Source organism: Corylus avellana, chromosome 7 (assembly GCF_965113065.1).
Source record: "Corylus avellana chromosome 7, dhCorAvel1.hap1.2, whole genome shotgun sequence".
Taxonomy (NCBI): Eukaryota; Viridiplantae; Streptophyta; class Magnoliopsida; order Fagales; family Betulaceae; genus Corylus; species Corylus avellana.
This window is the reverse complement of record NC_142496.1, coordinates 27,348,097-27,411,511: the sequence shown is the minus strand read 5'-3', so window position 1 is coordinate 27,411,511 and position 63,415 is coordinate 27,348,097. Positions and strand designations below refer to the sequence as shown.

General features: G+C 34.9%; 3 protein-coding genes across 8 annotated transcripts; 2 read left to right on the top strand and 1 right to left on the bottom strand.

Moving 5' to 3' along the window:
• Positions 1–26,688: 26,688 nt before the first annotated feature.
• On the top strand, positions 26,689–36,517 carry LOC132185946 (calmodulin-like protein 12). Its single transcript, XM_059599764.2, has 3 exons — positions 26,689–27,094; positions 31,942–32,259; positions 36,046–36,517. The coding sequence occupies exons 1-3, from the start codon at positions 26,696–26,698 to the stop codon at positions 36,340–36,342; spliced, it is 1,014 nt and encodes a 337-aa protein (XP_059455747.2). The 5' UTR covers positions 26,689–26,695; the 3' UTR covers positions 36,343–36,517.
• Positions 36,518–40,301: 3,784 nt separating this feature from the next.
• On the top strand, positions 40,302–48,440 carry LOC148584741 (calcium-binding allergen Ole e 8-like). Its single transcript, XM_088518607.1, has 3 exons — positions 40,302–40,607; positions 47,672–47,754; positions 47,954–48,440. Exons 1-3 carry the CDS (start codon positions 40,351–40,353, stop codon positions 48,238–48,240), a joined length of 627 nt encoding a protein of 208 aa, XP_088374733.1. The 5' UTR covers positions 40,302–40,350; the 3' UTR covers positions 48,241–48,440.
• A 4,695-nt stretch (positions 48,441–53,135) lies between these two features.
• Positions 53,136–62,202, bottom strand: PAH2 (phosphatidic acid phosphohydrolase 2). Of its 6 annotated transcripts, none has more exons than XM_059597217.2 (12): positions 60,719–62,202; positions 59,588–60,497; positions 58,743–59,323; positions 58,555–58,628; positions 57,413–57,497; positions 56,594–56,680; positions 56,418–56,490; positions 55,968–56,011; positions 54,799–54,927; positions 54,613–54,711; positions 54,032–54,169; positions 53,136–53,620 (listed from the first exon to the last, which is right to left on the bottom strand). In XM_059597217.2, the coding sequence occupies exons 1-11, from the start codon at positions 61,937–61,939 to the stop codon at positions 54,113–54,115; spliced, it is 3,360 nt and encodes a 1,119-aa protein (XP_059453200.2). In that variant the 5' UTR covers positions 61,940–62,202; the 3' UTR covers positions 53,136–53,620; positions 54,032–54,112. The 6 variants fall into 6 exon arrangements, with proteins under 6 accessions (XP_059453200.2, XP_059453205.2, XP_059453204.2 ...); XM_059597222.2 differs by having other exon boundaries at positions 54,032–54,352; positions 54,613–54,718; positions 58,743–59,050; positions 60,719–62,033; XM_059597221.2 differs by having other exon boundaries at positions 54,613–54,718; positions 58,743–59,050; positions 60,719–62,033.
• Between the last annotated feature and the right edge of the window lie 1,213 nt (positions 62,203–63,415).

Genomic DNA, 63,415 nt, shown 5'->3' with positions numbered 1-63,415 from the left:
AAATATCCCATCATCCAAAGCCATAAGATAACACAGAATCCTTAACAGGAAATCCATCGAAAAATTAGAGTATGAAAAAGGGTTAATTAAAAAAAGAAAAGAAAAAGGAGATTCCTATTTATCAGTCTTCAACTTTTTGTTCCTTGTAAAACCAAAGGAAAAACTTTGGAAGGGAAGTTGTTACGGTCCTAAGTATTTTACATGATTTAAGTGACAATCTTAATATAATTCTCTTTTTAAGCCAATTTTTAAATTTGAGTTCTACTTGAAGCTTCATCATTTGGTATTATAACCAACTACTATGTTGAGTATGAGATCAAACACAGTTCATCACGTATGAGATCAAGTGCAGTTCGTCGAGTATGTGATTGAATGAGTTGCGGCTTTATGGCTGAGTAGTCATGAAGGGAACGACCTAGCTATAGGCTCGATTATGTATGAGCAAATACAGAATCAAGTCATTGAATATTGAGAGATGAGTGGGGTTGACAAAAAAGAAATGACTATTATCAAGTCAGTATTAATAGACTGAGCCGCTGTGGATGTCGTCGGTGACGAAGCTTTCTGATATTTTACAATCTTAAACGTTTCATGTAACTTCTTTTTTTTTAATTTTTTTTTATAAATAAATAAAAAATTGTAGGTCGAAGAGACTAATTGTAGCTATCCTACCTGGGTATGACCATATATAGTAGCGTCTAGCTGCCTACTTGCTGGAAACCGCATAGGAGAAGCCTAGATAGTGGGAACCGCTTGCGCTCCCTCAAATTCGACTGAGCCATAACCTAACGACCCAGCCCCACCAGAGTATCAATAAAAATTATAGCTTAAGTACAATTTTAAGCCAATTTTCAATAGTTAATATTCCCCGTAGGCCCATGTTTTCTTTTTTGGGTCCTTTGCAAGATAAAGTTTAACCATTTTCAAGCACCACGGTACACGAATAATGCTACTAGCAGTCTGGCAGATATAATAGGTAATTGCTTTTGGGCCAATTAAGCTACCGACTTTCTAGAAGCTTAATTTCTCCCGCGATTCGATCTAGGATTGGATCATCCATCATTTTCCAAGGTGTTTTATTAATGCTATAGCCGCCCATGTAATAAATACTTCATCTTTTATACGTTCAACTAAGGGAGAAAGAGGGAGATGGAGAAAGAAATGGAAAGAGGATTCAAACCGGCATGTGATAAATAATTATAATATATGTATTGTTATATCAATTTATAAAGAATTTATAGTACAACTTTGCAACTCTAGAGAATGATGATACATAATATTATAAAAGGTTAATTAGAAATTGATGTGATTATATATGATGACATGCTATATACCAAATGCATTCAGTTACACGTGTATTTCATGCATCAAATTCGCAGAAAATGGAATCATATGATTCATGCATATTTTAACTCAACACAATAGTATGGAAAAATGTATATTTATAATTGGAGAATAAAGGTTAAAACATATGAGAGCTAGCCGCATCAATATATATATATATATCATTGCCATGCACTGATCCCTAATTAATTAATTAAGTTGCCCCAGAAGCTAAAACCCATTAAAATAACCTGAGAAAATGCGTGAGAAAGTTACCATGTTTAAACCTGTCCGTGTTTCCTTCACAAGAGATCAGCTAATGAATATTTTCAGGAGCCATGACTTGGATGGAGACGGAAAACTTTCATGGAAGGAGGTGAAGGCAGCATTCGGATATCTTGGATCACGTTGGGATTCTTATAGGGCTATGCTGGCACTTCTTCATGCTGATTCCGACCACGATGGCTACATTGGAGAGGAGGAGTTGAAAAAGCTTGTTGACTACGCCCTACAATGCAAGTACACCATTGCCTAGACTGACGTAAATCTTGGTGTTATTGTGAGTGATTAATGTTGCCCTTGCTTGTAGTACTTATGTAACTTGTGAGTGCATGTGTCTGTTTGTAATAAGTCACAACTTACTTTTGATCATGTAATCGAAAGAGGTGACTCCCTCAACCCGTCTTTCTTTTTCTTTTTTTTTTTTTTCTTTTTGGCTCACATATCAAGGGATAGGGGTGGGCAAAAACCCGCACCAACCTGCCCCGATCCTCTCGGATTTGGTTTTTTTTTTTTTTTTTTACGGAAACTGTTAGAAATGGGTCTTGGGCCTACTCAACCCAAAAGCTAGCTCAAGAGTTGAGGTTTTCCCTCACCTTATTAATGGACAATCTCCTTAATACCCAGGCAATGTGGGACTTCCAACACGCCCCCTCACGTGTGGCGGGAGGACATCCAAGCCAACACGTGCGACAATGGGTGACGGTGGGCCACAGCCAATTAATTGGGTTAGGCTTTGATACCATGTTAGAAATGGGTCTTGGGCCTACTCAACCCAAAAGCTAGCTCAAGAGTTGAGGTTTTCCCTCACCTTATTAATGGACAATCTCCTTAATACCCAGGCAATGTGGGACTTCCAACACGCCCCCTCACGTGTGGCGGGAGGACATCCAAGCCAACACGTGCGACAATGGGTGACGGTGGGCCACAGCCAATTAATTGGGTTAGGCTTTGATACCATGTTAGAAATGGGTCTTGGGCCTACTCAACCCAAAAGCTAGCTCTGGAGTTGAGGTTTTCCCTCACCTTATTAATGGACAATCTCCTTAATACCCAGACAATGTGGGACTTCCAACAGAAACGGATTGGATTTCTTCCAACAGAGACGGGGTGGAGAGGGTTTTGGGTTGGAAAATTTTTGGACGGTACCTGCAGTCCGCCCGCTAAGAGCCAAATAAATACGAAAAACCCTACTTCTTTTGCTTTCAGACGTCTTCTCCTCAAGACCTAGCCGCCTTCAAACGTCTTCTCCTCAAGAAACAAGGTAATAAATGATAAGATTTTTTCCTGCGAATTTTTTTCGCTTCTCTAGGGAGCTTGTCTCTCTTACTTGACTCCTTGTGAGTTTTTTCCCTTGTTCCCCTTCTGTTATTGATTCCAAGTGAGGTATTTTTGCTCTTTTTTTTTTCCTCTTCTTCCTTGGCTGGTTTGTTTTTTTTTTTTTTTTTTGCTTCTTGATGACACAGATCTACAGATTATAAGACCGGATCTAGCTTAGGTGTTGTAGTGCAAAACTACCACACCATGCAGTAGCTAGCCCAAAACGACCCAGTTTGGGGTCATTTTGGGCAATAAAAGACTATTTTTTTCAAAGAAAAATAAAAATATTAAAAAAAAAAAAATAGAAGAGAGAAAAAAAAAATTGAAAAGAGTGGCTGGGGGCCAAAATGGAGTGGCTAGAGCCAGCCCCATGGCCGGTTTGGGGGTGGACGAACCACCCCCGGCCCATGGCCAAGGGGGTGGTCCAGCCACCCGACCACCCCCAAATTAAGGGCCAAAACCCAAACTTTTTTTTTTTTTTTTTTAGCCTTTTGGGGTTGGCCGAACTACCCCCTTAGCCATGGGGGTGGTTCGTCCACCCCCAAAAGGCCAAGGGAGTGGCTAGAGCCACCCTTTTCATTTTTTCTTTTTCTTTTTCTTTTACTTTTTTTTAATATTTTTAGTTTTTTAACATTTTTATTTTTTAATTATTGATTTTTTTTAATATTTAATAAATATTATATTATTACTTAAAAAAAAATAGTTTTTTATTGCCCAAAACGACCCCAAACTAGGTCGTTTTGGGCTATTGCATGGTGCGGTAGTTTTGCACTACTGCACCTAAGCCAGATCCGATAAGACCAATGAAAAATTACAAAATGTCATTAACATAATACCCGAACCCGCCCCACAAAACCCGCAAAACCCACCTCGTTCTCACCCGCTCTATATACCCAATACCCAATGGATAAAATCAAATGTACCCGGGTGACGGGTTACAATTTTCAAACCCGCATGTTGCGGGGCAGGTTCCAGATATGGGCAATACCCGGCCCGCCCTGATCCGCGCCCAGCCCTATCGAGGGACATTGTAAAATTTAAAATAATTAGTTTACTCGGAGTTCTTATTTAACTAGAGATAATAGTTAATTAATTACGTTTGGAGTACTTTTGACGGTCTAACCAGTCTAGAGAATTTTCAATGATCTATTCTATTCTATGTGAGAAAAATAATAAATAAATCGTGTTGTTTTGTAATGTAGAATATATGATTTTTTTTAATTTTTTAATTTTTTTTTTTTTTTATATTGTGTTGATGTCTTATTTATTTTTTATTTTTTCTGTGATCAAATCTCTACTTTTCTTAGCTTCCCCATCGCCTACTTACTTTCTATATAAAAAGGGTTATTTATAACACAAATATAATGGATTGAATAAGATTAAGATGTAGGCTTGTAGCCGTGCGCTTAATTTCCAAAGTTAAAAGCATCCACTTGAGTCTAGAGTCAAAGTTACAGAACATGTAGAAGTAGTAGTATTTATTTCTCACGTGATGGAAAATGTCCCATCATCCAAAGCCATACGATAACAGAGAATCCATAACATGGAAATCCATCGAAAAATTAGAATAAGGAGAAAGCTAGCCTAGCTAGGTTAAGGAAAAAAGAAAAGAAAAGGTTATTCCTATATATATATCAGTCTTCAACTTTTTGTTCCCTTTTTTTTTTGGTGAGCAGCTCTTTCTTCCTCCTTATCTAGCTAGTACGTTCCTCCTTATGTATTCACATTAAATTGCAAATTTTAATAATTCTAATTGTGAAAAACATCACATCATATAAATATTGTAGAATCTGCAAAGTGGTCGAAAAAAGAAGTAATAAGAATTCGAAACTGCCTATAATATTCTATTCGAACAGCTAACATTGCTAATTTGCTAGCTAGCACGTCATTTAGTTTATATTCATCTCGACGAAAGCAAATAAAATAAATACTATAATTTTTATTTATTTTTATATAGATTGATGTTCGAGTTTATTATAATTGATAAAATGATTAAGAAGATATATTCGACAAATAAATCATTAACTAATTAAATGATCATTTAATATGTTAAGGATTTCTAGTCAAAGATGTAGGTAGTAAATAAAAGCACTCGATCAATAAATAAATGAATAAAATGCACCGATACCAAATGGAGCCGCCTGATATTTCTATATAAACCTATGTGCATGAATGCATTAGAGAGGAAAAGCAAAGTGTTATAGCAGCCAAATTCCAGCCCGAAAATGAGTCGCACTAGGTCCAAGAGACAGATGAGGGGCGCTGCAAATAGTGAAGAGCAGATGAAATTAATCTTTGAGCGCTGTGACACCGACAAAGACGGCTACCTTAACAAACAAGAGCTTAAAAAGGCTTTGGGCGATCTGGGTGTCGAGTTCCCCAACTTGCGAGCCATATCAGCTCTTTGGCATGCGGATGCCAACGAAGATGGATACATCAGCAAGAAGGAGATGGCTGAGCTTGTCAAATACACTTCAACTCTCAGCACCGTTAGATACTCTCACCGCCATTAGATATTCATATATATATATATATATATATATATATATATATATATATACCCATTACTGGAAGATGGGAAGATATATAATAAATGAACAAGTTTGTGTAACTTTTTTTTTTCTTCTTCTTCTTCTTCTTTCTCTCCCCCTGCCCGGTTTCTTTCTTCTGTCTTGTGCGGTGTTTAATTCCGACGTGTGAGTCCGTGGATCCCTGGATTTGTAATACAAGCTTTTATATAATAATAAATTCTCTCTTCCTGGTGTAATAATTCCCTGAATATTTCTCGGACTAGTCGATCTCTGCCACCTCCACCTCCAAAGAACCAACCTTGTTCAACTTGTGTTCTTTCAGCCATGCATGCATATATTGAAGCTATTCTAGATCTCTTGAAACTTATTAAATACTCTGTGACATAATTAAAGATTCTCTCTTCTCGGGTACGATTGTTAATTTGAGGGTCTTATTTTTGTTTTCGTTTGAAAAAGTGAAGTGACGTGATATAAATGTGAAAATTATTTTTGTATTTTTAATTATATGTTAATGTTTTTGTTCTGAAATCAATTTTTTATTTTTATTTTTTTTTTTAAAAAAGAGAACAAAAATCTTATTGAACATATACAAGTCTATTAATTGCTAGCTGGGGTGAAATCGAGACAAAATTAAACAGGTTGAAACAAACCAATATTCCAATATGGTCTATATATAACAAATTCAATGATATATAGGTTTCAATATTATGTATCAAGTAATAGGGGGCGTTTCAATGCATGACATAAACAGTTTCTTAAAAATATCTTAGATTCTGATAAGTTTATAGAGCTAGGTGAAGCCTATGAGTTTCTCTTTTGCCACATGCAGGCTTTCATAATCACCAAAATATATTCCTTTCAAGTCTCGATCGATCTTTTTCGGTGGCGGGTGAGGGGGAGGAGTTGTTCCTGCTTTGTGAAGAATAATACACGTGCGTGGGAGATATATTCCTTCTCATCTTTTGGCCAAATCAACAATATGGAAAAAAGGAGGTATATGATACCATTGGTCCATTGGAGATAGCTAGGTGGAAAATTTCAGATAATAAAGTATATATATATGGAGGCTAAGGTTCTACGCTAATTTTTGTTTTATTCACAAAAGTCGATAGGTTTGGCTCGAGTCTACTTTCCGTTAGAGCATTTACATATATTTTACTGAGCAGTAAATTTGTCCCATATATTTAAGTAAAAAATTCGCATTTAAAAAAAAAAAAAAAAAAAATTACCATCCATTTTTTCAAAGTGCCATAATCCCGTTCTCTATTTTAGCTATGTACATATTTTTACTATTTTATTTAAATATTATTAAGTGACTTTTAAAATTACTATTATATTTTAAAAAAATATAAAATTTAATTCAATAATAATTTTAAAAACTACTTAAGGGAGTTTAAAAATAGGTATGAAAAAGTGGGAGTGCGTGTAACAATATTATTACTCAATATATAATGATCCTTCAGTTGATCACTAGTTAGGGTTTGTTTTCTTATTTCTTCTTTGGTTCCTTAATTTCTAGTGTTTTGTTGTATTTGCTTCGAAAATAAAAAAGTGGGTTAGGTAATAATACTACGATATATATATATATATATATATATATATATATATATATAAAAGAATTAATACTTCGATGGATATTAATTATTTGATTAATTACTAGATATTATGCTTAGATATTTCCTTGGTAAATGGTCTAAAGTGGTGCACGGGCAGACCGGCCACTATCTAGATACTCATCTCTGCTTACATTATCCGAGTGACGACGAGCCTCTCGCGTCATCCCAATTAAATTCCACCGCATCAACCTAATTGCGTCAAATTGACCAAGTCTTGAGCTATCGTCTCCGGTAAATATATAATTCTCATTAATTATAATTATATAAGCGCACAAAACCATGTGGCTCAAGGGATCGATCCAACTCTCATTATTAAGTGAATTGAAGAAGTTGGCTCACACTTTTACAAAGTATCTTCCTTTTCTTTTCTTTTTCTGTGATTCTGATCAATCAGCTTGGGGAATAGTTCCCATGCATCTAAAAGTGCCACGTCCACCTAAATGCATGTTTTTCTTCTCTTTCTTCCCATATATACTCGATAACATGCCTTAGATTATTCCTTCTTTTCTTTCCTTTTGCTCAACTTTGGGTTTGAATAATTGAAGATATATGAACAGGAAAAAGATTTGGTGATTAGGCTAGCTCTATATATATAAACACCCACTAATTTATGTTTCCTCATACAGAACAAAGCCAAGTAGCTAGCTAGAAGAGTACGTACCCTTATTATTATAGCTCTTCCTCCTTTCAAACACCAAATTAATATGTGGCATCTTCCAACAATTTGCCAAAAAAATGTGGCAAACGGTTGCCCTAAGACAGTGGCCAAGACCAAGACCGTACCCGTGCCATACACAGAAGCGCAGTTGATGGGTATGTTTAGGCGCTTTGACGCAAACGGAGACGGGCAACTAAGCCGGCAAGAGCTTAGAAATGCCTTCTGCAGCCTTGGTTCGTCGGCCCCTGGCTGGCGAGCTTTTCGAGCACTTTGCCATGCTGACAGAAATGGAGATGGATACATCAGCGAGCCCGAGCTGGAAAACCTTGTAAGATATGCTTTGAAACATGGTTATACGGTTAACTAAAACCTTTAAATATTATATATATATACCACAGACTCGCTTTTGTACCGTTAAGTTTGTAGTATGATGGTATTGTACTTCTAGATGCAGAACACAAATGTAAACCTGCTTGTAGCATGTAATTCCAAGCTTAGAACTTGGCTGTGAATTAAGTTGAATCTCATGCATGTTCTCATGTACACAATTTGCATTTTCTTTTTTTGGGGAAAAAGATTGGATATTTCTTAATCTCTCTAATAGTTGAGTATACTAATATCTGTGAGTCAAATCATTGGCCTGAACTCCTTTTTAGTAAAGAAGGTTTCGTGAGATATTTAATTAAAATGTAAGGTAAATGACACAGACAAAATTTGGACTCGGTGTTTATAATATATGATAAGGATAAAAATCTTTTGACATTTTCAATTATTCAAATAATTTGTAAGCTCAATAAATAAAGCCTCATACACAGTCAAATTAATTATTAATAAGAGCACAATGTAGTCATATCTGACTCACATATTAGGCTAGCTCAATCTAATGCTTATACCCTAAATTAGGGCCCACTGAGATCATTTTCACTTTTATGGCTGCTTCACTTAGGCATCAAGTAGCGGTTTTATAAGCCACGCCCTCCGTAATTCAAACACATGAAGTGGTGTTTGCTTTAATACCATTATTAATTAAATACCTAACCAACACGTCAAAAACTATAGAGCTTATCAAACGCAGAAAGTTAAGCCCTAAAACATTTAAGACAGTTTAAAAGAAGAACATGCATAACAGTACCAATTATATACTTGGGCGTGAAAAATTACTCAGTGTTGTATTTTTTACAAATTTTACAATATAATAAATGAAAGGAAAGTGGTCACTTGATCTCCAACATGTTCAGCCGACCCTAAACCAGCAGAGAAAGGTTGACACCTTTGCTTGGGTCCCCGAGATCAAACAGTTGGTACCACTACCGGGGCTTATCCAAAAGGACAGAAATTTTCTCTCCTATTTTAATAAGTGACAAGTGTCATTTTTCACATTTTTTTTAATATTTTAATAATTATTTATTGTCATTTCACTAATTTAAGAATCTATACATTAATTTTTTAGAAACAAAAAAATGTTGAATGATATTTGTTACTTATCGGAGGAAATCTTTTCCTAACCAATTTGGAGAAAATTTGTGTCCAGGATATTAACACACCCCCACACATTTAAGGAAAAAGAAAAAGTAGCCGTGGATTCTGATTCGCGTCAATCCAATTTAATACCCTCAAGCTCGATCGTAGGCTCGTATGTAGCTTTTACCCCCGACCAACATACCCATTTATATATTGATCATATTCCCCGTCCCCGCGCGCGCGCTGTCCCATGCATGTTCTCGATCTTTTTCAGATGCTTTGGATCGAAGACCCAAACTTTAATCCTTTGAAGCACCACGATCCACGAATAATATCGTTAATGGCCTATATATATATCAGGGAATATATTGCTTTTGGGTCAAGCAATTTTCGATCGTGGGGTTCACTACTAGAACCTTTCTCCGGAGATTCCATCCAGGAATGCATATTAGATCATCGATCATTTTCCATGGCCTAGAAACCCTTGAAAACTTTTTGACCGATTAAAACAAGCATCAACTCATATTTGGGGGGGGGGGGGGAGGTGATAATTAAGCCTTTTCGCAACATGCAACTAAAATAAAATATTAGCTATAAAATTATTCATCTCTATTTCAAGTTAAATGGAGAAAATCCTTGTCCGCTTCTCTAGCTTGGGGCCTTTATCAAGTCCTGATTTACACAATTGATGGGAGAGTAATGATACATAATATTATAGACAGCACAAATTGATGTGATTATATATGATGTGTTGGGGTCTTTGGGGAGATTATTTTTTTAAGGAGCTCTTTCAATGAGATGATAATATATATAATATATTAAGACACATCACTAATTTCAAAACCTTAAGTTAATAGATTTGGCTCCAATTGTGTTATAGTAATGTTGTTTAGTAGATTTAAATACAACTGTCATATAACTGAATGTCGTGACAATAAAAATCAAATTATATTGGTTTCTAATTAGTTTTCTAATAAAATTTGTAGTGCCTAATTAATACTTCTCTCTTGTATCATGAAAACATATATTTATAATTTGAGAATAATTAAAGATTAAATAGGTAGAACTAAAAATCAGAATAAAGGTTAAAAGACATGTGGGAGCCACATATATATATATATATATCTCTCTCTCTCTCTCTATATATATCATTGGTTGCAGCTCTGTAACCTCATTGCAGTGCAAGTGACATAAGTTGCCCCAGAAGCTAAGCCATTCAAATTCGCTGAGAAAATGCGTAGTGAAGTTAGGGTATTTAAACCTGCCCGTGTTCCCTTCACTGAGGAGCAGATAATGAATATTTTCAAGAAACAAGACTTGAATGGAGACGGAAAACTTTCGTGGAAGGAGCTCAAGGCAGCATTCGGGTATCTTGGATCGCGTTGGGATTCTTATAGGGCTGTGCTGGCACTTCTTCATGCAGACTCCAACCACGATGGCTACGTTGAGAAGGAGGAGTTGAAAAAGCTTGTTGACTACGCCCTACAACGCGGGTACACCATTGGCTAGCTAGATCTTCGATCTTCTTGCTATGATCTAGCGAGTACTATACATGGGTCTAGTGTTTGTCCTTTTCTTTTTCTTCTTCTTGTAATTAAGTCGCAGCTTTTCTTGTGATCGAGAAACGAAAGGGCCTACTTTTTTAGTGGGACGTTTGCACAGTAAAAAAATGGGCATTTTATTGTACAAGCATAATTGTTTGCACAGTAAAACGTCCCCATATGAATACGTTTTATTAAAATGCCTCTATTTCAAGCGTTGTTAGACTTTTTTTTATTTTTTTTTATTATTATTTTTTTTTTATAGTGTCTATCGCAGTATTTATGAACTATCACCAACTAGAATATAACAGCTTTTTTAGCTGAATCACCTCTCTCTCTCTCTCTCTCTCTCATACATACAAAACTCACAATGTTTCCTAAAACCAAGACACAAACAAGGAATTGAGGCAAGAGATAAAAAATAATAATAATAATAAAAAACCTCTTTTTTATTTATTTATTGAAAGCTAAAGAACATATTACATAAGCGGCAACCTAAGCCGTCTTAAGTGAGACTATAAAGAAAAACAAGTCCAAGCCGTACTTGAAAAGCAAAATAAAATGAAACTGTTGAGTTGCGTTCGAATGGAACCTTGCAATAAAAGCCCGGCCATGTTCAACCAAGCTTCAACAGGCTAGCAAATGAATGTTAGTGGTTGTTGTTAGATATTTCGATCTTTTGGATGTCCAATTAATTAACCTTGTCCTGTCCTCCTTAATATATAGCAACACAACTTGATACATAAAAAGCAATTCCACACAGCTAATCACAACATGACTCTGGATAGTTCTGACATTCTTCACACCAACTTGAGATAACTGAAGTTTCATACTTCATTTATTTATCTTCTCAAACTCTATCTCCATAAAAATCTTGCAAAAAAGAATTAATTATTTCTTCCTCTCTAAAAATAAAATTTCCTCCATCATGTACAAACTAACATTAAAATTACTATTAGGAGAACTCAAACCAAAATTTTCAATCCCAATAAAATCAACAAAACTAATTTCCTCAAGACCTAACTCAAATACTTCACTCTTTAGGCTTTCGTCAAACACATAATAAACATCATTCTCCTCGACAAATTTTACGGTCAACCGAAAGATTACTACTTCTAATAGATCCTCTTTATCTAGATAGATGTCGTATATCGGTGGAAAGGCTTGATCATTTGAAAATTATTCCTCAACAATTTCATCATCCTCCTCCGTATGTGGCGGAGCCACGTACATCTTTGGGGGTGCCGTGATTTTTAATTTTAATTTTTTCACCCTCAAAATTTTATATATATATTTCTTTTTACCTACCAAAGACACGGCACCCCTAATTAAAGTCAAGGACTCACTCTCTTTCGTTCTTTCTATCTCAAACATTCGATACTTGATAATTTTGTATTTTTAATAGACCATAAAGTGTAGTTTTAGACACTTTTTTTTTTAAAAAAAAAAAAAAAAAATTAATTTCTGTTTTTTTGATATAGTGCCGATATATTATATTTATAATAAATCAATTTGAGCACATATTTATGAACTTTTATAGATATTTTTTTGTGATGTATGTATTGTGAGAATTACCAAATTTTTAGGGTGGAGAAAATTTTTAGTACGCCAAAAAAATTTTTTTAGGAGCACTCCCAATATAAATTGTCTGGCTCCGCCACTGTCCGTATGAGATGAATTTTAATTTGGTAGATAAATTTGATGCTTGCTAACAACATTCAAGGAAGCGTGCAACTGATGACCTGGCGCATCAAGCTACCTTAATTACTTCCAATTGAAATCGTGCCTCTTCAACAATACACTTGTCACCCTCCTCTGCAAAATGTGAATTTGGTTTATGGCTTAGCACCGCCCATGGCAGGAAATTGTTCGGTAAGCACCTCAAGTTGTGCACCAATTTGATCTTCACACTGCTTCAACTAATCATCAAACCAATCAACTCGCTCCTCCAATAGTTGAAAACATGCCGTCAATTAATCATCATGTGTTGCCTCTCTGCGCGGATACACATCACCAATATATAGTTGCATGTATGTTTCCTCCTTCACGTACTCCTCTTCGCACCATGATAGTTAGGAAATAAACATTGGACTCTAATACCAACTTATGCATTCAGCACGATGTGTAGTGGGTCACATAATTAGCACGCACAAAACTTATACTTTTCCCAAAATCAATGGCACAATTAAGGAATTAAGGCAAGATAATTTGAGTGTTTCTTATTGAAGATTGAAGAATTGAATATAACATAAGGTTGTGGCCTAACCCGTCCTAATTAAGCAAGTTTTATATAGAAAAATAAGACTAAACCCTACTTGAAAATTAAGCAAAATAAAACGAAACTGCTTAATTAGTCCCGTTGGGACGAATAATGATTCCACTCAAATTGAGCCTTGCATGGATATTATTTGTTTAATTACTAGATATTATGCTTAGATATTTTCTTGGTCATGAATGGTCGATCTATAGTGCATGGGTGGCAGACCACTTTCTTGATACTCATTCTGCTTACATTATCCCAATCTTGAGAAGTGACGACGAACATCTTCCGTCAACCCAAATTCCACTGCATCAACCTAATTACGTCTCCTGCGAATATAATCTTTTTTTATATATATTTAACCTTAAAAGTTGTCTTACATTTTTTTAGAGATTTTTACGGAGGAATGACTTTATATATATGTAGTACATAAAAACATAGATATATGCATACAGTCGATCTCTCTTTGTATGTGGGTGCGTGTGTTTATATAAAATAAAATAACAAAAGTTATATGTCTACAAAATTTTCTTAAAAGAATAATATTTTTGTTAAAATTTCAATATAGCTATTATATTACGACTAATAATTGAAAAAAAAAAATGCCATATAAATTAATGAACTCAAACCCATCAAATTAACAAAAAAAAAAAAAAAACCCAACAATAAAAGCTAAAAGCATACACATGGGGCCGGGGTACACTCATTATATATATATACTCTAGAAGATGTTTTAAAATTCACTGCCTGTGTGAATAGCAATATTAAATATTATTTTGGGAGCTAGCTAGGTGTAGTTAATATTCCCCATATATTCACTGTCCCGGCATGTTCTTTTTTTCAATCCAAGATTGGATCATCGATCATTTTCCGTGCATATATATGGTCTTTAATTAATTTACCCGTCAGTCGTGTTAATGACTCTTAACATTATATGATTCTAGAAAACCATTAAGAACTTTTTGATGGAGTAAAACAAGCATCAAATGCTCTCTCGGGGCCCATGAATCATTATCAAGTCCAAGTAATGATAATTTACGCACTTATTGACGGGAGAGTGAGGAAACGTCATCTAGGACGATATTTATTTATATTTTTGGTAAAAATATATATATATATCAAAAATATCAAAAATAATATTAGAGTAGCGCTTGATATATACCTGTTCTCAGATAATGGAAGTACAAAATGAAATATTGTCATAATTCTCACTGATTGCGAATTTTATATGATGATTTTATTTTATTTTATTAGGACTTTATTTCTTTTCCTTAATATGGTTAGATTTGCTTTAATTATTTTTCTTAATTTTCTTATTAGGATTAGGTTTACTATTGCTACTAGGATTATGTTTGCTTTCTCTACAAGTATTTCTCTTCTATAAATAGGTTAGCTTATTATATACAATTGATCATCAATTGAATTATTATCAAATCAGGAAATTTTCTCTCAAATACTCAGAGTTTTATCTTTCTTTTAGCATGTAAGCTTATTTTATCTTCTGGGTAGAAGACGAAGACGAAGACACTTCTTTTTGCAGAATAAAAAACTTTGCTCTTTGATTAGTTACCTTAGTCTTCTACTACGTTTTACATAACTTATTTTAAGTGACTTTTCATATTAGTCATTTAAAAAAACAAAAGTGCGAGTTACTTAAAATACATTATATATGTCCGCCGGCATAACATGAGTGTGATAAACATGTGTGAAGAATAATGTTACTCGAATGATTACTACTATTTTACTATAAAGACGTGGCAGACTAAATTTCTAAGAATTTTTTTAGTGGAAGTTATAGAAATGTTATCAAATGCATTCAGTTACACGTGTATTTCATGGATCAAATTCACAGAAAATGGAATCATATATATGATTCATGCATAGAACTCAACAATAAACGAAAGTATATATATATATATATATATATATATATATATATATATATATATATATATATATATATATATAATTATAATTGGAGAATAAAGGTTAAAAGATATGGGAGCTAGACGCATCTCTATCTATATATAATTGCTACTCTCTAACGTGCAATATTGTGGAACGCAAGGGTACTTAAGTTGCCCTAGCTATCTAGCACTCAAATTTCCCGACAAAATGCATAAGGAAGTTATGATGTTTAAACCTGTAGTCCGTATTCCCTTCACTGAGGAGCAGCTAATGAATATTTTCAGGAGTCATGACTCGAATGGGGACGGAAAACTTTCATGGAAGGAGCTCAAGGCAGCTTTCAGATATCTTGGATCGCGTTGGGATTCTTGTAGGGCTGTGCAGGCACTTCTTCATGCTGATTCCGACCACCACGGCTACATTGAAAAGGAGGAGTTGAAAAAGCTTGCTGACTACGCCCTAAAATGCAGGTACACCATTGCCTAGCTAGAGAGTAATGCTAAATGTTATTTTGATGTCTCTTTTATATCTTTTTAAAACTGATATGACTTTTAAATTATCATTAGATTAAAATTTAAAATTTACTTGTTACAAATCTAATTATAATTTTAAGAGCTACATCAATTTTAAATAGATAAAAAAACCGAATATAAATCTTGTCTAGTACATATGGTGTGCTAGTGTTGTCTTTATATGTATGTGAGTGCATGTGTCAGTTTGTAATAAGTTGCAGCTTTTCATGTGATCAAGAAATGAAAGAGGCGACTTTCTCGTCTTTTTAGGCTTAATTAAGTCGATAATGTGTAATTAATGCACCTCTTGATAATGTGAAAATGGATTATTATTATTTATATAAATTATGATTTTGTTGTATTTATAATAAGGGTAATTTAATTACCCCTGAAATGTCCCGTACGCATCTTTTGTAAATACCTGTTCAAAGTTTAAAAACTTTCACTTTTGTGTATCAATTTTTTGATTTTTTTCAATTGCTTTATTTCATTAGAGATTGGGGTTAATCAAACGATAGAATGGGTAAAAAAACCTTTATACGCCTAAAATTTTTTAAAATTTCAAATAAAAAATTATTATTATCATTATTATATTAAAAAAAAGTGGTCCTCGTTACCCACAATGGGTCCCTTTTTAATAATAATAATAATAATATGACCCATGGGTCACAAGGGGTGGGTTAGATTCACGTGAACCCACGGGTCAAGAGAGTTGTTTTTTTTTTTTTTTTTTTTTTTTTTTAAAAGTATTTTTAATAGAAAATGAGGGTATTTTAAGAATTTCATACTCCTTTGTTAGGATTTAACAGAAAATCTTAACGGATGCGGGTAATTGGAGAAAATCAAAAGATTGATACAATAAAGTGATCGAGAGTTTTTAAACTTTGTGGGGTGTTTGCAAAATGCGTGACATTTCAGGGGTAAGTGAAGTTAGTCCTTATAATAATTATAAATCACGGATATTTTAATTTAAAATAAAAATACAATTAGTCCTTTAATTTTATGTTAGCCACATCAGGTCTTATTTTCATGTATTTGATGCGTAGAGTGTTGCTGCTAGTGAAATTCACTACATTTATTTGCTAATTAATAATAATAAAAAATAATAATAATAATAATAATAAAATATTGATTAAGAAAGCATCATTGAAAATTATGTTCATGCATGGATGGAGAATGATCACCATTAAAAAATTACAACCATGCCACTCTGATTCAAGCCAATTGCCAAGCCAATTAGGGTAATATATCTTAATTGCCTTTTATTCCCTTCTTTCTAAGATGCATGGCCTGGTAATTAAAAGAAGAGAGTCTTGAGAATGATGAAGAGAAGGCACTACAAAGAAGTAGAATTTAACTTGTTTTAATTTTATCCGAAATATTTGACGGGAATCTGCATACAACTATAAAAACTTCCACTACCATGACCGACCAAAAAGTTGAAACAAAAGAATTTTAAAATGCTACCCCACCCATCCAACAATTTGCATATATTATCTCTAAATTATTAGATGCCGATTGCGGAATCTTCCTTTATTTTCAATTGGAGACTTAGATAACGAGAGAGAGAGAGAGAGAGAGAGAGGTGTATATATATGGTCAATGGTTGCCTTATAAACCTCACCACCGATCGAGCAAGCGAGAACTTAAGCTTTACTTGTTGCAAAACCCTAATTCACTCAGAAAATGGTTCGTGTGGGAGTGACGAATATCGGAAAGGGTGTTGAGGTTCCCTTCAACAAAGATCAGATAACGAAGATGTTCAAGAAGCACGACAAAGACAACAATGGCAAACTTTCGTGGGATGAGGTGAAGGCGGCCTTCGTCGAACTTGAATCATCTTGGCCTCGGTTTAGAACTGAGCAAGGCTTCCGTTATGGTGATAATAACGATGATGGGTACATCAATATGCAAGATCAAGAGTTGGAACACCTCGTTGACTACGCCCTAAAATGCGGCATTACTACTAAATAGATATTGTAACTCATGTAATTGCAAAAGGTGTGCTGTTATATATGTGTGACAACGTTAGCCGCTGTTTTTTGTGTGATGAATAAGGAATTAAGCAGGTGCCCGATGCATGCAGCCCCTTTTGTAAGAGTTGAACAATCTGAATCTATATATATTTCTCTTTAATTTCTTTCTCTGACTGTTTTTGAATCTTGTACTTAATTTACTAGCTAGGCCTATATATATATATAATAATCTCACGGATGGTTGTAGGTCTTGGTTAATTTCCATTATTACCACATACCTACTCCAATTCACCAAGGCAAACTATAATTTGGATTTCGGAAAAGAGAGTTAATTAATGACATCCAATCTCAAAATATAATGGGAAAAAATTATATATTGTAGAGATTAATTATGGGGTTTAGATTATTTTCAAATCATTCCTTAGGGTTCATCAAATTATTCTTCGAGATAATTAATCCCCATTATTAAATCACTCCCTCGCCCGGGGCAACAAGATCAAGTTGGTATGTATTACACAAATCACTCCCTTCTGTAAGATAAAGAATACATTACCAAAAAAAAAAAAAAAAAACAGAAATACAAGGTGAACAAGAGAAAATACACAAAAAGACAAAGGTAAAGTACCTCAATAGCACAAACAAGGGCCTTTTTTTTTTTTTTTTTCTTCATTCCAATAGATTATGGTGTCGTCGTATTGTAATGCCCGCAGAGAGTTGAGAGTTGAGAGATTGAGGAACGGATGAACATTGCAAAAAAAAGGGGAGGAAGTGATTTAGGGTTTGTAGAGGGAAAGCAATAAATTTTCAGGGTTCAAAATGACACCGTTTTTTCTATTTAGCTTTTAAAATTACTATTTGATACAAATTTAATAATAGTTTATCTCAAATTTAATGGTGATTCTTAAAAATAAGTCTAAAAATATGAGAGTGAAAGTGTAAGAGTATGAGTAGGAGTTTGTATAGGCTGTGTAGCATATATTACTCATAAAATTAATTAGGGTCTACTTTGGCACATTTGACTCAGATTCCAAACCCCATATATCGCTTTAAAATTACACAGTAGTTTATTCATGTATGTAGCATATGCAAATTTGTAATAATGGTACGCATTTATCCATTCACTCTGGTATCGTATAAAGATTTCAAGATATCCATCGATCACAATATATATATATTGCTGTGATCATTAATTAATTAAAAGATTCCAGTTCATCTTCCTGGAAAAGAAAAGGATATATCCTGATTTATTGGTGGATTTTGATTCAGACCAATCTTCTCTTGGAGTCACTCCCTCTTAATGCGAACCTCAGATTGTTAAAGAGGATCGGATCGGAGAATCATAACGGGAGGAGTACTACGTACTACCAATTGCTTTCATTTCCACTTGCTGATATGGGCCCTGGAAGAAAGAATATAACCACATGCATGCATGCATGCATATATACCTTTTCAGTACTCCCACTAAGAATTTGAATCATGGGAAAGTACTGTTCCTTTTCAGGAAATTGAAGGGGATTGCTTTTCAAGGCAAGAGTAAAATCGTAGATTTTTTTTTTTTTAAAAAAAAATTTTTACTATCTTGCCTATTGTCAGAAACATGGATATTCCGTTTAATTATAATAGTATGTAGTGTGAGATCATGTTACTACAAGTTAACTTCAGCTTCTTCTATATATGATGTAGAACCAAAAAGCGGTTAGCTAGTTTTGTTATATATAAAAGATCTAGGATGTTGTATTTACATGAAATAGAGCGAATGTTAAAATATATATTGAATGAAAATACCTTTTACTTCCTCAAAATTGGACCCCTTCTTTTAATCTTGCCTAAAATGTTTAAAAAGTGGCAATCAACCTCCCGATATTTTTGACGTTGACAATTTTACCCACCTGTTAGCCAGTCTTTTCTGACGGAAAAATTAAAAAGCAAAATGTCTCCAAAACACTCCCAATTTGAGGCGTACGTGCTCGATTCTAATGCTATGTTGTTGAAAGACCAAGAAAGCATCATGCAAACTTCCACTACCATGACCGACCAAAAAGTTGAAACAAAAGAATCTTAAAATACTACCCCACCCATCCAACAATTTGCATATATTATCTCTAAATTATTAGATGCTTATTGCGGAATGTGAGAGAGAGAGAGAGAGGGAGGGAGGGGTCTATAATCTATATATATGGTTTAGAACTTAAAGGTTTACGTCCACGTTACTGCTAAAAGATTGAGAATGTTTTAGAACTTAAATATATATGGTTTAGAACATATATATTTAAGTTTTAGAACTTTCGTGGGATGAGGTGAAGGCAGCCTTCGTAGAACTTAAATCATCTTGGCCTAATTGGTTTAGAACTAAGCGTGGCTTCCGTCATGGTGATAACGACGGGGATGGGTTCATCAATATGCAAGATCAGGAATTGGAACACCTCATTGACTACGCCCTAAAATCCGGGTTTACTATGTAATAGATGTACGTTCATCTTAGGCGCTGCTTTTTATGTGAGGAATAAGGAAGCAGTTGCCTGATTGATATGTAGCCCCTTTATGGCTTTATCACAGTAGTAGAACAATCACAATATATATATATATATATATATGTAGACACACACTTGTGAGCAATGTTCTATCTCTCTCTAACACCGACAACCATTAAAGCAGAAAAAAGGTTACAGGACACCAAGCTAAAAGCTTAGACATAAAGCTAAAATCAAACTTTAACAAATTAACTCAATCCAGACAGACGACAAGCACTCTAAACAGGTGAAAGTGGAAGTCATCTGCAAATGCAGCCAATAAAAGCTGCAGTGCAATATGATAGATACTACCATCAGGAGTACGAATACATTTATCAAACATCTAAACAGGCTTTCTAATTAAGAAGCAATGGAGATTTAGATGAAATGTAACAATGAAAAAAATGTCTCCAAAAAGAAACTAAAAAGAAAAAAAGATCCACTTCACAAACAAAGAGTCTGAAGCCCAACTGGATCGGGTTAAATACTAAGCAAACAGAAAATTATAGAAAGCTACACAAAATAATAGGAAAAAACTCAACATAGCAGCTGCAACAGAGGAAGCTTTGGCAGAAGCTGCTCGGCGCGTGGGACCCATGCGCCGGCGCGTTAGATCCACCCCCCGGAGCGTGGCGGTCGGATGGGGCCACAGAGAGCTTTGCTAGAAAACTGGAACACTGGTGATGGTGGAGGAGAGGTGCGTTTCTGGCTGGAGATGATGGAGAGAAGGAGATCGGACTTTGAAAAAGCCAATCTTCAAGCCTACACAGATTCAGCCAGTGAAGCAATGGAGGAGACGATCCATGGCAGGGGTGGAGCGGGAGGAGATGATCCATTGTGACTAGTGTTTCGTGAGGGTTAGAAATAAATCGTCATAGACGATAGATAGATCTAGAGAAATCTCTAGAGAAAATGAGTTCTCTCATGAAGAGAGAAGCTCATAAGGATAATGGGCAAAAAACATGAAAAAATGATTGGAGGAGGAAAACCAAAAGGTTTGCCCTCCTTAAGCTGTTGCAGCTGAGCTTGAGACAAGAGAAAAAAAGAAGCTTTTTGTGGCTAGGTTAAAAGCGGTCTCTCTAACAATATTGTTAATGCCCATATTTTCTTGACACATAGGCCCTTTAAGAGTATGTTTGGAACTATATTAAAAAATATGGCTTTTGTCTACAGAAAAAACATTATTTTGCAAGCTTTCTCCAAAATACGGTTTTGGGCATTTTTATAACAAAAGGTTAAAAAAGTGTTTCTCAATTTTTTTTTTTTTTTTTAACCAAACATACTTATTTTAACTTGGAATTGCTTTTTAATTACTAAAAGCACCTTTAAGTTTATTAACACAATCTTAAACAGGCTTAATTTAAGTGAGACTTTATTCTCCTGTCACCTTTCCTCCTAGCTGAGGTGAGGATTCAACCCCAAGTACCATTTTTTTCGTTTCTTTTTTTTTGTTTTTAAGGCTTTGTTCTTTCTTTCGCTTTTTTTTTTTTTTTAATGGTTTTTTTTTAAGCGACGTAATATAAAGAGAAAATGTGGTCTTTGACGTGGTCTCAGTTAGTCTGTGTGATATATTTCTCCAATAAAAACCCTAACGAAATGGTACGGAGGAATTGATTAATAATATAGCTAGAGATTTTCTCAAAAGAGCAATTTAATAATTTGTAAACTCTATCCATGAAGCGATTTGAAAAAAAAAAAAAAAAAAAATCACTAAGTTCGAGGACCTGTACACTAATTTAATTCCTAATTAAATGCATCACAACCACTTTTTTTTTTTTTATATATAAGATAAAGACTACATTACCAAAAAAACAGAAATGCAAGATGAACAAGAGAAAATACACAAAAAGACAACAAAGGTAAACCCCCAACAGCACAAACAAGGATTTTATTTATTTATTTATTTTCATTCCAATAGATTAAGGTGTCGTATTTTTTAATGCCAGCGGAGATCGAGTTGAGAGTTGAGAGAAGAATAGACAAACTTTTTTTGGGTTTGCAAAGGGAAAGTAATAAATTTATAGGGTTCAAAATGAAACTGTTTTTCCTATTAGGCTTTTAAAAGTACAATTTGATTAAAATTTAATAATAATTTATCTCAAATTTAATAATGACTTTTAAAAGAACAAGTCACAAAATATGAAAGTAGAACTGTGGGAGTGGGAGGTTTGTATAAGCTGTGTAGCCTTACTCATAAAGTTAGTATATACTTAGGCACATTTGAGTCACAGATTCCAAACCCCATAGCTTTAAAATTACACATTTATTCATGTAATAAATTAAGGGACGCATTTATCCACTATTCCCTGTGGTATCATATAAATATTGTTAGATATAATGATATCACAATAGAAATGTACAGTTGAAACAATTGGAATTGGCCTGACAGAGACAGTGATAATTAAAAGATTCTAGTTCATCTTCCTGGAAAAGAAAAGGATATATATATCCTCATTCAATGGTGGATTTTGAGCTGAGTCACTCGATCCCTCTTAATTAATACGAACCTCAGATGTTAAAGAGATCGAGAATCGGAGAATCAATAACGGGAGGAGTACATTAATTCTACCAAATGCTTTCATTTCCACTTGCTGATATGGGCCCTGGAAGAAAGAATATAATCACATGCAAATATGCATGTCTTCTCAGTACTGCTACTAAGAATTTGACTCATGACCGAAAGTACTGCTCCTTTTCAGGAAATTGAAGGAGAATAGTTTTCGAGGCAAGAGTAAAAAATTAAGGTTTGATATTTAAAATCATATGATTTTTCAAAATGCATTCTCTTGCCTATGGTGTGAATACGTGCAATAAAATATGAATTAAATTATTAAATTTATCTCTTTCTATAAATTAATTAATTAAGCTTTTGGTAGCAGAGGTCTTGAATTCGAATAACCATGTCTCCTTCGATCAATTCACTCTCAATTTCAAATAAGTATTTCTAGCTAGTATGTGTTGGCTTCACTTATTAGGATGAAGCTTCAGCTCACACATAATGAGAAATGATAGAATATAAATTAAATGATTAAATTCATCTCATTCTACAGGTTTAAGCTTTTGAAACAAGTAAAAATTTAACAAGCTGAATTTTTTCTTTTTAATATTTTAAACTTTTATTTTTTTTCAAACCCACCCCAAACACAATAATTTCTGCTATTTTGTTTAAAATGCGTGCTTAGCATGTGAAATCACATGGCTGAACAAACTCAAAGTCTTAGACAAATATTTAACTCTATGAATCACAAATAATATAAATGCCCACTTCAAAAAAATCAATACCACAAATGAAACCTATATATATATATATATAGTATCATAAAGCACATACAGTAGCATGCTTAAGACACAGTACTATCCGGTCAAGATAAGTTGGAATAATCTGATCCCCATAATAAAAAATGGTCTTTAACCAAAGACGAAGCATCTATATAATCCCCATGCTTGAACACTCTCAAAATCATACCAGTAAAAGTCTCTGAAACTGTTTAAGGTCATTGTGAGTTCCCATATACCCAGCTACCTTTTTGATAACATGGTTCGTACTTCTATGGTTAAGAAAATACCCCCCACTGAAGAGGTGTTACGGGATATCTTCAAAAAATACGACGCTAATGGTGACGGCAGTCTCAGCAAGGCAGAGCTAAAGGACGCCTTCCGACACCTTGGCTCTCGTATGCCCGGCTGGAGAGCCGGCCGTGTCCTCCACCATGCTGATGGCAACGGAGATGGATTTGTCAGCGAGGAGGAGCTGAGCGAGCTCGTGAAATACGCTAAGAAACATGGATATTCCGTTTAGTAAACAATAATCTATATATATGTACGTAGACTTAATTATATAATAGTATATAGTGTCAGCTGATCATATATCATGTTGATTACTCCATATATGTTTCAGCTTCTTCTATGATGTAGAACCGAAAAGATGGCCTGCTCCTTTTGTACAAGATCGAGGATGCAGTGCTTGTATGTGTGCGTTAGTTTTGTTATATATATATATATAAAAGAGTATGTTGTATTTACATGTTTTTCTTTGATCACTTGTTTTCAGCCGTACGTTATATTCTTCTTCTTGGTTGGTCCACTCGTGCTCGATCTATAATAATGCTTTTGATGGATGCAACACAAAAAGGTTGCTATAATTAGATCGCTGTGGATATATCATATATGCTATATATAATTAGACGGATGCTTAATTACCCTTTTGATTAAGGCAGACTACTTCTTTAATTACATTAAGGTTAAGGTGATTAGTTAAACATGTTTTTAATATAATGGAGAAGCCTAATCACTTAGCCGTGAACATGAAAATTATCTTCCAATTGTAGGGGTCACATAAGAGATTAATGGCTGAAATCACTTGCGCGCGTATATTTTCAAAAACCATAATTAGATGGACTAGAATCCCCTGGAATTAGAGGGAATCTCAAATTTTTTCCAATTGGAGATTCCGACTATTCATTTTCATCCAACGGTCCAAATTTGTTAACTAAAATAAATTATTAAAATATTATTTATATTTTAAAAATAAATCAAAATGAAAAAAATAAAAAATAAATAAAAAATTTAAAAACATATGGGTGGCCGGCCACCTCTGTCAACAGCCCAAGGGTGGCTTCGGCTACCCCTTAATCCTTGGGGGTTGTCCGGCCACCCCCAATGGCCAAAAAAAAATTATTTTTTTTAGATTTGGCCCTTGGGGGTGGATCAGCCACCCCCAAGGGCCAGTTGAGAGTGGCTTCCTAGAGCCACCCCTTGGCTGTCAACAAGGGTGGCCGGCCACCACCTGGTGTGGCTAACCACCCCATATGTTTTTAAATTTTTTTTATTATTTTCATTTTGATTTATTTTTTAAATATAAATTATATTTTAATAATTATTTTTAGTGGACAAATCTGGATCGTTAAATGAAAATGAACGGTCTAGATCTCCAATTTGAGAAAATTTGAGATCCCCTCTAATTTGAGGGGATCCTGGTCCTAATTAGATGCACCTCCACTGCCTCTCTCTCTCTCTCTCTCTCTCTCTCTATATATATATATATATATATATATATATGCATGGTGTATTTCGTAAATCTTACCTTTCTATTTTTAGCTTTAGATTAGGACTATAAAAAATTAGTCGATCTGCAGATGCAAGATTAGTTTTTGATGATGTAAAGTGAAGTCAACCGCATCCATGGTGAAAAATCATAATCAAAGAATTAGATCGATCGATGTGGCGTAATATATATTCAAGTCTTGATTGTCAAGTAAGATAAAAGGAAAACAAACAAACCACCACATTCAAAGCGAATCCCTTACAATGGCCACTACTTTGGAGTTGGGAATCAAAGCCATATATGATATGTTGGAGCATTTTCAAGTACAAGAATTTGCTATCCAGTAATTTTCTTGATAGCCAAGCTGTGGAGGATTTTTTGTACTGTAATGAAGTTCCTGTAAAACAAAAACAATGTCAGAGGGTCTTTGATTGAGGTCGAAGACTCTCTGATACTTAAATTACTAGTGTCTTTATTTTTGAGTAAGAAAATAATAAAAATTTGCCTCTAATTACCCATAAATCTGTGTGTAATTGAAAAAAATATGAGAGAGAGGCATGCGTGCGAGAGGAAGAGAGATCCTCCGAGAAGAGAGGAGGCGTGAGAGAGAGATCGACTATAGGGAGCAATAAAAAAAAATCCTATTCTCCTTATTTCTTTTATTTAAAAGTGATGTGTACATATGTCATTAGGTTAATGGGTAGGTGATGGCATATTTATAAATAAGTGTAAAATAAAATGAGCCCATTAGAAGATATTTTGTCTCCCAACATAATACATACGAGAAGCTAGACAGAATCCTTAACAGGAAATGCATCGAAAAATTAGAAAAAAAGTAGAAAGGACATTAATTAATTAATTATAAGGAAAAAGGTAATTCCTAATGATAAGTAAAAGTTCATCCTTATCTATTTGGTCAAGGGTCCTAAATGTTTGGTCCAGTTTGCAGATGCTACATTTATATGATGCGATATGTCTTTTAGCGATTAGATTATTATTATTATTTTTTAATTTTTTATCAACTTTGACAATAAGTAATGATGTAATATAATATTAAAAATATATATATTTTTTTTTTATTGTTTTAAGAAAAGCTAAAAATTTTGAGTATGAACTATGTACGTCTTTCTTATTCATTTTTCATTTTAATTAAAATATTCAACATAATGTGTGTAAAAGGATAGTTTAAGCTCACGCTTAAGAGAAAATATAATTAGAATATTAATTAAAGATTAAAGCAACATGTTTAAAATAATACATTTTTATTTATTTATTATTATTATTTTTTAAAAATGCATTCTCTTGCGTATTTGCATGTGTGAGAACAGTAAAAACTTTTTATGTTTTTTAATTGCACTCCAAATGAAACAATTTTTGCTATTTTGTTTAAGAATGCATGCTTAATTATTAGCATACAAAATACAAGTCGAACACACTCTAATTAAGTTTTAGACAAATTAGTTTTTAATGGGTAGTTCAATCAGTTGTGAACTACGCCTTATAAAGCGGATGTTACTAATTCGAATCTCTATTTTTTCTTCTCTTATATGAACATGTAAAAAAAAAAAAAGTTTTAGACCAATTAACTTCTATGAATAAAAAATAAAATAAACGCCCATTTCAAAAAAAATCAATGCCACAAATGAAACCTATATATATATATATATATATAAGAGAGAGAGTATCATAAAGCACATACAGACTATACAGTACATGTGCTTAACGTACAAGACATACTTGGAGGTCCCTCACAAAAATGGTTCGTCTACGTTTGTCGTCGCCGCCCCGGCACCCCGAATTGAAGCGTGCTGAGCTTCCCCCTCACAAAACGGTAATTGAAGAGTACACCGAATTGAAGCCTGCTGAGCTTCCCCCTCAAAAAACGGTAATTGAAACGTTCTCGTACACCACCGAATCTAAGAAAATACCCCCGACTGAAGAGGTGTTGCGGAATATCTTCAAAAAATTCGACGCTAATCGCGACGGCCGTCTCAGCAAGGAAGAGCTAACGGACGCTTTCCGATACCTCGGCTCTAGGACGCCCGGCTGGAGAGCCGGCCGTGCCCTCCGACATGTTGATGCCAACGGAGACGGATTCGTCAGCGAGGAGGAGCTGAGCGAGTTAGTGAAATACGCTAAGAAATATGGATATTCCGTTTAGCAAATAATACTTAATTATATAATAGTATATAGTGTCAGCTGATATATCATGCTAATTACTGCTCCTTTTGCGCAAGATCGAGGATGCAGTGCTTGTATGTGTGCGTTAGTTTTGTTACATATAAAAGAGGATGTTGTATTTACATGTTTTTGTTTGATCACTTGTTTTTGGCTGTATGTATTTGGTGGTTCATGCTCCGCAAATTTGGCCTTTTAGAGGTGGTCAAACCACTCCTACCTCGAGCCTTTGCGAGTAGCCAACCACCTCTCCCAGCCATTCATGTATGTAGGATGTAAGGAACGCATTTATATATTTATGCAGTGTGATTTAGTGGGTTGAAGCGAACGATATTAATAAGCAGCGGATAAATATTTTTAGATTTTAATTTTATTAATGATCTAAGAAATCTTTTTGACAAAACTAAATACTCTCTAGGCTTTGAAGGAAAATAAGAATAAACTCAACTTTAAGTATTCTCATTCAGAAACGGAGGGAAGGGGGGATCGGGGTAGGCCATGGTCCCCCCCAAAATAAGGAAAAAAAAAATTATAAGTTAAAAAAAAAAAAAAAAAAAAAAGTAAAGTAAAGTAAAGTTTTAAATTTAGTCATTTTGACCCTATTTTTAGATTTTTTGGCCATATCTAATAAAAACTTTTGGCACTATTCTTAATTTTTTTGGGTCATACACATTAAGTTTTTTTATTTGTTTTTATTTTTAGTTCTTACTTTCAAATGTCCATTTTTTTGGCCCTTACTTTCAAATGCTCACTTTTTTTTTTGGCCCAGTAGTCTTTATTTCATAAAAAACAATCAAATTAATTTTTTTTTTTTTAATAAAAGAAATTCTAAAGAACTGAAAAAAATAATAATAATAATAATAATAAATAAAAAAATTGGTTGGCCCCCTCCCATAAAATTTTCTGGCTCTGTCCCTGTTCTCTTTAATCAATATCAATAATAAACAACAACTGATTTTCTATGGAGGTTATAAGCATATATTTATAGTCTCAAACCCTAAACCTAATAAAATAACGAAATAAAGACTCCTAAAACTCTAACCCTAAGAAAATAACAACATATTGATTGTACAACCAGAGGCCTGGTGCGCATAAGTGTCTGAAAGTACCATCAATCACAGGCATGCGGGCACTCGATCACATTTCCAAGGGCTTTGCAATCTACATCATATATCCATTAATTTCCACTAGTATTATATATATATATATATATATATATATATATATATAAAGATTGTTAGATATAAGGATATCACAATAGAAAGATGGTACAGTTGAAACAATAATTGAAATTGGCCTGATAGAGACAGTGATCATTAAAAGATTCCAGTTCATCTTCCTGGAAAAGAAAAGGATATATCCTGATCATTTATTGGTGGATTTTGAGCAGAGTCACTCCCTCTTAGTACGAACCTCAGATGTTAAAGAGAGAGTCGGAGAATCCATAACGGGAGGAGTACAATATATTCTACCAAATGCTTTCATTTCCACTTGCTGATATGGGCCTGGAAGAAAGAATATAATCACATGCATATTGATAAAGTAGAAGAATTAAAACAATTCATTACAAATTGAGCTTCACCAAAATTTGTGGAGAAGAGATTGGTTTAGGAAGATATTCCACACATATCCATACGTGCTATGGAGGTCTTCAATGGTAACATTATTAATAAGAATATCTTCCTAAACCAATCTCTTCTATCTCCACAAATTTTGGTGAAGCTCAATTTGTAATGAATTGTTTTAATTCCTCTACTTTATCACATATATGCATGCCTCCTTAGTACTGCTACTAAGAATTTGAATCGTGGTCGAAAGTATTGTTCCTTTTCAGGAAATTGAAGGAGTCTTGTTTTCGAGTTAAGACTAAAATTACGGTTTGATATTTAAAGTCATAAGTTTTTTCAAAATGCATTCTCTTGCCTACGGTGCGAAAACGTGCGATAGAATATGAATTGAATAATTAAATTTATCTCTTTGTATAAGCTAATTAATCTTTTAGAAGCAAAGGTCTTAAATTCGAATAACCATGTCTTTATCAATTCACTCTCATTTTAATTAAATATTTCATATGTTGGCTTCACCTATTATGAATAAGTTTGAGTCTACAAGTGAATGAGAATGATAAACTATAAATTAAATGATTAAATTCATCTCTTCTTATAATTAACTTAAGCTTTTGAAATAAATAAGAATTTAATAGCGTGAATTTTCTTTTTATGATTTTAAACTGTTATTAAAAAAAAAAAAAAAAAATGTGCGCCCCAAACACAACAATTTCTGGTATTTTGTTTAAAATGCGCTTAGCATGTGAAATCACATGGCCGAACAAACTCAAAAGTCTTTTAGACCAATTAAGTTCTATGCATGAAGCACAAATAATATAAATGCCCACTTCAAAAAAATCAATGCCACAAATGAAACCTATATATATTCCTAGTATCATAAAGCACATACAGTAGCATGCATTACAAGAAATTACAAGAAATCTACTCATCAGGGACGACTGTGAAGTCGACGCTAATGCTTACCTATTAGCATCGACTTTTGAAAGTCGCCCTTAATAGGTGCGTATTAGCATCCACCTTGAAGTGGACGCTAATAGTCGACCCAAAAGATAAATATTAGCGTCCACTTTACAGTTGACACTAATAAGTCGACGCTAATATACTAGCGAGAATTATACTAGAGGCGGGAAAATTATTAGGGGCGACAAAAATAACTATTAGTGTCAACAGATGTCAACGCTGATAGTTTAGTATCAGCATCCACAAAATGTGGACGCTAATAGTCCTATATAACAATAAAAAATAAAAATTAACAGTCCACAATAGCGTTCACTTTGAAAGTAGACACTGATGTGGAGCATTAGCATCCACTCAAGTGGACGCTAAATCTCTTGTACAAAAATAAAAAAATAAAAAACAAATTAAAATAAAAGCTCAATAGCGTCCACTCAAAGTAGACGCTGATGATAGAGCATTAGTGGATGGTAAAATGCTTATACAAAAAAATAAATTAATTAAACTAAAAGCCCAATAGCGTCCACTTTGAGTGGACGTTGATGATATATTATTAGCGTCTACTTTGATAGTGGACGCTGATGATAGAGTATTAGCGTCCACTATAGTGGATGCTAAACCTCTTGCACAAAAATAAAAAAGTAAAAAACAGATTAAACTAAAAGCTCAATAGCGTCCACTTTGAGTGGACGCTGATAATATATCATTAGCGTCCACTTCGAAAGTGGACGCTGATAATTGAGCATTATTGTCTACTAGAGTGGACGCTAAAGTGCTTGTACAAAAATTAAAAAAAAAAAAAAAAAAAAACAAATTAAACTAAAAGCTCAAAGTGGACGCTGATAATATATTATTAGCGTTTACTCTAATAGTGGAGCATTAGCGTGCTTGTACAAAAATAAAAAAATAAAAAACAAATTAAATTAAAAGCTCAATAGCATCCACTCAAGAGTGGACATTGATGATATATCATAGCGTCTACTTTGATAGTGGACGCTGATGATAGAGCATTAGCTAGCGTCAAATTTAGTGGACGCTAATCCTCTTGTAAAAAATATAAAAAATAAAAAAATAAAAAAATAAAAAAATTAATACTCCTCCTTACCGTACACAAGAACATAAAAATCAGACAGTCTTAAAGTAACAAATAGATTGAAAGGAAAAATCATTGTGAGAGAACTTTTGCATAGAGGGTTTGTTTTTCCTCTCATCTCATACATATATAGGAGCTAGATTTCCTTCCATTATCACCCTATACAATGAAACCAATTCAATTTTATCAGAAAGAGTCGGAAAGGAAAATGGATAGTGATCATCATTTGATTTTCCAATGATAAAAGATCTTCCATGTTTCATTGAAGTTTATTACTCCATATCGTTATATATCATCACCTAATTCTCTATTGAGTTTTTTTTTTTTTTTCTCTTTTTTTTTTTTTTTTAATAGTTTTTAGGATTATAAAACATATCAAGCTGCTTGTAATAAACAACTTGCTTCCTAATACAGACGTGAGAAACCCACAAAGCATTGTCTTGGTGACGGCCGACAAAACACGAGTTAGAGCATGTTTGAGATTGCGTTTGAGAAATAGAGTTTTTAAGTCAAAAAGTGTTTTTGGGCAAAAATTTTATTTTTAAGCTTTTGGCAAAAATACGTTTTGACCATTTTTAGGCTTTTTGAACCCTTAAAAAAAATTTTAATTTTTTTACCAAACGAGTACTTTTTTCTTCAAACGGGCTTTTCTAGTGTTAAAAATATTTTTAGACCTCTCAAACGCAATCTCAAACAAGCCTTAGTGAGAGAAAATCTAAACATTGGCCACAACTTCCCTCCTCTCAAAAAAGCTTTTGCATCCACTTGAAAAAGACAAGACTGACGTTGCTGGCCTTTTCTTTTACAATATTTAGTGCTTTGTTTTGCATAATCTCTCTCTCTCTCTCTCTGAGTCTCTCTCTCTCTCTCTCCTTCTCCTTGGGACATTGGCATCCCCCTCACCAAATGTTATCTCTCTCTCTCTCTCTCTCTCCTACATACATATATTGGCATCCCCATACCTAGTCTCAAAAGCAATTTGTTTCTCCCATACAATTGCGTGCATTGTTTTTATTCTTTTGGGTGATATAAATCATAGAGATGGGTGTTCAAAGCTGTGCTTAACGCACAAGACACACTATCCGGTCAAGATAAGTTGGAATAATCTGATCGATCGATCCCCATGATAAAAAATGGTCTTTAACCAAAGACGAAGCATCTATATAATCCCCATGCTTGAACACTCTCAAAATCATACCCCAGTAAAAGTCTCTGAACCTGTTTAAGGCCATTGTGAGTTCCCATATACCCAGCTACCTTTTTGACAACATGGTTCGTGATTCTGTGCCTAAGAAAATACCCCCGACTGAAGAGGTGTTACGGGATATCTTCAAAAAATATGACGCTAATGGCGACGGCCGTCTCAGCAAGGCAGAGCTAAAGGACGCCTTTCGACAACTTGGCTCTCGGATGCCCGGCTGGAGAGCCGGCCGTGGCCTCCACCATGCTGATGGCAACGGAGACGGATTTGTCAGCGAGGAGGAGCTGAGCTCGCTCGTGAAATACGCTAAGAAACATGGATATTCCGTTTAGTAAATAATAATCTATATATATATGTACGTACACTTAATTATATAATAGTATATAGTGTCAGCTGATCATATATCATGTTAATTACTCCCCATATATGTTTCAGCTTCTTCTATGATGTAGAACCGAAAAGATGGCCTGCTCCTTTTGTACAAGATCGAGGATGCAGTGCTTCTATGTGTGCGTTAGTTTTGTTATATATATATATATATATATATATATATATATAAGAGGATGTTGTATTTACATGTTTTTGTTTGATCAATTGTTTTCGGCCGTACGTTATATTCTTCTTCTTGGTTGGTCCACTCGTGCTCGATCTATAATAATGCTTTTGATGGATGCAATAGAAAAAGGTTGCTATAATTAGATCGCTGTGGATATATCATGTATGCTATATATAATTAGACGGATGCTTAATTACCCTTTTGATTAAGGCAGACTACTTCTTTAATTACGTCCAGAAGGTTAAGGTGATTAATTAAACATGTTTTTAATATAATGGAGAAGCCTAATTACTTAGCGGTGAACATGAAAATTATCTTCCGAATGTAGGGGCCACATAAGAGATTAATGGCTGAAACCACTCGCACGTATATTTTCAAAAACCATAATTAGATGGACTAAGATCCTCTCGAATTAGAGGGAATCTCAAATTTTCTCCAATTGAAAATTTGGACCGTTCATTTTCATTCAATGGTACAAATTTGTTAACTAAAATAAATTATTAAAATATTATTTATATTTAAAAAATAAATCAAAATGAAAATAATAAAAAAATATTAAAAAAAAAATTAAAAAACATATTGGGTGGCCAGCCACCCCTGTTAACAGCCTAAGGGTAGCTTCGGCCACCCCTTAGCCCTTGGGGGTGATTCGGCCACCCCTAAGGGCCGCTTGGGGGTGGCCGAAGCCACCCCTTGGCTGTTAACAGGGGTGGCCAGCCACCACCTAGGGTGGCTATGTTTTTAAATTTTATTATTATTTTCATTTTGATTTATTTTTTAAATATAAATAATTATTTTTAGTGGACAAATCTAAACTGTTTGATGAAAATGAACGGTCCAAATCTTCAATTGGAGAAAATTTTGAGAACTCCTCTAATTCGAGGGGATCCAAGTCCTAATTAGATGCACCTCCGCTACCTATATATGTATTTTGTAAATCTTACCTTTCTATTTTTATAAGCTTTAGATTAGGACTATAAAAAATTAGTCTGCAGATGCAAGATTAGTTTTTGATGATGTAAAGTGAAGTCCACCGCATCCATGGTGAAAAATCATAATCAAAGAATTAGATCGATCGATGTGGCGTAGTATTCAAGTCTTCACTGTCAAGTAAGATAAAAGGAAAACAAACAAACCACCACATTCAAAGCGAATCCCCTACGATGGCCGCTACTTTGGAGTTGGGAATCAAAGCCATATATGATATGTTGGAGCGTTTTCAAGTACAAGAATTTGCTACCCAATGATTTTCTTGATAATCAAGCTGTGAAGGACTTCTTGTACTGTAATGAGGTTCTTGTAAAACAAAAATAATGTCCGAGGGTCTTCAGTTGAGGCCGAAGACTCTCTGATACTTAAGTTACTAGTGTCTTTATTTTTTAGTAAAAATAAAAATAAAAATTCGCCTCTAATTACCCATACCTCTATGTGTAATTGAAAAGATATGAGAGAGAGGCGTGCGTGCGAGAGGAAGAGAGATCCTCTGGAAAGAGAGGAGGTGTGAGAGAGAGACTTTAGGGAGGGATAAAAAAAAAGATCCCCTTCTCTTTATTTCTCTTATTTAAAAGTAATGTATACATATGTCATTAATTTAGTGAGTGATGTCATGTTTATCAGTTTATAAGCAAGTGTAAAATCAAATGGGCCCATTAGAACATATTTTATACCCCAACATAATATATACGAGAAGCTAGACAGAATCCTTAACAGGAAATGCATCGAAAAATTAGAAAAAAGTAGAAAGGACATTAATTAATTAATTATAAGGAAAAAGGTGATTCCTAATGATAAGTAAAAGTTCATCCTTATTTATTTGGTCACTAGTTCAAATTTTTTATTTCCCTTCCCGTATGTGAATATATAAAAATAAAAAATAAATAAAAAAAAGTCTTAGACCAATTAACTTCTATGAATAAAAAATAAAATAAATGCCCATTTCAAAAAAAGCAATGCCACAAATGAATCCTATATATATATATATATATATATATATATATATAGTATCATAAAGCACATACAGACAATACAGTACATGTGCTTAACGTACAAGACACACTATCCGGTCAAGATAAGTTGGAATAATCTGATCACCATAACTACTTTGGAGTTGGGACCCTAGTTTTTTTTCTTTTTCTTCTTCTTGAATAAGTAAGTTGTTATTTCCCCGAAAAAGAAGTTGGCCATACTAGGTAACCGGCCGGCCGGCCAGATTAAGATCAACATGTTTAACTCCAAATTTAAAGGAATATCAATCTGCAGTACGATCTCTAATAATATATATCCTATTCTCTGAACAATATTGTTGGGTTTTATTTGTATTATATTCTGTCGCATGATGCGAGATTCCCACATTCAAAGCCTTACGAGAAGACAGAATCCATAACAGGAAATGCATCGAAAAATTAGTAGAAAGGACGTTAAGGAAAAAGGTCATTCCTAGTGATCAGTAAAAGTTCATCCTTATCTATTTGGTCAAGGGTCCTAAATGTTTGGATCACTTTGCAGGTGCTACGTACATTTATATGATACGATGTCTTCTACAATTAGATTAACCAATATTATGTACATCGTATCATCAACAGGCTTTTAGTTATAAAATATTAATTAAATTATGTATTTTTTATTAACTTTAAAAATAAGTACCGTTGATTTCACATGATGATATCAAGGTCAAAAGGTTCAAGTTCAAATTATATCATTGTCATTCATTTTTCATTTCAATTAGAATATTTGATATAACATGTTGCACTTAACTGATTAAAAAATAGTTTGACCTCACATGTAAGAAAAATATAAAAAAAATATTAAAGCAACCAATTAAGTGGTTAATTAATAAGAGTAATACTATGTATTATATATGTATATACCACACCACTATCTCACAACTATCTCATCATACTATGTGACATTGCAAATTTACTAATTTTTTTTTTCTCTTCTTTTAACAAATAAGAGATCTAAGATCGAAATATATAGTAGTGGGATAGTGATGTACTCATTTAACAATATATATATATACTCTGAAAGTTTCTCTGATTACATGCTCAATCCTTATTCCATTTTCTTAGCGTGCGTACTCATCCTTTTAAATGCATATAGTTAACGTATCAATTTTTTTTTTTTTTTCCTTTTCCTGTTCTCTTGGAGAAGAACACAACATAAAGGATTTTAATTTTAAAAAATGTACGATCTTGTCGTTTACGTTTAGAGTTCTTAATTAGTGTGATTGAAGAAAAAGTACTTGATTTAATTAATAACACGAAAATTAACCCACAAGATCAGAACATATATATATCAAGTTGCACTGGATCACATAATGAGACGTTTCAGACACATGCAAGGTATTTTTCCCTTTCTTTTTTTTTTTTGTTGTCTTTCTGTGGGATCGAGAGCTATGGACCTTAACTTGAAGATAAGTTGGAATAATAAATTGCATGTGTAGGGAAACAGATCGTACGTAGGGATCTCTGTCTATATAAACCCGAGGCTTTCAATGCTTGAAAATCACACCAGAATAGAGTCTTAAAAAACCTAGCTAGCTGTATACGGTACGTAGTTGCCTGCACATTTTGAGACCATGGCTCAAGCATGTGCAGTGAAGGGCGCCAAATGCACGGTGCTTAATGAAGAAAAGTTGAAGCAAGTTTTCAAGGAACACGATAAGAATAATGATGGTCTCCTCAGCAAGGCAGAGCTAAAGACTGCCTTCAACAGCCTCGGCTCTATTATCCCCAGCATTCCGGCCTTCATTGGGCTCTTCCTTGCAGATTCCAATGGAGACGGATTCGTAGGTGAGGATGAGCTCAACGCTCTAGCCAAGTTTGCTTCCAAAGTGGGATATACCGTTAAGTAGAAATCCCTACGCACCTACTTATATATAATAAAGGTCTAAATTATTAATATGTAATAATTATAATAATAAAGGTGCTATGTAATTGCAAGTCTCTCGTTCTTCTACCCTTCATCTACGTTGAACCGAGAAGTACTGGATAGTCCTTTGGCAATGTTAAATGGCATCGTTAATTGTACGTACGTGTTATTTCTTGCTTTCTTTTTCTTTAATTTTCTTCTTTTTGCATGTGCACAGACAGGGATGGAACTAGATAGGATTTCAGATGTGGGGAGATCATGAAGTTATATATATATATATATATATATATATATATATATATATATATATACAGGATAAAAATTTGACTTAAAAAGAATTATATGACTATTTAAAAAAAATTAAAAAACAAATGGGAAACATTTTGAGGCATAAATCTTCAAAGCAGGCAAAACCCGCATATGGCTGAACAAACTCAAAGTCTTAGACCAATATTTAACTCTATGAATGAATCATAAATAATATAAATGCCCACTTCAAAAAAAATCAATACCACAAATGAAACCTATATATATATAGTATCATAAAGCACATACAGTAGCATGCTTAAGACACAGTACTATCCGGTCAAGATAAGTTGGAATAATCTGATCCCCATAATAAAAAATGGTCTTTAACGAAAGACGAAGCATCTATATAATCCCCATGCTTGAACACTCTCAAAATCATACCAGTAAAAGTCTCTGAACCTGTTTAAGGTCATTGTGAGTTCCCATATACCCAGCTACCTTTTTGATAACATGGTTCGTATTTCTATGGTTAAGAAAATACCCCCCACTGAAGAGGTGTTACGGGAAATCTTCAAAAAATACGCTAATGGCGACGGCTGTCTCAGCAAGGCAGAGCTAAAGGACGCCTTCCGACACCTCGGCTCTCGTATGCCCGGCTGGAGAGCCAGCCGTGGCCTCCACCATGCTGATGTCAACGGAGACGGATTTGTCAGCGAGGAGGAGCTGAGCGAGCTCGTGAAATACGCTAAGAAACATGGATATTCCGTTTAGTAAATAATAATCTATATATATGTACGTACACTTAATTATATAATAGCATATAGTGTCAGCTGATCATATATCATGTTAATTACTCCATATATGTTTCAGCTTCTTCTATGATGTAGAACCGAAAAGATGGCCTGCTCCTTTTGTACAAGATCGAGGAGGCAGTGCTTGTATGTGTGCGTTAGTTTTGTTATATATATATATATATATATATATATAAGAGGATGTTGTATTTACATGTTTTTGTTTGATCACTTGTTTTCAGCCGTACGTTATATTCTTCTTCTTGGTTGGTCCAGTACTCGTGCTCGATCTATAATAATGCTTTTGATTGATGCAATAGAAAAAGGCTGCTATAATAAGATCGCTGTGGATATATCATATACGCTATATATAATTAGACGAATGCTTAATTACCCTTTTGATTAAGGTAGACTACTTCTTTAATTTAATTACATCCAGAAGGTTAAGGTGATTAATTAAACATGTTTTTAATATAATGGAGAAGCCTAATTACTTAGCGGTGAACATGAAAATTATCTTCCAATTGTAGGGGCCACATAAGAGATTAATGGTTGAAACCACTTGCGCGTATATTTTTAAAAACTATAATTAGATGGATTAGGATCCCCTCGAATTAGAGTTAATCTCAAATTTTCTCCAATTAGAGATCTGGATCGTTCATTTTCATTCAACGGTCCAAATTTGTTAACTAAAATAAATGATTAAAATATTATTTATATTTAAAAAATAAATCAAAATGAAAATAATTAAAAAATTAAATAACATATGGGCTGGCCAGCCACCCCTGTTAACAGCCTAGGGGTGGCTTCGGCCACCCCTTAGCCCTTGAGGGTGGTCCGGCAAACCTCAAGGGCCAAAAAAAATTAATTTTTTTTTGGCTTTGGATCTTGGGGGTGGCCGAAACCACGCCTTGGCTATTAACAGGGGTGGCCGGCCAGCCACTCCATATGTTTTTAATTTTTTTTATTATTTTCATTTTGATTTATTTTTTAAATATAAATAATATTTGAATAATTATTTTTAGTGGACAAATCTAGACCATTGGATAAAAATGAATGGTCCAGATCTTCGATCGGCGAAAATTTGAGATCCCCTCTAATTCGAGGGGATCCTATCCTAATTAGATGCACCTCCGCTATATATATATATATATATATATATATATATATATATATATATATATATATATATATGGTGTATTTCGTAAATCTTACGCACCTTTCTATCTATGTGGCGTACTATTCAAGTCTTCACTGTCAAGAAAGATAAAAGGAAAACAAACAAACAAACTACCACATTCAAAGCGAATCCCCTACAATGGCCACTACTTTGGAGTTGGGAATCAAAGCCATACATGAAATGTTGGAGCATTTTTAAGTACAAGAATTTGTTATCCAGTAATTTTCTTGTTGGCCAAGCTGTGGAGGACTTTTTGTACTGTAATGAGGTTCCTGTAAAACAAAAATAATGTCAGAAAATCTTCGGTTGAGGTCAAAGACTTTTCGATACTTAAGTTACTAGTGTCTTTATTTTTTAGTAAAAAAGGATAATAAAAATCCGTCTCTAATTACTCATAAGTCTATGTATACGTAATTAAAAGAGATATAAGAGAGACAAGCGTGTGTATGAGAGGAAGAGAGATCCTCCGGACAGAGAGGAGGCATGAGAGAGAGACTCTAGAGAGGGATTAAAAAAAAAAGATTCCCTTCTTCTTATTTCTCTTATTTAAAAGTGATGTGTACATATGTCATTAAGTTAGTGGGTGGTGACATGTTTGTAAATAAGTGTAAAATAAATTGGGCCCATTAGAAGATATTTTCGCCCCCAACAGGTTAGACAGAATCCTTAACAGGAAATGCATCGAGAAATTAGAAAAAAGTAGAAAGGACATTAATTAATTATAAGGAAAAAAGTGATTCCTAATGATAAGTAAAAGTTCATCCTTATCTATTTTGGTCAAGGGTCCTAAATGTTTGGACCAGTTTGCAGATGCTACATTTATATGATGCGATATGTGTTTTAGCGATTAGATTATTATTATTATTATTATTATTATTATTTAATTTTTTATCAACTTTGAAAATAAGTAATGATCTAATATAATATTAAAGCTAAATTTTTTATTTTTATTTTTGTAAGAAAAGCTAAAATTTTTTAGTAAGAACTATGTCTTTCTTATTCATTTTTCATTCCAATTAAAATATTTAGCATAGTGTGTAAAAGGATAGTTTAAGCGTGAAAATATAATTAGAATATTAATTAAAGATTAAGCAACATGTTTAAAATCATACGTTTTCATTTATTTATTTTTTTAAAAAAAAAAATGCATTCTCTTGCTTATTTGCATGTGTGAAAACAGTACAATCTTTTTATGTTTTTTAATTGCACTCCAAATGAAACAATTTTTGCTATTTTGTTTAAGAATGCTTGCTTAATTATTAGCATAAGAAATACGAGCCGAACACACTCTAATTAAGTCTTAGACCAATTAGTCTCTAAGGGATAGTGCAATCGACTGTGAACCACCCTCATAAATCGAAGGTCACAACTTCGTATTTTCTCTCCCATTTTTCTTGTAAGGACATGTCAAAAAAAAAAAATCTTAGACCAATTAACTTCTATGAATAAAAAATAAAATAAATGCCCATTTCAAAAAAAAAAAAGCAGTGCCCCAAATGAAACCTATATATATATATAAGAGAGAGAGAGAGTATCATAAAGCACATACAGACTATACAGTACATGTGCTTAACGTACAAGACACACTATCCGGTCAACATAAGTAGGAATAATCTGATAATCTGATCCCCATAATAAAAAAATGGCCTTTAACCAAAGACTAAGCGTCTATATAATCCCCATGCATGCTTGAATACCCTAAAATCATACCGGCCGGTAAAAAGGCTCTAAACACCTGTACGTTTAAGGTCATAATTGTGAGTTGCCACCCATGGTTCGTATTTTCAAGCAAGTGCCCCCCACTGAAGAAGTGTTACGGGATATCTTAAAAAAATATGATGCTAATGGCGACGGCCGTCTCAGCAGGGCAGAGCTAACTGAAGCCTTCCGGTACCTCGGCTCTCATAACCCCAGCTGGAGAGCCGGCCGGAGCCTTCGCCATGCCGACGCCAACGGAGACGGATTCGTCAGCGAGGAGGAGCTGAGCGAGTTCGTGAAATACGCTAGGAAACATGGATATGCCGTTTAGTAAATACTATATATATATATATATCATGTAACTCCAAGTTTCATATATATATATATATATCATGTAACTCCAAGTTTCAGCTTCTTCTATGATATTGTAGAACCAATTAAAAAGGCGGCCTGCTCCTTCCTTATGCACAAGATCGAGGATGCAGTGCTTGTATGTGTTAGCTAGTTTTGTTATATATATATATATATATATATATATATATATATATATATAAAAGGATGTTGTATTTACATGTTTTTGGCTCCACTCGTGCTCGATCTATAATGCTTTAAATTTGATGGATGCATTGATTACAAAAAGGTTGCATTGTTAATCTATTCAAGCTTGAAATTGCTGTGGAAATTTACTCACCTTGATTAAGGTAGACTACTTGTTTACATCCACTATCCAGAAGGTAATTAAGGTGAGTAAACATATATGTTTTGCATATAATGGGGAAGCCTAGCTAATTAATTAGCGGTGAACATGAAAATTATCTTCCGATTGCAGGGACCACATAAGAGATTAATTCATGGCTGAAACCACTTGCGTATATATATATATTTAAAAAAGACCATAATTAGTCTCCACATGCAAGATTAGTTTTTGATGATGTATTTCGTATATAAAGTTATACTGAAGTCCACCGCATCCATGGTGAAAAATCATATGGGAAGAATTAGATCGATGATGCGGCGGACTATTCAAGTGATCTTGACTGTCAACTAATTAGATAATTAAAAGGAAAAACAAAAAAATTCACCACATTCAAAGCGAGTACCCTACAATGGCCACTACTTTGGAGTTGGGACCCTAGTTTTTTTCTTTTTCTTTTTCTTGAATAAGTAAGTTGTTATTTCCCCGAAAAAGGAGTTGGCCATACTAGGTTACCGGTCGGCCGGCCAGATTAAGATCAACATGTTTAACTCCAAATTTAAAGGAATATCAATCTGCAGTACGATCTCTAATAATATATATCCTATTCTCCCAACAATATTGTTGGGTTTTATTTGTATTATATTCTGTCGCATGATGCGAGATTCCCACATTCAAAGCCTTACGAGAAGACAGAATCCATAACAGGAAATGCATCGAAAAATTAGTAGAAAGGACGTTAAGGAAAAAGGTGATTCCTAGTGATCAGTAAAAGTTCATCCTTATCTATTTGCTCAAGGGTCCTAAATGTTTGGACCACTTTGCAGATGCTATATGATGTCTTTTTTAGTTAGATTTACCAATATGTACATCGTATTATCTTACTGCTAAAATATTAATTAAATTATATATTTTTTATTACCTTTAAAAATAAGTATGGTTGATGATATATATGGGATCCGGAGGACTCTAGTTAATGGCCAGGGGCATCTTCATGCCACGTGTCCTATCTATTTAAATATAATAAAATATTATTTTTTATTTTAAAAATAAATAAAAAGTTAAAATTATATATATATATATATATATAGCCCTTGGGGCTGCCAAACTACTCCCAAGGGCCACCGTTTGGCCTGTTCGGCCACCCATTGGGGCTAGTTGGGGGTGGCTCCATGGCCCTTGGGGGTGGATTGGACCACTTCCAAGGGCAACCATTCGGCCTGGGGTAGCCGTTCGGGCCGGTTGGGGGTAGCTAAAACCAGCCCCATGGCCCTTGGGGGTGGATCGGCCACCTCCAAGGGCCAAACAAAATTTTATTTTATTTTATATGGTCCTTGGGAGTGGTTGGACCACCCCTCAAGGCCACTGTTTGGCCTGGGGGTGGCTAAACCCCTTGGAGCCGTTTCGGGGTCGCCGAAGCCACCCCCATGGCCCTTGGGGGTGGATCGGCCACTCCCAATGGCCAAACCCATTTTTTTCAAAACCCATGAGAATGGCCAATCCACCCACAAGGGCCATGGGGGTGGCCAAAACCGGCCCCAAGGGGTGACCAAACGGCCACCCCCAGGCCAAACGGTGGCCCTTGAGGGTGGTCCGGCCACCCCAAGGGCCATATAAAAAAAAATGTTTGGCGCTTGAGGGAGGATTGCGGTGGCCGATCCACCCCCAAAGGTCATGGGGGTGGCCGAACCAACCGGCCCCTCGGCCACCCCGAGCCAAACAATGGCCCTTGGGGGTGGTCCGGCCACCTCCAAGGGCCATATAAAAAATTAAAAAAATAAATAAAAATTATTATATTATTTTAGTTTTTATTTATTTTTAAAATGAAAAATAATATTTATTATATTTAAATGGGTGAGACACGTGGCATGAGGATGACCCTAAGATTTTTCCTAAGGTCATCTTGGTCATTAACGGGAGAGGATCCTTGTCCATCTATATCAAGGTCAAGAGGTTTAAGTTCAAATTATATCATTGTCATTCATTTTTCATTTCAATTAGAAAATTTTATATAACATGTTGGACTTTACTGATTAAAAAATAGTTTAAAATATTAAAGCAATCAATTAAGTGGTTATTTAATAAGAGTAATACCATGTATTAATATTGTATATACCACACCACTATCTCACAATTATCTCATCATATTAATTATGTGACATTGCAAATTTACTAATTTTTCTTTTCTTTTCTTTTAACAAATACGAGATCTAAGAGTAGATTAACATAGTGAAATAGTAGTAGGATAGTGATGTACTCATTTAACTATACTCATTTAACAATATATAGGTTTGAATATATATATATATATATATATATATATATATATATATATATATATGTGTGCGCGCGCGCGCTTCAATTCATACTCAGAAATTTTTTCTGATTACGTGCTCAATCCTTATTCCATTTTCTTAGCGTGCGTACGTACTCATCCTTTTGCATGCATATAACGCACCATTCGTATTGGCATTCAATTTTTTTTTTTTTTTTTCCTTTTCCTGTTCTCTTGGAGAAGAACACAACATAAAGGATTTTAATTTGAAAAAATGTACGATCTTGTCGTTTACGTTTAGAGTTCTTAGTGTGATTGAAGAAAAAGTACTTGATTTAATTAATAACAAGAAAATTAACCCACAAGATCAGAACATATATATATCAAGTTGCACAGGATCACATAATGGGACGTTTCAGACACATGCAAGGTATTTTTCCTTCTTTCTTTTTTTTTTGTCTTTCTGTGGGATCGTGAGCTATGGACGGATGGACCTCAACTTGAAGATAAGTTGGAATAATAAATTGCATGTGTAGGGAAACAGATCGTAGGGATCGCGGTCTATATAAATCCGAGGCTTTTAATGCTTGAAAATCACACCAGAAAAGATCGAGTCTTAAAAAGCCTAGCTAGCAGTATACGGTACGTAGTTGCCTGCACATTTTGAGAACATGTCTCAAGCATGTGAAGTACTGAAGGGCGCCCAATGCACGGTGCTTAATGAAGAAAAGTTGAAGAAAATTTTCAAGGAACACGATAAGAATAATGATGGTCTCCTCAGCAAGGCAGAGCTAAAGGCTGCCTTCAACAGCCTCGGCTCTATTATCCCCAGCATCCCGGCCTTCATTAATTGGGCTCTTCCTTGCTGATTCCAATGGAGACGGATTCGTCGGTGAGGATGAGCTCAACGCTCTAGCCAATTATGCTTCCAAAGTGGGATATACCGTTAAGTAGAAATCCCTACGCATGCACGTACTTATGATATATAATAAAGGTCTAAATTATTAATATGTAATAATTATAATAATAAAGGTGATATGTAATTGCAAGTCTCTAGTTCTTCTACCTTTCACCTACGTAGAACCGATCGAGAAGAGGCTAGCTAGTCCTTTGGCAATGTTAAATCGCATCGTTAATTGTATGTGTTATTTCTTGCTTTCTTTTTCTTTAATTTTCTTCTTTTTGCATGTGCACAGGCAGGGATGGAACTAGATAGGATTTCAGATGTGGGGAGATCATGAAGTTATATATATATATATATATATATATATATATATATATATATATAGGATACAAATTTGACTTTAAAAGAATTATATGAATATTTAAAAAAAAAAAAAAAAATGGGAAACATTTTGAGGCATAAATCTTCAAAGCAGGCAAAACCCGCATTTTAGGGTTAAAGTACTAACATATATATTCCTAAAGTACTGATTCAAAAGGTTCTGAGCCAAAATGATTGTCTCCAATCCTCCTTCCACTAATAAAAACTCCCAACAATGTCACTAATTAAGTACAATCCGAAGACAATTAGCCAACACCTTATTAATGCACTTTTTGTAGATCATATTACAGCAAGATATAAGCCTAAAGTCTTTCGTATGGGAAGGGTTAGGAGCCTTCAGAATCAAGGCTATGACAATATATATAATTAGCCTCGCTCTCTAAGCAACCTACGTACCCAATCCAAAAAAAGACTCCCAACCAACTATATGTATATATGTTCCAAGACTTCTTAAAGAAGTGGGCATTAATTAAAACCATCTGGACTAGGAGTTCTATTGCTCTAGCTTTAAAGAGAACAATACAAATTTAATTTCCTCCTCAAAGACGTCCTTTAACTCTTAACAATTCTGAAGCAAAAGGTAGTGATCGATCATGGTTAGGGCTGTTAAGTGAGCGAAGCGTCTCGCGAGCAAGCTCGGGCTCGGCTCGTGTTCGACTCGAATATTAAATGAAACACTTCATGAACACAAATCCTGGCTCGAATATTAAACGAAACAAGCTCGGCTCGACTCGGCTAAGCTCGTGAACAGCTCGTATAAGCTCGAGTGTGTGTGTATATATATATAAACTAAGTAATAGATAATTAATTATAAATCTCATAATTATTAAAACCTTAAAATTGCATTTATATTTAAGCGTTAGAGAATGAAAAATTCTAGACCCTTCGTGATGAAAGAGAGAGAGAGCAATCATTAAAAAAACCTCGATTCAATTAGAGCAGATCCAAACGAAATGAAAAAGAATCAAGCAGAAACTATTGAGGGAGATTGCGAAAAGCATAAACTATTGATGAATCAAACAGACCCAAACACTATCACTACATATCTGGTGAGTGAGAGTGAGAGAGTGGGAAATGAGAGTTCAGGTGGAAGATCCGTTGTGACTGGTGAGGGGGATTGAGAGAGAGACGTTAAAAAAATATTTTTTTTGTAGGGTGCGTTGTCCCAATGCAGTCTGAATGCAACTTGTTAACTTGTCCCACATTGTTAAGAAAACATCAATCTCAAAGTTTGCTTATATATAAAATGATGTATATCCTCTCTTTTTGAAACCAAATCCCTTACTGTATTGACTCAGGCTCCATACTCGACTAGCCAGGCTAAGCAAATACTCATATGCAAACTAACTTTTTAAGCCGTTTAAGAGTACTTGAAGTTAAAAAAAAAATTTAAAACAAAAACATTAAATATAAGAGCCAGCTCGACTTATTATTAGCTCGAGCTCGATTTTTTTGACTCGCCCTTGAGCTCGAGCTCGAGCTCGAGCTCGAGTAAAATTTAAACGAGCCAAGCTTGAACAAGGGAAGCTCGCTCAAGCTCGGCTCGTTTACACCCCTAATCATGGTCACCTAAAAAAAAAAAAAAAAAAAAGAGAAGAAAAGAAAAGAAGACTTTTTTCCGCCATGCTAAGATCTCCATACTCAACAATAATAAGCTCCACCTAAATATGACAAGAATATAATTAAAGGGTCAGCCCTTGGGGTGGATTCGGCCACCCCAGCCACCCCCAAGGGCCAAATCTTTTTATTTATTTATTTATTTTTTTTGATTTGGCCCTTAGGGGTGGCCAGACCACCCACCCCCAAGGGCCACCCCAAACCCCTAGCCCCAACTGGGGTGGTCCGGCCACCCCCAATGGAGTGGTCAACAACCCCTTAATTTTTTATTATTTTATTTTTTAATTAAATTTAAAATATATATAATCAAAATCTTTTTTCATTTTTTTTCTCATATTAAAAGCTTGTAAAAGTAAGTCAACTTTAAGATTCAATCTTGACCGTTGATTAAACTATAGCATACATGCTGTTATTAAAATAACATGTAAGCCCGATCCATAAAAAGCTACTCATGTCTTAATGCATAAGGAATACAACTATACATACCGCACTCACTCATGCTAATTCATATAAAGTAATACTTTTTTTTTTTTTACTCATTTGACATATTCAACATGTTGAGGACAAATGGGGGCTCACACTACTTACCCCGTGACAAGGACCCGAAAAAAATATCGGCCTACACGTGAGAAAGGGTGTCGAGAAATAGTAACACATTGCCTGTGAACAAGATCTTGAGCATGTTGATAAGGAATGAACAACTCTTTCTTATTGAACCGATTTTATGAGATAAGTTAGATCCACAAATTTTCTCATAAAGGACATTAAGGAAAAAGGTGATTCCTATTCGGTCTTCACCTTTTTCCTCCTTATCTATTTCGCTAATGGGTGCTAAATGTTTGGACCACTTTGCAGATGCTACAATATTTATATGATGTGATGATTTGAACAAATTTTATTTATTTTTTCACACGCGATGTTTTTAACAATTAGGTTTATTCAATTTGTATATTTGAATTTCTTGTTTACTTTTCATTTGGATAAATTGTACTTCTCACATAATGTAGAAAAAAGAAAAGATATATAGTTCTACTTCTGTACTTCTTGAATTGCATCGATCCCAACTTTACCATCACTGGGCGTGCAATTATAATGAAAGTTTCAATGCTTTTATACTCAGAAAAGTTTTCGTGCAATTATTATTATTATTATTATTTTCCTCTTCCTGCTCTCTTGGGGAAAAACACAATATTGGTATACAAAACATGTATGTTAAAATATAAATCAAATAATTAAGTTAATTATGTTATATTAACTTAAATTTTAGAACAAATAATGATTATTTAATATGATATTAGAGCAAAAATTTTGAATTTAAACATTATCTATGCCTTGGATCTTACCATTAAGTAAGAAAGAGTTTAAGTTTAAACTCATACATGATGGGAGTATTAAAATATAAATTAAATAATTAAATTAATCTAATTTAACAAACTATAAAGAATTTTAATGAAAAAAAAAAAATGTACGATCTTGTCGTATATAAATTAAATAATTAAACGTACGTTTGGAATGGTTATTAGTATTAATAACACAAAAACCCAGAAGATCAGAAAATATCAAGTTGCACATGATCACATAATCAGACGCTTCAGACACAAGCAAGGTATCTTTCTTTTTTCGTGTTTTGGTGGGATCCCCGTTGGAATAAATTGCATGCATGCAACTGTAGGGAAACAGTAGTTACGACTTACAAGGTCTATATAAACAGGTTTTGAAAGCTTAAAAATCACACCATAAAAGACTGTATTATAGGTACGGCAGTTGCCACCGGCCGGCCATCTGATCCGCTAGTCCCGTTTGAGTCTTTGACAACATGGTTCGTGCGATATTTACGAGTAAGGGCATGCCAGGTATGCTTAATGAGGAGCAGTTGAGGGAAATTTTCAGGCAAAACGATGTCAATCGTGACGGTCTTCTGAGCAAGGCAGAGCTAAAGAGTGCCTTCAAAAGCCTCGGCGCCCTTATCCCTAGCCTTCGAGCCTTCCTCGGGCTCCGCCAAGCCGATGCCAACGGAGACGGTTACATCAATGAGGAGGAGCTCAACGGCCTCGTCAAATATGCTTCGCAATTGGGATATACCGTTAAGTAGAAATCCGTACGTACGTTCCTATGAATTACAATAATAAAGGTCGAGCGATCGATGTATATGTAATTAATAATAATATGTGTGCTATATATGTAATATTTGCAAGCTTCTGGTTCTTCTAGAACCGGGAAGAGGCTAGCTAGCTAGTGCTTTGGCAATGTTATCGACTACTTAAATCGCAGATCGATCGGTTGTATGTGTTATTAATTTCGTGCTTTCTTTTCTTTTCGTTGTCTCATGCATGTCTACTGATTGTACGTGAAGGTCACCTAACACTTTTGTTTTTCTTTTGTTTTGTTTTTTTTTTTTTTTTTGGGCCATGCTGAGATCTCCATACTCAACAATAATAACCTCCATCTGAATATGACAAGAATATAATTAAAGGGTCGAGCAGAGAAGTTGCCTCTAAATAATCTCTAAATTTCCTTTAATTAGCCCGAGCCACTCTACAATTAATCTCATAAAATTGTAATTTGTTCCAACTCTTAATTTGTCTAAGGAATACAGCTATACATACCACACCCGCTCATGCTAATTCGTATAAAGTAATACTATTTTTCATACTTATGCATTTGTCATATTTATGTTACACTGACTAACACATCGTTAGTCCACCAAATGGTTCGCGCATGTTGAAAAATGATAATTAATTAATATAATTAGATGTGTTGCACTTTTCAAGTCTTGACCGACAACTAAAATAAAAGGGAAAAAAAAATCATAAAAAATCACCTACTTTAATTATCAACTCAGGAGTTGGGTCCCTAGTTATTCCCCGAAAAAGGAGTTGGCAACTAGCTTAATTAGGATCAACATGTTCACTCCAAATTTGAAGGAATATCTAAGACTACACTCCATAATAACCTATTCTCCGACCTGCCAATTAACATGAAGAATAATAAAGAAAAAAGCAATAAATTAAAGTTGATCTTTTCAACCCAATATTGTTGGTTTTGTACTTTATTCTCTCAAAATTCCCATGATCCAAAGTCTATGCGAGAAGACAGAATCCTTAACCGGAAAAGCATCGAAAAATTAGAAGTGGAAAGGCCGTTAAGGAAAAAGGTTATTCCTAGTCAGTCTTCAACTTTTCGTTCCTCCTTATCTATTTGGCTAATGGGTGCTAAATGTTTGGACCTCCTTGCAGATGCTACATTTATATGATGTGATGCCTTGAACAATTTTTTTTTTTTCTTCTTCAATTCCTACGAGATGTTTTAAACAATTAGATTTATTCAATTTGTATATTTGAATTTCTTGTTTACTTTTCATTTGGATAAATTGTACTTCTCACATAATATTGAAGAAAAAAGATAGAAACGATAGTTCTACTTAATTACTTTATACTCTTCTTGAATTGTATCCCAACTTTTCCATCGCTGGGCGTACAATAATTAAAGTTTCAATATTATACTCCCAAAAAATTTCGTACGTACGTGCTCAATCCTTTTTTTATTTTTCTTAATTAGCCCACGTACTCACCCTTGTGCATGCATATATATAACGAATCACGCGTATTTGCATTGATCAACTTTCTTTTTTTCTTTTTTCTTTTTTTTCATTTCCTGTTCTCTTGGGGAAGAACACAACTTTAGAGACAAAATATGTCAAATGATAAATTAATATTTTTTATTATCTTAAATTTTTAGGGTAAGTGATGATTTACCATGATGTTAGAGCAAATTAAAGTTTTGAATTTGAATTTTGTCTCTATCATTTACTTCCTAAATAGTAATTTAACAAAATCATAAAAGATTTTAATAGGGGAAAAAATGTACGATCTTAATTGTCATATACGTTTGGAGTAGTTATATATTAGTAAGACTGATCATGAACAAAAACTTAATTCAAGAACAGAAAAACCCACAAGATCAGAACATATCAAGTTGCACATGATCACATAATATCCTAGCTAGCTAGGTATAATTCCCGTAATGGTATTTTATTTTTCTTGTCTTTTGGTGGGATCCCTGGCCTGAAGATAAGTTGGAATAAATAAATTGCATGGGTACGTAGGCAATTAAACAGATACCCATTTTGATAAGATGAGTCGTGAGACGACTCAGAGTCAGAGTAAAGGCGTCCCAGATGGTTTGCTTACTGAGAAACAGATAAAGGAAATTTTCAAGGAACACGATGTGATGTGAATCATGATGGTTTGCTCAGCAAGTGATATCGCAGATCACTTGTGCTCATATCTTATGTGTTATTTCTGGATCTGGATCCCATACCATTTATGGAAAAATTGGAAATTCTTTAATTGTGTATCTTTGCCGTCCATTTTCATCCAACAGCCTACACTACTATGTTATGTGTCCCACTCAAATTTAAATAATAAAATATTAATTAAATTTAAAATAATAATAATAATAATAAAATTAAAATTAAATAAAAAAATTAAAATCAAATAATTAAAAAACTAGAATAGTCGGCCACCCCAACTGAGCCATGGGGGTGGCAAGAGCCGGTTGGGGGTGGCCGAAGCCACCCCATGGCCCCAGGTATGGTTCGGTCACCCTCTAGTGCCAAACCTAAAATATAGTTACCGGTCACCCATGGCCACGGGATGGTTGGGACACCCTTGGGGCCATGGATACCTATTAGATATAGAGAGTATTTCCAGCTATTAATTAGTGCATTAGTCATTATGGATACCAATAGCATTATATTATCATTGCTTTTACTCCCTTCTTTCTAAGATTCATGGATCAGAGTCTAAAGAACGAAAAGATCTAAAGGGGGCAGGCGAGGGTTTGGGAAATACCATCGAAAGAGAACAGGGTGGATGGAGCAAGTTCCTCCATTATTTTTCAAGTGGGATCAATCAATATAAAAATATGCGTGGATTGAAGTAGCAGTCTATTGTTTCTTGCCAAGCATCGGGCAATAGTTTTTCACTTTTGAATAATTATTCGAAATCCAATATGAGGAAGGATAAGATCCACGAGTGACGATATTAGGGCGACAACACACCTACACTATTATTATTTTTTATTTAATTATTTCACTAATTATAATGTATTACCTCTTTTTTCTTTTTTTTCAAATGTCCACACAAAAGAATGTATTACCTCTCTTTCAAAGTGGCTTTTGAATCGAATCGGCCTCCAATTGGCACCTACACTTGCTTCCAACTTTAGAATCCAAATATTCCTTTGGCCAAACCATTAATATTGTTATTCTTTTGGTCACCTTGGCTCATACCCACACCATACAAACAAATATAATTAATGCAGTTACTTTCCGCGCTGCTCAAAAAAAAAAAAAAAATCTTAAGTTAATAAAAAGAAAATGTAGTTTTTATTATTTAAATTAATATTTTAACAATTTTCTCATATGTAAATTCAAACTTTCCTTTAATAAGTACAACCACGCATATATATTTCGGGCTTATAACCCATATGAAGCCCACTGATACATAACACTCCATCATGAATAGTTAGACCCACATGAAGTCCACAAAACAAAGACAAACTCTATTTAACTCATTGCCTCTAGCACTTCCGCTTGTATCATAGCGCTTTAGAGTACTCTTGACCTGTTTGACAAAATGCCTCTTTACGTGCCTAAAGCTGTACATATGGGCATAACTGAAGAGCAGTTGAAATCCATTTTCAAACAACAAGATGCCAACGGCGTTGGTCGCCTTAGCAAGGAAGAGCTAAAGAAAGCTTTTCAACAATTCCCCTTCTCCCCCTCCCCGCTTTGAATAAAAAAATTAAAAAAAATGAAAGAAAAACAACTCGATCGGTTCACGCATACTCGGATTGAGAGCTCTCCGTGCCATCCACCATGTGGATGTCGACGGAGATGGATCCATTGGCACAGAGGAGCTGGAAGAAGTTGTGACATACGTACGCGCTTACTCTTGGATATAGCATCTAGGGTTTCTCTCAAACCTCTAATTAGAATAAGGTTTCTACCATGAGTAGTACTGTTTGTGTGCGAGTGTTGGCTTCCTTATTCAGCTGGGTAACAAGATAGACGACTAGTGCCTATTTTATGTTAATTTACTTAATAAATCATTTCAGCAGCCCTTGTTTCCATACTTGTTCCTGCTCAACATAATTATTGTGCCTATATATTATAATCTGTTCCAATAATCTTAAAAGAGTTGCCAAATTGCCAATAAAGTTTCATACCTTGACATTTGACAACGCCATAAAGTTGGTGCACCATCTAAATGCCGTAGAGATTCCGATGGGATTGATTCCAATTTCTTTTTTTTTTTTTTACCAAAATGCAGCCAATTAATCCGGCCCCTTAAAGAGAAAGGGCTCAAATGAAATTTACTTGTCTAAATAGGTAAACCCAGCACAAATTTTGAATTGTCCGAACACTTGTTTTGAACAAGTAAATCCCATTGGCCCATTTCGATCCCAATTATCCAATCAATTTGTTTCTCACATATAAAAGAGCTAATGACAGCAAGATGAGCATTTGCTCAAGATTTGGAATCGATCTGCTCTCAAAATTATTTTCATTTTTCTTTTATTGGTCTGATTTCTCCTCGTACCGTGTTATTGAGAATTATGAGATGTCGGATGTTTGGGCCAAACATGGAAGAGGCCCATCAAAAGTTTGTTAAGTAGTTTTTCCTACATACACTTCAAGCCTAGCAGGCTTTGTATACTTGTCATTACGCTCATCTTAAAGAGTAAAAATTTCTAAGTAGCTCACAAGGGTAGACATGTTAATTTCTAAGGTTGTCTGTCTCCAGATTCTATTCCTCAAAAGGTGACAGTTGCTTTGGAATCGGACTCTCTATCCTCATCCTTTGCCTTTTCTGTAATTTTTTATTTTTCTCCCTTTTCTCTTTTGATTCTTCCTGTTCTGGTTTGCTTTTATTCTAACACTTTTCCAAGCTATGAAAACAAAAACAAAATGATTCTGCTTCGAGACTAACGTACTCAAAAAAGACAAGTTGAACAAGCAATAGTAACATCAGTAGAAGAAATATTACAGTACAAAATTAAGATGAAAAAGAAGCCATAATAATCATCCCGTGGAAAAGGGAAAGAGAAAAAGGATCCTGTCATATACACATAACTGCAATCAACTATAAACTGGGTATCACCTAGCTATGAACGGATCAAGAGAAACTATTTTAAGAGAATTTTTACACCAGAACAAACTATGCCTAACTAGTTGGATTTCAACAGATGATTACGTATTGGATTGTTAGTAAATGGCAAGAGCAGACCACAAAACTGATTTTTTTTTTTGCTAATTTTAATGTATCCAGGCAGGGTACAGGAGTGACAGATCCAACTCCTCTACTGTAAATCTGCTATAGCTACTTTCTGGTTGCCAATTAAATAGCCAGCCAAGCAAAAATATGAACAAAGTGGGACTTCTGCCATCAGCATTGGTCACATATACCCTGCATCATTTGTCACCAAAATAATAATCAATCGATATGAGATACCCAAATGCAAAAACCTCGAATGAATGTGACTGTGTATCCGGTAAAGCCGCAGTGCAAAGTGCTAAAAGTTCACAGAAATTACTGTCTCAGGTCTACGATAGTTGTCTTAGGGGACTGCCAATCATGTTTCAATTCTACAAAATAAGAAGCCCCTTTCTCTGGAGTTTTGGTTTGTTCAATACTTGCTAGAAAAGTGTTTCCAAACATTACAAATTTTAGTTTGGTGAACTCTTTCAGAATAAATTTCTATGACAGAAGCTACAAGGTTGAAAAATCCATTGAAATGGTAGGTAGATATTCAGAAGAAAACCCAAAATTCTATCCTAGGAATTTGAGAAGCAAAGCAAAGCTCAGATCAGAATTTACCAGCATAATTCCATACAGGCACTTGCAACACCAATCCCTCTCCACGTGGAGAGGGTTAATCAGTTAATGTGGCTGACCCCTTCAAACATGGAGTACAGGAGGCGGCAACTTCCAATAATTCCACGAATTGAAATCCTCCTGTAATATTCCACCAAATATTAGCGAGACCTGAAAATTTAAACACAATTTCTCTGCGGAGATGATGGGCCATGTAAAGTTTCTTAAGCTAACATCCGATTATTTGGGAATAAAGCTCAATTCAGTTGACATGGGCCGAGTAGAGGATGGTGCATGTAAAGTCATCCTGACTCAGTTGACAAGCTGCTCATTTGAAAGATAGAAAATTTAGGAACACAATGGAGTCAAAAAGTAGTAGAAGTACTTTCCACGTGAGGGAAAGATAAAAGAGCTCCTGAGCCAAGTTGCCTCTCAAAACAATGTGCTCAAGTACAAATTTCCAGTTGCAGGAAAAATGGGGTAGAGAAATACTGAGTTTGATGCCCGACTTATTAGCAATTGTTTTTGCAAAACAGCTCCTGAATAATCACCAGTTCAGAATAGAAAAGGGTTACAAACCAAACCTGCTCAGACGAGGTCATAGGTGGAAACATGTCATGCACAAGAGCATGAAGTGAACCATATGATCTTGTGTCAACACGGCGGTTTATAGCAACTGCACCCTGCAAACTTTATATATTAGAAAGATTGGTGTAACAATTTTAGAGGCATTAGATTACTATTTTTGAACCATGATGGGCTTAAATTACCTTCGGATTAATAATAAAAACTTTTCCTTTCGGGATTCCAACCTTAAGGTAGCTAAATTCATCAGTATCTCTGTTTCCAAAACCAGCATAGAATGGATTGCAATCAGAAGGAAACAATGCCCTGATATCCTGGAGAATTGGAGAATAAAAAAGCATTAAATGCCTCCTGTTTCAAGTGAAATGGTACTAGATAATTAATCAAGAATTCAATAGATGATCCCTCCCTCCTATTTGAAGGGTACACATGGGGTCGCAAACCCCGAGTATACATTAAAATAAGAGAAAAATATTATAACACAGATTCTAGAAGCATGTTATCAGAAATTTTAAGCTAAAGGATTCCCTGAGACGGATCACCCAAAAAAAAAAAAAAAAAAAAATCATTTAAAAAGCCTACTTTGCAAATTTCATAGTATTATCATTCACAACTACACTCTTTGAAGGGTGGAGGTGTATATAGCTGATGAAAAGGCAAAATATTATCAGAAATTTTAGAAATTTTAAGCCATAGGACGTCATGAGATAAATCTGCAACGAACATCATTTAAAAGAATACTTCATAACTCTTTTTTTTTTTTTATAAGAATACTTCATAACTCTGATAGTATTATCATTTCAAAGTACGAACTATATCCTTATGGCCAGGTTTAATGTGGATGTAAAGAAAGAGTTGCCTATACATCATGCTCTTCCTTTCCACGACATGCATTTGAAGCCCATCACATGATTCACAGAACCTAGGTTTTCTTACCTTAACAATGTTTCTACTAAAATGATTTCATGAACTTAAAAAGTCTTATAAACACCCCTGAAAGTTTATCAGTATATTGTCTTTCAGATAGTTTTTGTGTTTAACCAAAAATAATGAAATGGGTCTTTTACTGAGAGTCTAGAAACTCCTTGCCTTTTTTTTTGGATGAATTAGAATCTCCTTGCTTAAACAAGTAAAAACTGCAAAGAAATTAAAAAACTCTTTTCTGGGCATAGTGAATTAATTTGAAATTTTACAAGACACAATGCACTCAATTTATATTTTACACACAACACATTTAAAAATAATTTACTAGCAGTACTAATCTCAGGATATGAATGGATTACATAACAACAGAATTATCAGGATGGAGAAGTTGCACATGTCAAAATAAATAAGTCAATGGCAGGGAAGCAACCTCTAAGCATGAGATCTTGAATTCATGAGGAGCCCTCCTGATTACTGAGAAAACAGATAGAATGCCTCAGATCACACATTAAAAATTAGAAAAAAATAATAATTAACATGGCATATGAAAACAATTAACATGATAGGGAAAGAGATATTTGCTATGTGTTACTTATCAAAAAAAAAAAAGGATATTCGCTATGTGTAAGCTACAAAGGCATCCTACTTAGAGGATAATAATTTAAAGTTTGTCCATTAACATGTTACATAACAAGAAAGTATCCAACCCCGCTTATCTTTAAGGAAGCTCATAGTGAAAGTTATATTACCAGGATTAGTGCAGGGCTCACCAACAGACAGACAGACAAGATGCTTGATAATTAATCAACATAAATTGAAAATAAAAGCAATCCCTGCAAAATGTCCTCAAAAACAGAAAATTGCATATGCCACCAGTTACCTTCTCGATATAGAGAAGGAAAAAGTCCATCGGGAGAAATAACAACAGGCCCATCTGGTAAAGCCTTCCCATCCTGCACGTATGAAAACAAGCAAATAAACATAAAGTTTAGGCTTTCTTGATTTGAATGTTTCAACCTCAATACAGATTTAGGCCTCAATTGCTGTATGCATCACCTGCTTAAGGTTGAATAGAAATTGTCTAGTGTGATAAGCCTGAGAAATTGCACGTGCACTAAGAAAAAGCAATTGATACCCGTTTTCCTGCAAAACACAGAAAAGAAGGGGAAATTTTGGTTCTCTATACAACTATAATGTTGTCCGACATTACCACAATGTAACAAACCAACAGAAACTGTGTGCCTTCTGATTATCCAACAACAACAAAAACAAAGAACCAAACCCAAATCAAACCAAAACAAAGTTAAATCACCACTTGTCTAAAAAGCTTAAGCTGATAGGAAGAGTTAATCACTTAATCAATACTTAAACACTACACGTGGAATATTTAATTTAAATAGGGGGTGAGTTGATGGAGTCAAGGTTCGATCCCAAGACCTTTAACTCTGATACCATGTTAAATCACCACTTGTCCTAAAAGCTTAAGCTGATAAGAAGAGGTAAATTTAATCATTTAATCAATATTTAAACAAACAAAACATAAAACAATCTATGCATTTATGAACTCCAAAAGGTGAAAACGTGACAAAAAAAAATGATTCCTAGCCAGTAACATGAACTGCATTTTGTAGGATTGTGAAAATCGTAGACTGAATAGCTTAGTGGGTAAGATCATTTTATAGAAGATAACTTGAATTGCATTTGCAGGATGATGAAAACACAGACTCAATAGTTTGGTGGGCTAAAGATGGGCCTCCAAATTTTAGTTTGTGGAGCCAAGCCCACCAGGGTTTCCCTCATGCACAATGAGTTATGAGTGCAATGTGAAAAATGTCCTTCAATCAGAAAACAATTTGAATATGGTATGCAACAAACCTTAATGGCCGAAAATAAATGAGCAACGCCTGTTTGTGACCAATCGATCCCAACCAAAGGCATGAACTGACCTAGAACATCCGATCTGTAATAACAATGCAAAAAAAGAGGAATTAGATACGTCATGGATAAACCCAGCCTTCAGTAAAGTGAGCCTTGAAACAGAACCAAGTCATGGAAGTAACCTATTGGAAGACTTTTCAACAGCAAAGAGTTTTTTTTTTTTTACGCAATGCTAATTTTAAAAAACAAAGTGAGCAGAGTAAAATTAGGAACATCAAGGACAGTTTGAGATAGAAAATATTAAGTAATAAATATTCATATTACCCAGCTCTGAAGAAGTTCAACAAAAGAGTGGTCAATTCATAAACCAGCTAATGCTAAAGCCACATGCATTATAAAGAAGCGACCAAAATGTACACAGAACACTGGGGGGTGAAGAAGTAGAAGGCAGCCCACGTTCATAACACAAAGAGTTGGGGAAAAAAATTTCACCTTCACCTCTCATCACTTTCTGTTCTTGTATGTTTCCTTTACTCATACTGGAATTTACCACCATTATGCATTTAATGTAAACAAGCTCAAATCTATATATCTACCTTGCATCCAAGCACAAATCCATAGGATATCCTACAGAGAGGCAGACAAAAACTAGTATAGCAATATAGAAGATAAAAAATTCTCAAGAAAAAAACACATAAGAATATCTGCCACCATCTTTTCTACCTATTTGTAACAACCCACGATTTATACATTAATCAGTCAACAGTGTTTTAAATTATGATACTTCTTTTTAAGGTTAAGTTACAAAAGCACCCAGCAGGTCTTAAACTCACGGCCTCACAGTCCGCCACATTATTATGAGAGGAGCAGGTGCTATTTGGGTTAGAGCTCACTGGCATTTGTTCAGTTAGGATACATATGATAAAATCCCAAAATACCTAGTTTCCACTGCTCTGTAAATGATATGAATTTATTTTGGGTTAAAGTTAAGTACCTTGCAGTTTTCTTAGCTCCTAAAATAATACTAGAATGCAAGAAATAGAACTGAACATTTAAAAATGAGTTATAAACTGTAACCATTTTCCAAAACAATGCACCAAGAAAAACTCTACCGCACTAAAGAGAGAGGATACCCTTACTTTGTAATTGTCCCATCCACGTCTGAGATTACTATACGAGTGTTCCATTTCCACAAATATATTCTCGCATCAACCTGTTGCGTAACAAGGTTATACATAAGCACACTTATAACACACACAAACATTTGCACATTCGAAGAAGACTTCAGCTAGAAAAAGAGATTTCTAAGTAGAAGATGCAGAACAACCTGTTGCTTCCCCAGCATCGCCGTGGAGAATGTGAAGGTTACTGTGTTCCTCCCTTCCTTTAGATTCATGGATGCTAGTTGCTCAGACGTTGGAGTCATTGCCCTAACAATCTTCCTCACCACCTTCGGTTTAAACACATCTTTATCTCCATCCATCCCCGTGGTGCTCTCTGAAGCATTCTCAGCATCAGAATTTCTGACATCATTCAGAACTGGCTGCAAACCCTTCTTGGACCTTGATTTCCTGAGAGAAAAAGGCCAAATCCTCCAGCCTCCCCTAGAGGCAATACTGGATTTTGATGGATCTCCTGTAAGAGATTTTTCAACTTTGTCAACTGCTATCATGCCTGTTGGTTCAAATATTTGTTCACTTCCAAATGAGACCATCCCTAACATAATAGGACCAGCCACATCCCATGGGAAATAACGGCCATCAATTTTGACAACAAGCCTATCATCCTTCACAACCTCAGGACCTAGAGAGGTAAATCTATTTACATCCAACTTTTCAGCATCAAATGCTTGAGAAGCTGCATCAACCCCCATCCCTTCATACAACAAGTGCTTGCAAAGAGATATCTCTGCATAAAGCACAATATATGTGACTCTCTCCAGTTTTCCGCTTGAGGAGCATTTACACTGAAGGAGAAAAAAAGAGAGTTCCATTTTTGTTTTTCATTGCAATTATAGGAATATGCGCAATATTTAGAGTCAAGTATGCTGTAAATGGAAAGTTATAATGTGAACTAAAAAATATGAGATAATTGCATTTCAGTGTCCAAGCATCCCAAAAAAGTAAAGTAGATCGTAAATATGAAATTGCAAACATATAAAAGTTTTCTTACCGACTGCAGAATTGGCAAGAACATTTATAGGCTCCACTGAAATCTGTATATCCTCAATATTTGGCTGCTCCGGTGCCAATTGTGGATCTTTATCAGACTTTATATAGCTTGAATCATCTTTGCTCTGCAATTTTGAATTCAAGGATTTGGAACTTGAATCCAGTGATTGGCTGAGAGGACGACGAAAGTCATGTGCATCTGGACTTACGGTGTGTGACCACAAATTGGGCAACGATTCTACGGGCAGACCAACGTCCTCATAAGCTTTATGACTTCTAGGTATGATGATGGGGCTTGATGATATCCTTAATTTTTCTGTCGAGCCTTCAAGATCAATAAATGGATTCTCTTGAGCAGATTTTTCAGAAAACAAAGATGGGTCATATCTTTCATTGACTGACCCATTTGCTTCTTTAATGCCTTCAGGACCACTTGAGGGACTTTCTTTATCCACATGCACTGGAGATATTGACTCCATGCGCTGCACCTCACTGATTTCATCAAGGTCACCGAACAGAAACTGTTCTTCCTCTGAACTCCCAGATGACAATGTACTTATTGCTTTTGTTGGGACACAGTCACCAATAGACTCCAAAGAAGGTGGGAACTTGCTTGTGATTTCTTCATCCTTGTTGGTTTCCTTATCTTGAGCCTGATGAGCTGAGTTGCTGAAACCGGAAATGGTGCAAATGCTCTGTGACTCTAATTTGTCATCTAAACCAAGTGTTGGGTCCGCACTGACCATTTGGGTATCGACTTCTGGTGCTATCGGTGACCCTTCAAGGTCCATCACATTGCATTTATGTATGAAAGAATGAGAAGGATTCATTTGCTGGGAATGATTCTCAGCATCCTCCACTGGTTGTGTCTGAAAATCACCACCTTCAGCAACATGAAGAGTAACTGTATCCTGATAACGAACTTCCAAAACCTTACTTAGTGTCAACAAATAAGTGTATATCAATTGAAGAAACAGGTTCAGTTATGTTATTTCTGTTCGAGTTTATAGTAGTTTTCACTGTCAACTATCTTGGTATCATGAAATTATTTGCAATGATGAGCCTTATACGCTAAAAAGTTGTTTCCATGTTCCTTGCTTATAATATACCAGATTCAGATATAAAGAGTTACCTCCGATAGCAGTTCAGTTGTTGAATGCAGCATTTCAGCATGAACATGGACTTCCACGTGTCCTCCACGAGTTTGTTCACTGGAACCATCCATTGCCACTATTGCTCCCTCAGATGTTTCACAATATATAAATGAGCGAACACTACCTGTTTCACTCTCCTCCTGGGAAATGCCACAGACTGGCAAAACATTCGTTACATGGAAAACCTGTTCTTCATCAGTATGCTTTCCAAGGTGCTCTTCATGCTCAATGGAATATTGAACTTTTACATTCTCATCATTTTCAGTATCATCCCCCACGTCAATCTTTCTTGATAATGTAGACATCACCTCGCATTTCCCTTCCAAAACACCTTCATCTGCAACAGAAGTTTCAGTAACTTGTTCTGGGGTGTTAAAACATGCAACTTCTATTCTAGTTTCCTCAACAAAACTTGGAAGATTTTCAAATCCAGGGGGAGAGCTTTCACCCATTTGCTCATTGTGGGAACCAGTTTCCTTGTGCACATCTTTATTGGCATTGCCATGCTCAGATGAGCTCACCTCGCCTTTTCCATCAGTAATCTGCACATCTTTATTATAAGCATTATCTTTCCGAGGTTTATTAATATGAAGATTGGTAGACCAATTAACCTCCAAGAGGTTGGCTGCAATCTCAGCACGCTCCAATGAATCTGCCCTTGCCACGTCATCATCACCCTCTCCCGCCTGATTCATCGACCTCCTCCGGCCAAAAACATGCCCAAGTATCCTTGGCCGCCGGGAAGTAGTCCTTGCCAAAGCCTTCCCATTCCTCAAAACATCAATTTTATCAGCTGAATTCGACGTATTAGCATCAAAATGGTAACTTCTGGACTTCAAAGGCCGCCGCCTATCATTCTGGAACCGCCCATCCGTCTCATCCCCAGAGGACACAGAATATGGTACAGTTTCCCCTTCTTCCACATCTATCTCCGTGAGAAAGTAAGCTTCCCCTTTATGATCCAAATACATGTGGAAATCAGCTTCCACTCCATTGACACTAATCTTGACCACCTTCTCCTTGGCCTTCAAAACCCCTTGAAATTTCCCAAACCGAACATACCAAGGCGATGACTTGAAGCGCCCATCTTGCTGTTCAACTACAATTATATCCACCGCCCCACCAAATGGATGGAATGGGCCGGAGACGGTGTACACCCCCCTGGTGATATAGCTACTTAGCCGCTCCACCGCGTACATCTTTAAACCACCCAGATAATAAAATCTCACAATCCAATCATAATTTCTAAGAGCCCGTCTGATTGCCCCCCACAAATATGTGAGCTTTATAAAATTAAAACAACAAGAACCCCTATATTCCAAGTACCCAGATCGCAAAATCCCAAGATTACAACTCAAAATTTCCGTACTTTTTGGCTCAAAAGCAATTAATATGTAGATAAGATAAAACACAAACGCCGCCCTCAAATACCCAACAAGATATATTAAGGAACAGCAACGAACTCAACGATTGTGTAATTTTTCAACAACCCAAATTAAAAAACAAACGAACTTTATTAATCAAATACCAAAACCCAACTCGGATTCTGTGTTTCTCTCTCTCTCTGTTGCACACATACTTTTTGAAAGACGAACCGATTTAAAAAAATGGCTAAGAACCAACCAAACCCAAATAAATACGCACCTCCAAGAAGAAGAAGAGCAGTTGGCGCAATAAAAGCATATTCGCTTTTAATTATTCGAATGTGCCAAATCGATCATCATCGAGTCTAAATGACACCCCATTTTTACTATTAATCTGAACTATTATCATTCTTTTTTTCCCATTCAAATAATCATTATAATAAAGAATGAAAATGATGAAACTGACCCGGAGGGAAGAAACCCAGGTTCCAAATAAAACGGCCAGTGGCCTAAACTTTCGTCAATCGCGATTTCCACAGAAAGAGAGAGAGAGAGTTTTGGTGCTTCCTTGGAAAGTCATGCATGGTGGAAAGTGACACGTCAGCATGGGATGAATGGATGATTGAATTAGGTGGAACATGTTTAAGGAGGTGGGACTTCAAAAGTGTGCCAGCAAATTCTATAATTTAACATTGCTTCACTTTCTTCGTGCCTGCCCAATTGATCAATGGTGAATCATCTCAACATGAATCCATGATTTTGTTTTGTTTTTGTAGAAAGAAGAATATTTCGTGAACGGAGGACTCTTGTTCGGTTCCATCTCTTTGAGAGGTGTCTCCAGAAATTTTGCTGTCCGAAGGCTAGCCGTAAATATCAAATAGACTCTCCCACTCCGAGCTGTAAGTTGTTGCGGATCCAAATCTGAGAGAAGGTCACCATGTGCAAAGCCTGAAAAAACATCGATCATTGCTTCGGCTTCGTGAATAGAAAAATATTAGAATTTATATGTCTAATGGGGTATGTGACAATACATATGGTTTTGATGTAATTGAACCAAAATGATTAAAATATTTAATTAAAAAACAAATAAATAAATAAAATTGAAAATTTTGTTTGTCACCCATAACAGAATTCCGGGAGGTGGTGTGACCACACTTGGGGTGTGGTCTTGGCCACCTCCAAGGGCACCAACCCACTGAATATGGTGCGATCACCCTCGGTAGTCGGTTCTAAATTTTTTTAAAATAATAATAAAAAAAAAGCCCTATTCTTTTAGGAATATGGGTGACAGCTAGCTCGCATGTGTTTAAT

What these genes read in the sequence shown, in the direction of transcription:
- LOC132185946 (XM_059599764.2), top strand. Translation starts at nt 26,696, where the DNA reads ATGGTTCGTCTACGTTTGTCGTCGCCGCCCCGGCACCCCGAATTGAAG. An exon ending in CTAAGAAATATGGATATTCC is followed by an intron (nt 27,095 to 31,941) that starts GTTTAGCAAATA and finishes CCCCAGTAAAAG; the next exon opens with TCTCTGAACCTGTTTAAGGC. An exon ending in CTAAGAAACATGGATATTCC is followed by an intron (nt 32,260 to 36,045) that starts GTTTAGTAAATA and finishes TACGGTACGTAG; the next exon opens with TTGCCTGCACATTTTGAGAC.
- LOC148584741 (XM_088518607.1), top strand. Translation starts at nt 40,351, where the DNA reads ATGGTTCGTATTTTCAAGCAAGTGCCCCCCACTGAAGAAGTGTTACGG. An exon ending in AAACATGGATATGCCGTTTA is followed by an intron (nt 40,608 to 47,671) that starts GTAAATACTATA and finishes AATGGTTATTAG; the next exon opens with TATTAATAACACAAAAACCC. An exon ending in ACGCTTCAGACACAAGCAAG is followed by an intron (nt 47,755 to 47,953) that starts GTATCTTTCTTT and finishes GTCCCGTTTGAG; the next exon opens with TCTTTGACAACATGGTTCGT.
- PAH2 (XM_059597217.2), bottom strand. Translation starts at nt 61,939, where the DNA reads ATGTACGCGGTGGAGCGGCTAAGTAGCTATATCACCAGGGGGGTGTAC. An exon ending in GTGGATGGGACAATTACAAA is followed by an intron (nt 57,498 to 58,554) that starts GTAAGGGTATCC and finishes TTGTTATTACAG; the next exon opens with ATCGGATGTTCTAGGTCAGT. An exon ending in TTCTATTCAACCTTAAGCAG is followed by an intron (nt 56,491 to 56,593) that starts GTGATGCATACA and finishes TCATACGTGCAG; the next exon opens with GATGGGAAGGCTTTACCAGA.